Here is a 52,723-nt window from a genome sequence, read left to right on the forward strand (position 1 = left end):
TGCATCTAATCATTTTATTCTCTTTAGTTTGAATGAGTTTATATTTCTTCATTTCATTCTTTTCGCCAGTCCTGGTTGAACTTCGCTGAAGTAAGGATGCTAGGGCTATATTTAAAAAAAAAATGTTTTAATAAGTGTTTTTATATTCAGTTTTAATTCTCACAATTTGATGTAAGTTCTTTTATATATATATATAGTATCGTATTGTGCTGAAGACGACCCTTGGACATAGGGCCGAAATATCTACATAAATAATTTCCATTGTCTTGAAAAAACTTTCCCTATTGTTTCTACGTTGTATTTGTTTGACATATACATGGAGCGGAGGAGGGGTCCATAGTAACCTTGTCCCCTAGAAATCTGAAATTTTTCAATTGTTCGTATAAGTTCTTTCATTTTAATTTGATGTGCGACAGAAAACACTATTTTTAGCTCAGGAGTATTATATTTTCTTTTACACATCATAACCTGTTCATCTAACTTCATCTTCAAAGAATCTAACGTGCTTTTACTAAATCATCATCGTTTGTTTTTTTTTTCTCCATTTTAAACTGGATTAAAAAAAAAAAAAAAAAAAAAAAAAAAAAAAAAAAAAAAAAAAAAAAAAAAAAAAAAAAAGTGTCAAAGACTAATTGTATTTTCGATGAGAATAACCTTAAATGACGGGTTTTCTCATTTTTCTCTTTTGATACGTTTTTTAAAAGTGCTCAAATTTCTGGGGGAGGGGGTCATCCCCCTGGTCTCTCCATAGAAGCGCTCATACACTATACCTACTTAATTCAGATAAATAATTGATTGGCAATCAATTTTACAATAGAATCTTGCCAAGTAATGCCATCCGTATGATCAAAAACTAGGTATTTGAGAATTAAAGCGGACGATATGGTTTTTTGGCATTGTCTAGGTGCTGGTGCTTCCAACAAAACTGAAGTTTAATATTTTCCAAAACCAAATAGAAAACTCAGTTCAACGGCGGTAATAAAAAAAAGCGTTATGTGACAATTTTGGAAAACAAAGATTTGCGTTACCTAAGATAACTAGAGGTTTCTTTTTTTTGCCATTATGCGTTACAATTTATTTCTGCAGCAGAAATAGATTGGACTGAGGACTCTCTGGACTCTCCAATAGAGGGAATGACCCTCGCGTTATTAGTTTCTTACTGTTTTTACTATACCTGAAATACAAAAAATACTTCTTATGCAAATAACTAATTAAGAACATTAAAAAAGACACAAAAACACGAAATGCACATTTTTGCTTTTTTCACATTTATGTTGTGTAACACACCGCTTTTTGATGTACCACAACCAAATTCTAAGTTATGCATTGGATGAGATGCTGGAGCCCTTGGTGAACTGATCTAAAAATATTTGATACCCAACAAATCGACCTGGCTTTATTTTTGATAATTGGGCTCATGATTTACAAATCGTATTGACCTTATCCTTACAAATTGCTCTTACAACGAGCCAGACCACGAATCCCTTTTGTGCGAAAAATTAATCTAAGACTTCAAAGGAAGAAAATAAAATCTTAATTTGTGGTCTGCAGAATAGTTATGTTAATGGAAGTTCCCAAGATCTGTTTAAATTTGCATATGTCGGACCCTAAGAATTTGTGATTCGGCTAATGTTTACTGGTCTTATACAATTCTATAAGAGACAAACTTTGGTAATCTATATCAACTGGCTCATACTTCAATAGCGAAAGCATTCACACAGGAATTTCTTTTCGAAGGTGGGGGAGGGGGGGGGCTAGTAAAAAATTAATTATCTTATAAATCGAGCAAAAAATGCCTAGAAATAAAAAAATTAGGATTTCGGGAAGATAGGGCGACAGGTCCTAAGCCCCCCCCCTTATATACATCCCTGACTAAACCCTCAACTTATTGCCGGAAAGTTTTAATAAAGATACATATTATTCAGTTCTGATGCTTCACTGGGTCTGTGACATGAAAAAGTCTACAGGTTTATGTTCCTTGTATAAGTATCAGGTACGCGAGTTTTCTGCAGTCCATTGGTTTTAATTTTTTGACTTAAGACGCCAATTTTGCAGATTCAGCTTCTCCATCGTAAGAATCAAAGTTTAAAATTTGGTTTGCATATCACTTATATTGAAAAATGCAGTGAAAACACGTCAGAAACATGGAAAAAAAATTCACAGTTTTCAAGCAAATTTCGATAATACTTTAATAAAAAGAGCAAGTAATATCCGAATTCCGACTCAGTGATTTGACAGATTTGAAAATAATGAATCCAACAACATTACAGCTCTGGACTTGCCACAATCGCAAGGTTCATAGGAAAAATGAACTTTCTGTAACAAAAAATAAGACCTGTTCACAGGATCATCTGAAGTAAAAAGGCCAGGTTATAAACACTTCCCGCACAAACGTATACAACAGATATACACCTTTCCCATCTGAATAGTTCTTGTAATTATTCGGGATAAAACTATTTACGGCAATATCATGACAACTTTTGTATTTTAAATCTCTTTTAAATTTTTATAGGGTATTTTTTAATTAATGATTATTTTTAAGGACCAATTGTTGCCCTATATTTTAGATTCTGAAACAAACGGATATGAAAAGAAGAGCATCAGCAAATCTCCAACTGGAACTTCCCATACCTTTTGGTACTTATCGGTTATATAATAAACACTATAAAATTTCGACACAATAAACTGGTCAAGTAACTTCTTTATACCACACAATTAGCTTTGGCCTGGTTGGAAAATAAATTGTAGCTATATTAAATTTAAGTATTTAGTTGGTATTTTGGTTTGGTTAGGTTAACTATTTAATGTATACTATGCTTTACCCCCACCCCCTAATGTGCAAATATATAGAAGAAGTTTGTTTCTAAACTATTATATTTTCATCATATTTTGTTTGATTTCATTAGCATTAATCGAAATTCGCTTCCCGAGTGTTTATTATATGCTTAATCATGGCAACTTTTTATTTTAAATCTCTTTTAAATTTTTATACAATATTTTTTAATTAATGATAATTTTTAAGGACCAGTTGTTACCCTCCAGTCTTCCACATGACTCTTAATACATAGCCCCTTTCTCTGAATCAGTTTAAGAATTACAGTCGCAACTACCGCTATTCCAATTCTCTCTCTAAGGTCCTCTTTATTCCTTATTCTCAGCACACTGAATGGCGAGGTTCTTAATAAAGGCTGGCACGAAGAGTATGGGTAACTTACATTAGTGAGAACTGACGCTAGCGTCGACCAAAAAATCAACGCCATCTAGCTTTGGCAGTACTTAGCAAATTTGTTGGAATGCAGTCATAAAAATAATTAATTTAATTTTTGTAGGTGATAAAATTAGAGCAGTAATAAGTGTCATATCTCAGTTACAAACAGAAAAATTATTACAAAGCTTCAAAAATGGCAAGTGTCACCACACGCTAGATGGCGTTGATAGTTTCCATCCTTACTTCAAAACAATTAACTTAATCCTGGAACTTTTGAAAGAAATCGAAATGATAGTACAGAGAATCCATTTTTAATCTACACATAAAGTAAAAAAGGAAACACCTCTGAATTATCTCTTCCTTTCTTGTTTGAAGAGATAGACTGGGGCACTATCTTTTGTCCCGGGGGCTATTCTTTTGGCTGGTGGTTCCTTCTTCTTCTGCAAAGATAATAACCAATTTAATTGAGTAGTCATAAAGAAAACAACGACGCTACAAATAATTATAATTAAGACGTAATTAAACTTATATCCCTTCTCTACCTTTAGAATACACATGACACACTAAAATTGTGATTTCCTAACATTCCAAAAGAAGAGATCTTTTTTGGATTTCAACGGATATGAGCCGAAGATTAGATGAATAACTAAAATAGAGTTCCTTGCATTAAACCTGGTAATATTCCAAGATCAACAGCGACATTTTGAGAAATAAGTGAAATGATTTAAAAAGCTGGCCTAACATTTGGACCATTATAGAGTTTAGTCACGGTAATTTCTCCTAACAACATATCACACCCTCGTTCGTTTCTTGTATCAAATCGATAGAGCAGAGAATTTGTGTGTGTGTGTTTTTTTTTCGACACTACATCATTCGATTGATTTCCTGTTGACACAGATGTCGTCTTTCTACGACATTTGAAAATTAAATGTTCGTTTCTCTGTCGTTTTTTTTTCTTTGTCAACAGACAATGTTCTAAGCGAACGAAGCTTATGATACATGATATAAAATATCTTTGATCCTCCACTCTCCCCTTGACAATCCAATTAGGTTTTAGAGGGCAGGGTTATTCGAATCTTTTCAAATATGACTAATAAATTGCAATACAAGTGTATATTACAAAAACGGAGCCAACGAAACCAAGGCCCACTTTGTAATATCGTCTTATAGGAATTAAAATCAAGTAGGTGTGGGGGGGCATCAAGCCATGGCTAATTGTAGAAAAAGCCAAGACATATAGTTCGAGTGAGGGAGAGGCAAATCTGGCATAAGCCCTTATTAGGATTATATAAAAATGATGTCAGTTCATTTGTTGATAGATAAGTCTATCTATTATCCGGTCCATGCGTCATTCCTCTGGCAGAACTAAGGTAGATAGTCAAAGAACTAAGGGATGAAAGATTGGATTGTCTTACAGGAAACTTATTATTCAGGTATTAAAGTCTTACCCCAAGATATCTTTTGAGTTCCATTCGTTCCTGGGCCACTTTTAACTGTTGCTGTCGTTCCAGCCTTTTAGTCAGTTCTTTGTATTTTTTCTCTCGTTTCTCTCCTATTTCCTGTAAGAGAATTAAAGACTGTGTGTTACACTACAGATTAATAATAATTTTGAATTTCTAATTGTCCAATAAAATATAAAGAGTTAGACACTTTCGGGCATAAATTGATAATAATAAAATAATTTTCTATAGTCAATATATTTTTCTTCAATTAAATGATTTAATTTCCGTTAATAAATTTTCTTTAACCAAGTATGGATTTTAAAATAAAAATGTTATTAAGGTTCGATAAATTCGTATAGAAAATACAAATGAAACTATATTAATTATTTTTTTTTTACATTTCTCATAGTCTTGATTAAAATTTCCAATAAAAAAATTCTTCAGTTAAACAATTTAAATGTCCTTCATAAATTTTCTTTAGTTAAGCATAAACTTAAAAGTAAAAAGTATAAAACAATTTCTATAAATAAAAACTAAATTACTATACATTTTCTTATATTTTCATAGTCTTAAGTAAAATATATCGTTAAAAGAAGAAAGAAAAGAATACTTTCTAACCAAGAAACTATTCCGCTTGATAAGAAAAAAAATAGTGTTTTTCAACTATGGTTTAGACAACGCCTTGAGAATCATGTATAAAGTCTGTTTTAAAATCAAAAGTGTATTGTATTGTATCGGATTAACGACGCTTCTTGACTACTAAGGTCCCTGTGCAGGAATCGAAAGTTGTTCTAATAAAAACGTAAATCTGAACAACTTTGGTTTTCAACTCTTTTAACCAAACCTCTATGTAGAGATGACCTTATTTGAAAGACTCTGTTTCTTAGTTTCAATGGTACAAAAACAGGCGAATAAGCAGTATTACTTATATAGATATGAAAAAGAAACTGGAAGTCTGAGAAAAAAAAGAAAAAAAAAAGATTTTATTTTCACCGGCTCTGTGCTCAAAAGTCTCCCTTACTACCCACTCCCTTAGAAGCAAATTAAGACGTACGTAAATAATTTCTGAGACCACACTGACCAATCATGACAAAACCAAAAAAATCGTAAAGAAGAGAGAAACGAGGCTAATAATAGCCAATGAAATAACGAAGAGAACTATGTAAATTTTTCGGTCGAGACCTCAGTCTGACCATCTTCAGTGCAGAATAATAAAAAATACAGATAAAAATACAAAGGATAATATAAAAATCAAAATTTAAAACAAAGACTGAAACTAAAATAGGAAGACTTTTTCCAAGTAACACTGAAAGAGTAACTGAAAGGGAGTTACACTTTTATCTATACGATTTCTCTTTCATCTTTACGTTTCTCTCTTCTTTACGATTTTCGTTGACCCACTCTGTATCCACAACCCCGTATAAAAGTACAACTAGAACTGTATCTGTATCTATCTATATATACGTCTATAACTGCATCTTCAATTGACTTTTTTTTCGATCGAAGCTAAGGAACAAACTTTTAAACAAGAAATAGAATATTCTTTCTTTCGGGTTGTCACAAGAATTTGTGTTAAACTTTGTTGTTCTGAGTAAATTCATCACGAAACTTCATTTTCTTTCACTATTAATTCTTGCCTGAATTTATTTAATAAACATCAAATACTGAAAAAACTCATAATATAATAAAAGTTCAGGTCACCCATTTGCTTTAACCACTATAGTTATTGAAAACAAAAGCCTGATTATACCAATATGTTTAAGTTGCTTGAAAAAAAAAAAAAAAATCATGAAACAATGGTAACAAAATTCCGTCAGCCTTCACCCGGATGTTTTCTAGTGTCACGAACTGCACACGACGTGAGAAGCGATAGTAAACAAAGAAATTTAAAAGACTGTAAGAAAGAACTAGATTTATTTCTAAACCCGTGCTATAAGTACCAGTAGAACGTTCCCGATGACGTGCTTGTATTTACGAGGCACTTCCTAATTTAAGATAGTTCATAACGAGCTGCCATGTTCCGCTAAATGGTTTGTGTTAAAAATTATTTTTTACTGACTTATAACGTACAATGCGTATATCAAACAATTTGTGGTAACGAACTGTAGTAAGGAGCGACCCGGCTCAATAGTAACCGAAACTCTAAAAAACGGAATTTTGATACCAACATCCTAATCCTAATTTAAGATAGTTCATAACGAGCTGCCATGTTCGGCTAAATGGTTTGTGTTAAAACTTATTTTTTACTGACTTATAACGTACAATGCGTATATCAAACAATTTGTGGTAACGAACTGTAGTAAGGAGCGACCCGGCTCAATAGTAAGCGAAACTCTAAAAAACGGAATTTTGATACCAATATCCTAATTTAAGATAGTTCATAACGAGCTGCCATGTTCTGGTAAATGGTTTGTGTTAAATATTATTTTTTACTTATTTATAACGTTCAATACGCCTATCAAACAGTTCGGGGTTTGATAGTGAATATATCCCATGTGTAATTTGTTAAGTTGGACTATGGATGAATTTCAAGCATTATTTTCATGATTGACCAATCCAAGCGGAGATTCATGGCATATTTTTTTTTGAAATTAGAAAGGATGGAAACTTGGCACGGTAGTTTCCGTATCTGTATCGTTAATTTCGAAAAACAAATGAATTCGTAGTATTCACATAGAATAGTTAGAAACAAAGAGACAATAACAATACTAACAAATCAGTCTCAATGAGAACAATACCCAGAGGCTCTGTAATTGTTTACTGTACAGTTTATAAATCGCGTTGACAAAATAATAAATTAATAAATCAGTATTTAGTGTCTGGTCTCTGTGAATAAAGCTACAAATATAAAAAAGTGAAATAAAAAGAAACTATTTTAAGACAGAGACATTTTACTAAACGAATATTTTGCTCTGTATCGAAGAGCCGTCATCAGCAAAGCAAATACATAAATATAAAAATAGACTTACAACAAAATAAGCGACAATTAAAACTAAAACCAAACATAAAACGGTCCTAACATCATTACTTAAAAGGAAGTTCAGCCAGGACTAGTATTTCCATAAACATAAGATACTGATCGGACATTATTCATATTGGCCGAACATTATTACAAATATTCGTTTTAAACGCTTCTGCCAAAACAAGTACGAATTCTACGTTGGATAGAAAAGTTTTGACTAAATAAATTTCACATTAACCTCAATTGAGTCGGCATCAATCAAACTGGACATATTGGACGATTCAAGTTGTTCCGACTTAAGCCGATTGTAGGTTCGGTCCAGCAATTCTGGCTCTGTTCCAAGTCGTTTGGCAACATCAAAATTTTTAGCTGAAAAAAAGAAAAGCAGTAGAATGCAAGCAAGACAATGTAAACGTATCTTATTTTCTATATTGCCATAAATGAAGAGAGAAAAATCAAATAGGTGAAAAAACGAGGATTTTGTCAGCCAGTAGCAAAATATGAAGATGAAAATCAAGCAAATATTTCGACAAGGACCTCCGCCAAGTCGTCCTCAGTGCTAAAAAAAAATATAAGAAAGAGGAAAAAACAACAACAAAATCTAACCTTCTTAAGTGAACTCTACGAGAGGAGAAAATACGAGTAGAGGTATATTGCCATACCTCTCAAAACTAAGGAACTACGAAATGAAGCAACAAAAAGAACAGCAAAAGCATCTGGAAGTCCAATAACTCAGTTGTGTTTTCAGGTACCGGGTTTGAAGCGTGTTTCGAACGGGTTCGACAAAAAGTGTTTTCAAGTTCTCCGTGTTAAACCCAGCAAAACATCAAAGTGCTTTCATCTTACGGGTTCCAAACGTGTTGGATACGGGGTCTGAAAGACATTCGCTGTGTTTAACATGGCACTCAAAAGGATAATCTGCACAACCCGTGTTGAATGTAGGTGGCCTGAAAACAAGGCTCTCATTGAACTGGAACCATTTTGCGAAATTGGGAGAAAAACTTAACAGACGAGAGAACATCGAAAAACAACACTCTCTTTCTTCACATGGTACGTGCAGTGCTGGACTGTTTTTTCTTTCTTAAAGATGGATAATTTCAATAAATTGCAGTTTAGGTAACAATTTATATGAGCAATTTTTGGCAATAAACAATCAAGCTGTTATCGGTATTTATTCCGTTCAGTACCGGATTCAGTGCACTCGAACTTAAATCTTCATTTCACTTTAAGACTCTTTTCAATCCCTTAAATAGTCTACTATGCTCTTTATTTTTTGAATTTGAATCATAGCTCAGACTGTGGGCTTTATACATCTTTTCTATCCTCTCTCTTAATTCTTTCGAATAAAAAATTAATGTTTATGTGAAAAGTTAATAATTAACTAAACTAAAATAATCAAATAAAAATTCCTGTCCAAATCGGTTCATTATCAACCCTCTGCGTGTGTATGTGTGTAGGGGGGTATCCACCCTCTGATCACCCTGAATCTTAAAAAGGGCACTGGAACTTGAGAGAATTTTCCATGGAGTGGAGAAATTTTGATGGGATGTGTTTGGAGAAATGGTGGGCGTGGGAGGAGTGGTTCCTTGCCCTTCTATTACTTTTGACTATTAAAAAGGGCACTATCCCTATCAATTTCGAATCAAGGGAGCTTTTTTTTAAGTTTCTACGACAACAAATGGCCATCTCAAAATTTATATCAGATGTATTTCGGGAAAATACGATGCGTGTGTGCGTGTAGGGGGGGGGGGTATCCACCTTTTGATCACTCTGAATCTTAAAAAGGGCACTGGAACTTGAGAGCATTTTCCATGGAGAGGGAAGTTTCCAAGGAGTGAATTTTTCAGGGGAAATTTTACACTGTGAATTTTCAGAATTCCTATGTGGAATTTCTTTATATGTCTTGCTTTCTCTTTACCGATTCAATTTTAGGCGTGGATAAGTTAAGGGTAATTGTATGGGGTAACTTGTAAGACTTGTTCATTAGTAACATGTAAGAGTCACGCCACTGACCCCCCATCCCAAACTGAACAATTGGGTACACTGGGATTCGAACCCACGTCCTCTCAGACAAAGGATCCTGAATCCAGCGCACCAATCCACTCAGAGCAAGGACTGTAAGTTATGCAATTAACCCATTGTTTATACACATAAACAATGTAAGACCTTTGGTGTTCAAAAAGACCAAGGGCATTCAAGTGAAGCTTTCAGAGAGTACTGAGGGAAGGGTTGAGCTAAATCAAAACATGTTATGTGGATAAAGATTGTCAAAAGAGAAAACTCAGAAATGACTGAGAGCATTAAGTTGGAACTTCAAGAAAATGATGCAGAGATGATCAATTGACCCTCGGTCTGTTGAGGGGAGTGTTGAACTATCCAAAACACATAATATGGGCATGCAGGTTATCAACAGGACGTATCATAAATATCTTATAAACGTCCAACTTAAATTGTTATTGGTAACGTAACCTAATATCTATTTATGTACTGACGGCATGCTGTCATTGTAAACTATAACGTGGAAAAAAAATATCTATAGTCACATCTTTAAATGTAACCAATATTCTTCTTACCATATAAATTACATAAAACAGGTACCTAATCTAAGCGGTTTCTGACACGCTAAACTTTATATACATACCTTCTTGAATGGTATCAACAAAAAACACATGACTGTTCTTTGGTTTTCCTTCAACGTCCAATAGATGGAGACGAGCCTTTAGTCGTTCAATCCTTTTAGCTTCTAAATCTCTTTTATGAGCAATGTACTTGTAATCTTGCGTCTGCATAAGCATTAGCTGATCTGCAGGAACCTCTTCTTCTTTAGGTATCTCCACGTGGACCCCATCCTAAATTAAAAGAGAATGCACGATTAAGTCACAATCTTTATGGAACTCAATACATTTACTCTCTCTCTCTCTCTCTCTCTCTCTCTCTCTCTCTCTCTCTCTCTCTCTCTCTCTCTCTCTCTCTCTCTCTCTCTCTATATATATATATATATATATATATATATATATATATATATATATATATATATATCTATCTATCTATATAAAAATAAGTTGTCTGTCTGTGGATCAGGTGACGTCATGTTTCTGTGTTGACTAACGTCATGAAATTAGTTGTCGTCATTTTTGCTTTGACGGTGACGTCATTCAAGATATTTAAGACATATGTTCACGTAGAAATCTATTAATGTTTAAGTTTACAATGACTGATGAACTTACCATGGCAAAAGCCGATGAAGATGCTCAGAGAGTCTATGCCAAAAAACTTGCTGCTGATAGAGAAAGTCAGAAAAGAAAGCGTGCCGAGGAACTACCAGAGCAACGCGAAAGCAGACTTGCTGCTAAAAGAGAAAGTGAAAAAAGAAGGCGTGCCGAGGAATCAAAAGAACAGCAAGGAAACAGGCTTGAGGCTGATAGAGAAAGAAAGAACAGAAAGCGTGCCGAGGAATCAAAAGAACAGCAAGGAAACAGGCTTGAGGCTGATAGAGAAAGAAAGAACAGAAAGCGTGCCGAGGAACTACCAGAGCAACGCGGAAGCAGACTTGCTGCTAAAAGAGAAAGTGAAAAAAGAAGGCGTGCCGAGGAATTACAAGAACAGCAAGAAATCAGGCTTGCTGCTGATAGAGAAAGTAAGAAAAGAAAGCGTGCCGAGGAATCACAAGAACAGCAAGAAATCAGGCTTGCTGCTGATAGAGAAAGTAAGAAAAGAAAGCGTGCCGAGGAATCAGAGCAACCTGAAAGTTATCGCCTGGCATTCAGGTACAACCCAGTCGATGATTATAGCTTGAGTAGATGTGTTCAAATCGGGACAATGTCTAAAATTTGTCCCTATTGCAAGGCCTTGAAATTCAATGGTGAAACAATGGGAATGCGTTGCGCCTCAGGAAAAGTTAAACTTCCTCTATTGGCTGCACCACCAGAGCCATTGAAGACTTTCCTTACTGAAACTACGTCAGAATCTAAGCGTTTTTTGTCAAAAATCAGAAAATACAACTCATGTTTCCAAATGACGTCGTTTGGAGCCCAAATCGAAAATCCAGATCAATTTATGTCTACTTTCAAAGTAAAAGGGCAAATTTATCATAGAGCAGGGTCCCTTCTACCATTCTCAGGCGAGAATCATAAATTTTTACAATTGTACTTCATCAGTGATAGAAATTCTGAATTGAATGCACGTTGCGAAATTTCTCCCAACGTTGAAAGGACAATCGTTTCCCAATTGCAACATCTTTTCCACGAAAATAATAATTTAGTGCGTCTGTTCAAAACAGCCATCGATTTGATGCCTACTGATACGCATAAAATTGTTATTTCCGCTGACAAAACGCCTCCTGGCCAACATGTGCGTAGATACAATGCTCCAACTATCGACGAAGTGGCAATCGTTATGGTCGGTGATCAGTTTTTACCTCGAGATATTATTCTTCATAAGCGAAACGCTCAGTTGTTAAGAATTGCTGAAACTCATCGATGCTACGATGCCCTACAATATCCTATCATTTTTTGGGATGGAGATAAAAAAAAAAAAATTTTTTTTGGGATGGACTGAAAAATAAAGGAGAAAACCAAAACTAAAAAAAATAAAAATAAAAAAAACTAAAAAGGTAAAAACTACAAAAAAACTAAATAGAAAAAAACTAAAAAAACTAAAAAAAGTAAAAAAAAAGTAAAAACCAAAAAAAAACTAAAAAGAAAAAAAGGGGAAAAACACAAAAATTTATTTCATCATATACCAATTCAAAAACGAATGTATATACAGACCGGGACACCGGGACACGAATGACGGCCGGGACACAGGGAATATGACGACCGGGACACAGGGACACAACTACAACGGGGACGCCGGGGGGCACAGGGGGATATATAAATGACGACGGGGACACAGGGAATGTTCGATTAGCAATCACCATCAACAAAGCTCAAGGGCAATCATTAAACTCATAAGGTATAACTAAAAAAACTAAAAAAAGGTAAAAAACTAAAAACTAAAAAAAAGGACCAATTCAAAAACGAATGTATATACAGACCGGGACACCAGGACACAAATGACGACCGGGACACCGGTACACAAGGAATATAAATGACGACCGGGACACTCAAAGAGAAATTACAGACTGGGACACCGGGACACAAATGACGACCGGGACACAGGGAATATAAATGACGACCGGGATACAGGGACACAACTACAACGGGGACGCCGGGAGGCACAAGGGGATATATAAATGACGACGGCGACACAGGGAATGGTCGATTAGCAATCACCATCAACAAAGTTTAAGGGCAATCATTAGAATCATGAGGTATAGATCTGAATACGGATTGTTTTCCCATGGACAATTATATGTTGCATGTTCAAGAGTCGGTAAACCTGACAATCTATTTATATGCACAGACAATAGGACAGCGAAGAATGTTGTATATTCGCAAGTTTTACGTAGTTAAAAACACACACACACACATATATATATATATATATATATATATATATATATATATATATATATATATATATATATATATATATATATATATATATATAAAAATAAGTTGTCTGTCTGTGGATCAGGTGACGTCATGTTTCTGTGTCAGCTGACGTCATGAAGTTAGTTGTCGTCATTTTTGCTATGACGGTGACGTCATTAAAGATATTTAAGACATATATTAATGTTTAAGTTTAAAATGACTGATGAACTTACAATGGCAAAAGCCGATGAAGATGCTCAAAGAGTCTATGCCAAAAAACTTGCTGCTGATAGAGAAAGTCAGAAAAGAAAGCGTGCCGAGGAATCAAAAGAACAGCAAGGAAACAGGCTTGAGGCTAAAGAACGCAAAACCGCGCAGTTAGATGAAGATCCACCTGGACAGCGAGAGTCAAAACATATCAAAACTGAAAATGATAGCGATGATGATTGGGTTTGGGATTTTGACTCGGATAAGGTCATCAATGCCTACCAGATTTTAGTTAAAAAAACAAAGGTTCGGCGATATGTATTTCATAGTGAAGCTGAAAAATAAAGAAGAAAAAGAAAACTGAAAAAAGAAAAAATGTAAAAAACTAAAAAATACTAAAAAGAAAAAACACTCAAAGAGAAATTACAGACCGGGACACAAATGACGACCGGGACAGAGGGAATATAAATAACGACCGGGACACTCAAAGAGAAATTACAGACTGGGATACCGGGACACAAATGACGGCCGGGACACAGGGAATATAAATGACGACCAGGACACAGGTATTTAAGAATATCGTTCAAAGACAAATTTTTAATTGTAAGAAGACCGTTGAAAGAGAAATTTCTAATTTTAAAATGACTGAAGAACCTACAATGGCAACGGTACCACCATCGAAGTAGATAACCAGTGGGTTGTTCCATATTCCCCATTAGTGCGAAACGTCAACCCCAAGTCAAATTCGTGCATTGTTTGGCATCATTTTAACAACTTGCTCTCCATCAGCTCCTACAGAGTTATGGGAAAAATATAAGTCAAAAATGTCCGAAGATATACTCCATCGAAAACAGTTAGAGACGTCAGATATGACTTTTGATTTTACATCAGAAATTTATAACTACACTTTAGTTATTATAGAAGATTTGTGCGTACGTATGGCAAACAAACCTCTTCAGGATTTGGGAATGCCTTCACCTAACCGTATCGCTGCTGTTTCGACATGTGTAGAATTGGATCGTGAAAAAAGTTACAGTACGAATGATCTATTGTCGTATGTACAAAATAACATTTCCAAGTTAACGTCGGAACAAAAAGACATTTATGATACGATAGACTCAATTTCAGGACGTATACAACTACCTGCTGATTTCTGTAATTTAGTGACGTCCAAAAATGAATTGATTGAAAAAGTATTTCCGAATATTCTAAAAAATTATAAAAAAAATAAATGGCTAAGTGAAAGAGCGATTCTCGCACCCAAAAATATAGACGTCCACGAAATCAACAATATTGTTTTGACCAAGATTCGAGACCAGGCAGTCCTTTACAAGTCAGTCGACACAGTTTTGGAACCAAATGAAGCGGTTAATTATCCATCTGAATTTTTAAATTCCATAGATCTTTCAGGTTTCCACCACACGTGCTACAACTAAAAATAGGCGTACCAATAATACTATTAAGAAATATCAACCCACCAAAGCTTTGCAATGGCACGCGACTTGCCGTAAAAAAACAATGGAAAACCTAATAGAGGCCACAATCTTGACAGGGCCTTTTGAGGGTGAGGCTGTTCTTATTCCTCGCATTCCCATGATTCCAACGGATCTGCCTTTTCAATTTAAAAGATTGCAATTCCCAATTCGATTAGCATTTGCAATCACCATTAACAAAGCTCAAGGTCAATCATTAGAAAAATGTGGTATAGATCTTAATACTGATTGTTTTTCCCATGGACAATTGTGCGTTGCATGTTCGAGGGTCGGTAAACCTGACAATCTATTTATATGCAGCGACAATTGGACAGCGAAAAATGTTGTATATTCGCAAGTTTTACGCAGTTAATTTGTATTGTATCTACCTATCTATCTATCTATATAAAAACGAGTTGTGTGTATGCATGTTTGTTTGTTTGTAAAAAGAGCGTTTGCATATGACGTCATTATTAGTGCATACGGCTTTGTATATGCACAGACAATGGGAAAGCCAAGAATGTTGTATATTCGCAATTTTTACGTAGTTTAACTCCTGCAGACGAAATGAATGCTTGCCTGAAAAATTCTAATTTATGGGCACACGTAAAAATATTAAAATTAACTACAAATATGCGTGTCCGATTGCAAAACGATGACTCTGGTCAAACATTTTCAGATCAATTGCTGGCAATTGGAAACGGAAAGCTCCCAGTAGTGGGAAAGCCAAAAATGTTGTATATTCGCAATTTTTACGTAGTTTAAAACACATATATAAATCTATCTATATTCACAGGTGGGACACAGGGACACAACTACAATGGCGCGTAACTAATATGGCGCGTAACGACTTACGCGGGTTGGGGTGGCGCGAAGCGCCACCCCAACAGCTAGTATATATATATATATATATATATATATATATATATATATATATATATATATATATATATATATATATATATATATATATATATATATATCTATATTCACAGGTGGGACACAGGAACACAACTACAATGGCGCGTAACGACTTACTTACGCGCCCCCACCAACTAGGTGTTGGGGTGGCGCGAAGCATCACCCCAACAGCTAGTCTTCTATATAAATAAAAATGTAGTGTCCGTCTGTTACACTATCTTTATCGTTACACTGTCTGACTTGTCACTAAGTATGACGTCAATACATAAAAAAAAACGAACTAAAAAAACTCCTAAGAATTAAAAACTATCATCTATAAAAAATACTGAAAAAACTGAAAAAAAAGAAAAAAAGGAAAAAAACTAAAAAACTAAAAAGAAAAAAAAGAAAAGAAAAACTAAAAAACTAAAATAGAAAAAACAACTGAAAAATAAAAAAACTTAAAAGAATTAAAAACTATCTTCTATAAAGAAAACTGAAAGAAAGAAAAAATAAAAATAAAAAAGGAACAAAAAGTAGAAAAATAAAAATAAAAATAAATAAAAGAAAAACTAAAAAACTAAAATAGAGAAAACAAATACAAAATAAAATAAATAAAAGAAAAGACAGACAAAAACTAAAGAAAAAGAAAAAAACGAAAAAAAATAAAAAAAGAAAAAGACTAAAAGAGAAAAAAAGGTCAGATTAGGAATGTCCAATTTATGTCATCAATTCGATCCAAAAATCACATAGCGTTGCCGGGACCCAGAACACAAGGGACAATGAGAATCCATATACAGAAGCCTGTCACGTACCATGCTGGGGCTCGCGGGGCCCAGTGGCAAAACCGCCGGGACCCAGCACTGTCTGTGGTTAGAACACAAGGGACAATGAGAATCCAGATATGGAAGCCTCCCGCGTGCCATGCTTGGGCCGGGCGGCGAAGCCGCCGAGACCCAGCACTGTCTGCGGTTAGAACACAAGGGACAATGAGAGTCCATATATAGACGCCTGCCATTCTGGGGCCCAGCGGCGAAGCCACCGGGACCCAGCTTGTATATATATATATATATATATATATATATATATATATATATATATATATATATATATTTATATATATATATATATATTATTATATATAATGTAGAGTCCGTCTGTTACACTATCTTCTATAAAAAAAGGAAAAAAAAAAAACAAACTAAAAATTAAGAAGAAAATTAAAATTAATAACAAAAAAAAACTAAAAAAAAGAAAAAAATAAAAATGAAAAAAAAGAAAAAACTAAAAAAAATCTTAAAAAAGAAGAAAAAGAAAACTAAAACAGAAGAGAAAAACTAAAAAAAAAGAGTAAAAAACTATCACAAAATTATCACGTATGTTAGGGGTGTTGCTCTTCCGCAACACCTAACTATTTTCGCTAAAATTTTTTAAAACTTTTAAAAAAAGCTTCTTATTGCTCTAATAAATCGAACGTAGTGTTTCAGGAGTCGTTATTAAATAATTGGGACATAATTCAAACTTTAGCGTAAAGAGCAAGGTGTTGAGGAAGAGCAACTCCCCTTATATACGTAATAATTTCCGTTCGTTTTGTTTTAATGTTGGTCCTTATTTTCAGTGGAATAAACTTGCTTTTTTATTTGATTTCTGATCGTTTTTTAAATATTACCAGAAAACCTGGCTACACCTTCAGGAAAAAATTCCTTCTCCCCACAGATTTATCCCCTAGACACAATAACCTTTAACATCTCTACGTGTAAAATTGAGTCGGCAAAGAGAAAACAAGACATTAGACGAATTCCGTCTAGGAATTCTGGCAAATTCCCCCACTGTAAAATTCCCTCTTAAAAAATAACTCCCTGGAAACTTCCCTTCCTATGGGAAATTAACTCCGTTGAAAATCCGAAAAGCAGAAAATTTGCCCCTCTCGCTCACCCAAAAAATGTATGCATACTTCTCAATAACAAATACTATACATATATAATGGGTACATTTTATAACTTAGACCTTTCCCCAGATACTATGGGGGGGTATGATATCTCTAAAGGTATAGTTATTCGGCCTTTCAATTATGGTGAACAAATTGACTATCTCAAAAATTTGACTGGACGATTTTGAGAAAAAAGAGGAGTGGGATGGGGCCTAGTTGCCCTCCAATTTTTTGTCACTAAATAAGGCCGTAGAACTTTTAATTTCCATTCGAATGAGCCCTTTCCCGATATTTTAGAACCACTGGGTCTATTCGAAATACCACATTTTTGCAGACAGGACCTTGAAACCTCTATAGTAGGGTTTTCTGATTCTCTGAATCTGATGACGTGAATTTAATCAAGATTCCTTGACTTTTAAGGTACCCCTTTTTCGAAAATGAGACAGATTTTCCTAGGCTTGTAATCTTTAATGGGTAAGACTAAACTTTACGAAAGTTATTACGAAAGTTATATATTTAAAATCAGCATAAAAATCCGACTCTCTTGATGTATTTATTGGTATCAAAATTTAGAACATCCATTTTTTAAAGTTTTGGTCACTATTGAGTCATATACTCCGTATATGAAATGGGTTGTCCCCTCCTCAACGCCTCCATTTTTACTCTAAAGTTTTTAATTGTTTTAAAAAGTAGAATTATGGCAAAGAGTCAAACTTTAGCGTAAAGAGCGAGGGATTACGGAGGGGACAACCCATTTCATATACGGAGTAATTTCTGTTCGTTTTAAGTTTTAATATCGCTCCTTACTTTCAGTTAAAAAAACTGTTTTTTTTTTTTTTTTATATATTTAATTTCTGAACGTTTTTGAATTAATACATGTTTGATTTTGGCTCTCCGCACATAAATAACTTAACTTAGGAATTAATTTATCTAACAAACTTTTATATTCTTATATTTTTACTAGATGTTGGGGTGGCGCTTCGCGCCACCCCAACACCTAGTTGGTGGGGCGCTTTGCGAACAACAGCCCCCCCCCGCACGCGTAAGTCGTTACGCGCCGTTGTAGTTGCGTCCCTGTGTCCCACCTGTGAGTATATATGTATATATATATATATATATATATATATATATATATATATATATATATATATATATATATATATATATGTTTTTAACTACGTAAAACATGCGAATATACAACATTCTTCGCTGTCCCATTGTCTGTGCATAGAAATAGATTGTCAGGTTTACTGACTCTTGAACATGCAACCTATAATTGTCCATGGGAAAAACAATCCGTATTCAGATCTATATCTCATTATTCTAATGATGTGTCCCTGTGTCCCGGTCGTCATTTATATTCCCTGTGTCCCGGACGTCATTTGTGTCCGGGTGTCCCAGTCTGTAATTTCTCTTTGAGGTTCCCGGTCGTCATTTATATTCCCTGTGTCCCGGTATGTAATTTCATCAGTTGACAAACATGACGTCAGTCGACAAACATGACGTCAGTCGACACACAAACATGACGTCACTCGACACACACAGACAACTTATTTTTATATATATAGATGTCAGAGAGGAGCATCTGAAGTTGTGTAGCCAAGCTTTCGTTTCATCAAACCATGTTTCTGCTTTCGAGTGAAAAGCTCCGTTCTAGCAGGCAAGCAGGCAGGCACCGCTTTCAAATTGAAGATGAACTAAAATCTATAAGTGCTAAATATATGCGGCAGTTACCCTGCCTTACAGCCAATATATCTTCTTTGAGTGATAGATAGAAAAATTTACAGAAGCAAAAATGTGGCATTTTCCCACGGGTCCGAAAGTGCAGCCATCTATTGTTTCTACCCATTTCTGTTTGTGATTTCAGCTGAGTTTATCATTTGGTTTTTCGGACTTGGGATTGCGGTAAAAAAATGGTATCAGATGTGCCTAAAAAACTTTAAAAGTTCTCTCATTGCTAAAGAAACTGGAGTTTATCCTTTGCTCCTTTCTAAGTGGTGACGTTAGAAAGTTGGCCTACGGCAAAAAAAAAATCAAATTTTGAACTAAGACAGATAGAATTTTTTTCGACGGCAATCGATAGCTCTTGATGAGCTGATCAAAGTATATGACATCCATTTTTTGGTACAAAAATTCCTTCATGAGGTATACCAGTTTGAAAGTTTCAAGGGCTTGACAACTTCAGTAGTAAGCTACATACTGAAACGAAATCTAGGCCGATACAAATTGTGAGACATATAGAGGACTTGTAAGCAACAGTCGGCTGTTAGGTAATAATCACCTTCGGCCATGAGGGGTTAGCAACTTTTGCTAGTTGATGTGTCTATTATTTGTTTCCAGTGCATTTGATGGTAAAACCAATTTGGTTCCAGTGGTAAGACATGTAGGAGACTTGTAAGTAATAATCTGCTGTTAGGCTAAAGTCAACTTCAGCGATGAGGGGTTTGCAACTACGCTAGTTGGTGTACCCATTTATTTGTTTCCGGTGAACTTGATGCCTATCACGTGAGAGGGACTTTTCTGCTAGTTGGTGTACCTATTATTTGTCTCTGGTGTATTTGATGGTTAAACCAATTTGGTTCCAGTGGTAAGACATGTAGGGGACTTGTAAGTAATAATCAGCTGTTGGGCTACAATCATCTTCAGCGGTGAGGGGTTTGCAACTTTTGCTAGTTGGTGTACCCATTTATATGTTTCGGTGACTTGATGTCTATGACGGGAGAGGGACTTGTAAGTAAAAAACTGCTCACTTTGGGCTAGAAATTTGTGCAAATTGGTGCATATTGTATTCGATCTATTTAAATCTGACAGAATTAAGTGTTTACGCAACGGGTACAAGCGATAACGTAAAACAATGAGGTAGTTTCGTAATAATTAGTGTCACCTATGGTATTTTAATCCTGAAAAGTTACGGATAGCTTTGTAATACCAAATAGATTATATAAGATATTGTTCCAAGTTTTCATCCGTCACGATGTCTACGGTTGAATAGGATAAAGTTCAACTGGCTGCAAAGACAATTTAGTCCCTTGTTTCGATTCTATTTTGTTGTTGTTTTTTCAACGCTTAGGAATAGCCTTTGATCATGTGATTACTGATCGATAGCGAAGAAACAAAGCGAAAGTGTTGCTCTCGCAACACTTTAGTCGGCGAAGCCGGACAAAGGTTGCCGCAACACTTCACGTTGCCCCGGCAACGTAGGTCTAGTTTATCTTATAAATAACATATTACTAAGTCTCAAGCCTCATCTCTCACAATTTTTCAGAGCTCTGCTCAATAATAATCTATTTATTTTTCTTAATAATCATAATATCATCTTGGAAAACACAACAATTAGGAAACAGAATAATTCAAATAACTTTGCACTGAAAAATTTTCGCATGGAAAATTTTTTAATCTTTTTGCTACTCACAATTTACTTTTAAAGTAGCAACCTCCAAATGAGTCAGCTTTGTATGCTATTCTTTCCTCGGACAAACGGAGGGTTCTTCAGGGAACTCATAGAACGTTTAAGGCCAATGACTTGTAATAAACAGTTTCGTTTTTTATGACATCTTTGACAGTTTGTAATGGATATTACGCCGCATTTTATTGGCGTCGAAGATTGTGATGGCGTTGTTCTTCTAGTATTAATATTCCTTTCTTTTTCATTTTTGACACGCTTTAATTCTCGTTTTCACATGTATTCTAACCGAACTTGTCTTTGGTCTTCATTTTCAATTTCGGCACGTTTTCATTCTTTCTGTCGCTTATTTTCGAACCCTTTTTATTTCTTCTTTAGTTTGGATTTTGATTACCTAAGACAAATTGTCAATGCCCTTTGCTTTAGCAGCCCGTATTGGTCTCGTCTCATTTGATGGTCAAGGTTGTTGATTTTCTTTCATTGGGAATTTAATTTGTTTTGGCCGTTCTCTTGGACGCACTTAATAGTTCAGGTGGTTCTATAGATTCATGATTTGTAACAATTACGAATTTTCGTTTTTTGGCTCTTCCTACAGGTACTAAAGAGCAGGTTGCGTTTAAAACTGTAAGCTTACTGGTGCTTATTCTGTCGTATCTCTCTTTTTACGCTAAAAGTGGACTTAACCTAATAGAAAATAAAACTTAAAATGGAAATTAAAATTTTCAAGTATTTTCTATTTTCAGTTAAAAAATTATAATTTTTGATGAAATGACACCATAAATATTTTTCCTGTTTACATAATCAACTTAGAGATTTAGGAACTGAGAACCAAGTTAAATGTATATTATTATTGAAAAAAAGACACTTTTAAGTTCAATTCAAAATTATGTTGACATATGACGTCATATCTTTTAGCCGTATATTTCTTTGTTCTTCAATTTTGTTTTGACTTGTTGCAATTGTTGCTGACGGAAGTCTTATGACTGTATGTTCTTCATTTTCGTTAATCATTACTTAGGAATTTTTAAAAATAACCTTTACCTTAGCTGCTCAGATTGCTCTTGTCACGTTTGATATTCTAGCTTGTTAAATTGTCCTCTATGCATTATAAAAACTACTTAAAACGTAGATTTTGTCTGCCAGTAGCAAAAAATGAAGACGAAAATCAAGCAAATATTTCAACAAGGAACTCCGCCAAGCCGTCCTCAGTGCTCAAAAAAAGAGAAAAAAAAACAACAACAAAATCTAAACTTTCGAAGTGAACTACGCAAGAGGAGAAAAGTTAGTCAAATCTCTTTTAGCTATGTTCCTTTTGTAATGTCGCATGCGTCATAGATATTCAAACGATACTTTCACTCCTGGGGGGGGAATGATGTAATTTATTCTCTCGGTAGGAACTCATAAATATGAGTCAATCATGATTTTTCTTGTCAATCATCTTTCTTTTGTAATTTTGTCTGCATCATAGACACTGATAAAGATACAACCACTATTGAGGCAAATATGAGATATCATGAAAAGAGAAATCACCAATGCTACAGCACAAACACAAAAAAAAAAAAAAAAAAAAAAAAAAAAAAAAAAAAAAAAAAAAAAAAAAAAAAGAGACAGAAGGAGAAAAGGAAGACTGTTTTCCTAAATTAGTGATTAATATGGACCAGCACTTGAATGAGGCCTTAACCCTACTCATCCATACAATCACATAGGTCAAACAGCATAGCCACACACAATCAACCATAAAGAATAATCCATGGACAGGCAGTCATGTCGTCAATAAGTATAAGTCGTCATTTACCGAACAATAGAAAAAATAATATAGACAAATAATTCAGAGGCAACACCCAACATAAGGGCTCATCAGGAGAATACACTGGCCTATATAGGGTTTCGCCACTCTTTCCAAAATTAAGGATCTTAACGAATTTTATCAAACTTCTGACCTATATAGGTCTTTTATTTAGGGCAGAAAATACCAGGATACTAATTATCGCGAAAAAAATATGGAGCCATTTTAGAGCAAAAATAAATACATAAAATGAATACAAAATTATACTTTACTTAATTTAGTAAAAGTATTTCCTTCATAAGCAATGACAAGCAGTAATATAGCACTCATAGATTCTAAGATACTTAAATTCTCCACTCTCTTATACAAGATATCTTATATATACATATACTAGCTGTTGTTGTGGCCCTTCGCACCACACCAACACCTAGTTGGTTGAGGCACTTCGTGCCCCCCAAGCCCCCCACGCGCGTAAGTCGTTACGCACCATATTAGTTACGCACCATTGTAGTTGTGTCCCACCTGTGAATATATATATGTTTTTAACTACGTAAAACTTGCAAATATACAACATTCTTCGCTGTCTCATTGTCTGTGCATATAAATAGATTGTCGGGTTTACCGACTCTTGAACATGCAACATATAATTGTCCATTGGAAAACAATCCGTATTCAGATCTATACCGCATTTTTCTAATGATTGCCCTTGAGCTTTGTTGATGGTGATTGCTAGTCGAATATTCCCTGTGTCCCCGTCGTCATTTATATATCCCCCCTGTGCCCTTCCGGCGTCTCCGTTGTAATTGTGTCCCTGTGTCCCGGTTCATCTATATTCCCTGTTTCCCGGTCGTCATTTGTGTCCCGGTGTCTTGGTCTGTAATTTCTCTTTGAGTGTCCCGGTCGTCATTTATATTCCCTGTGTCCCGGTCGTCATTTGTGTCCCGGTCTGTAATTTTCTTTGAGTGTCCCGGTCGTCATTTATATTCCTTGTGTCCCGGTGTCCCGGTCTGTAACGTCATAAAGTCTTCAATGGCTCTGGTGGTGCAGCCAGTTGAGGAAGTTTAACTTTTCCTGAGGCGCAACATATTCCCATTGTTTCACCATTAAATTTCAAGGCCTTGCAATAGGGACAAAGTTTAGACATAGTCCCGATTTGAACACATCTACTCAAGCTATAATCATCGACTGGGCTGTACCTGAATGCCAGGCGATAATTTTGACGTTGCTCTTGTGATTCCTCGGCACGCTTTCTTTTGGCATTATATCATTGAGCCGCAAGCCTGTTTTCACGTTGTTCTTGTGATTCCTCGGCAAGCCTTCTTTTGGCATTATCTCTTTGAGCCGCAAGCCTGTTTTCACGTTGTTCTTGTGATTCCTCGGGATGATTTTTTCGGTAACTTCTCTTTGAGTCTCAAGACTGTTTTCACGTTGTTCTTGTGATTCCTCGTCACGCTTTCTTTTGGTGTTATCTCTTTGAGCCGTGAGCCTGTTTTCACGTTGTTATTGTGATTCCTCGGCACGATTTTGTTGGTAATTTTTCTTTGAGACGCAAGCCTGTTTTCACGTTGCTCTTGTGATTCCTCGGCATGCTTTCTTTTCTTACTTTCTCGTTTAGCCGCAAGCCTTTGGGCATTAACTCTTTGAGCCGCTTTCTTCAGCCATTGTAGGATTTATACCAAAATTTCTCTTTGAATTAACTCTTTGAGCAGTTTCCTCGGCAGTTTCTTCTGCCATCATAGGATTTATACTGAACTTTCTCTTTGAATCGCCCCCTTATATACTTAAAATGACGTCATATGCGTACACCCGGTTGATGGGGGCGCTTCGCGCCCCCCGAGCCCCCCCCCCGCGCGCGTAAGTCGTTACGCGCCATTGTAATTGTGTCTCTGTGTCCCACCTGTGAATATAGATAGATATTTATATGTTTTTAATTACATAAAACTTGCAAATGGTGATTGCTAATCGAACATTCCCCGTGTCCCCGCCGTCATTTATATATCCCCCCTGTGCCCCTCGGCGTCCCCGTTGTAGTTGTGTCCCTGTGTCCCGGTCGTAATTTATATTTCCTGTGTCCCAGTCGTCATTTGTGTCCCGGTGTCCCAGTCTGTAATTTCTCTTTGAGTGTCCCGGTCGTCATTTATATTCCCTGTGTCCCAGTGTCCCGCTCGTTATTTGTGTCCCGGTCTGTAATTTCTCTTTGAGTGTCCCAGTCGTCATGTATATTCCCTGTGTCCATTTATATCCCCTGTGTCCCGGTCGAAGCCTTATATACTTGTATCTTACGAATATACAACATTCTTCGCTGTCCCATTGTCTGTGCATATAAATAGATTGTCAGGTTTACCGCCCCTTGAACATGCAACATATAATTGCCCATGGAAAAAAAAATCCGTATTCAGATCTATACCTTATTATTCTAATGATTGACCTTTAACATTCCCTGTGTCCCGGTCGTCATTTATATATCCCCCCTGTGCCCCCCGGGCGTCCCCGCTTTAGTTGTGTCCCTGTGTCCCGGTCGTTATTTATATTCCCTGTGTCCCGGTCGTTATTTATATTCCCTGTGTCTCGTTGTCCCGATCTGTAATTTCGTCAGTCGACAAACATGACGTCAGTCGACAAACAACTTTATGACGGAATAATGCTCAATCCTCATAATGACGTCAGTCGACAAACATGACGTCAGTCGAAACACAAACATGACGTCAGTCGACAGACACACAAACAAACAACTTATTTATATATATATACTAGCTGTTGAGGTGGCGCTTCGCGCCACCCCAACACCTAATGGTGGGGGCGCTTCGCGCCCCCCAAGCCTCCCCCCAGCGCGTAAGTCGTTACGCGCCATTGTAGTTGTGTCCCTGTGTCCCACCTGTGAATATATATATATATATATATATATATATATATATATATATATATATATATATGTTTTTAACTACGTAAAACTTTCGAATATACAACATTCTTCGATGTCCCATTGTCTGTGCATATAAATAGATTGTCAGGTTAACCGACTCTTGAACATGCAACATAAAACTGTCCATGGGAAAAACAATCCGTATTCAGATCTATACCTGATTATTCTAATGATTGCCCTTGAGCTTTGTTGATGGTGATTGCTAATCCAACATTCCCTGTGTCCCCGTCGCCATTTATATATCCCCCTGTGCCCCGGCATCCCCCTTGTAGTTGTGTCCCTGTGTCCCGGTCGTCATTTATATTCCCAGTATCCCGGTCGTCATTTGTGTCCAGTCTGTAATTTCTCTTTGAGCGTCCCAGTCGTCATTTATATTCCCTGTATCCCGGTCGTCATTTGTGTCCCGGTCTGTTATTTATCTTTGAGTGTCCCGGTCGTCATTTATGTCTCCCGGTCGTTATTTGTGTCCCAGTCTGTAATTTCTCTTTAAGTGTATATATATATATATATATATATATATATATATATATATATATATATATATATACAGAGAGAGAGAGAGAGAGCATTTTATTTTTTAAAATTTACATGAGCAGAAATTATGTCGAATTGTAGTTTACACCTTTAGATGTCCAATGTACAAAATTTTTCCTTCATCGGATTTTGTTTCTGTTCCTGAGCGCAAGTTATTTTCTGAACAGTCCTTATGTTAAAAAAAAAGAAAACTGTTCCTTACCTGCACACGAGAATTTACCATATGAAATCGAAATTCATCTGGATTTCTGTCTAAGGCTTTCCTTGTTAAGACTTTCAATGCACGCCTCTTCTGCTGGAAATCTCTGAAATAACACAGCAAATAAAAAATTTAAATGGGTTAATTCTCAGTCACAGTGAAATTTAACTTACGTCAAGAATTAACCTGCACCGAGAACTAGCTAACACCAAAACCTTTCATAAAATTTATATGACTGGCTAGTTGACACTAGTTACGATAGACAATTTTCCCTCACACATTCCTATACATTTTTTTTCAATACAGACAAGGATTGGTGATGAAGCTCACTGATTGGCTGGCCTTTATTTAGCTAAATTATCTTAACAATAGCTTAACTTCGCTTAACAATAGGAGGGAGTCCAAATGTCCCTTTTTGTTATCATTAGAAGAAATCGAAAAAGTATCTACCTTAAACTTTGAAAATATGCCCCCCTCTCATTCGTGTGAATTTTCGGCACCACTGTAAAAGAGCGGGTTTGAAAATTAATGTTGAAGATGTGATTTTGGTTACCAAAAGATTGATCGAGTGGATTATCTTCACTTGTATGGGTACATTAGAAGAAACGAAGGAGATGTAATGAAGATGAAAAAACTAGAATATTCAAGAGGTAGGATATTTTTTGCAGTAAAAAAAAGGTTAGGAAGAACAGGAAGACAAGCTGTAAAACAAAGATTGGGCAATGGAAGCCACAGCAATTATAACTGTCTAGTACAGTTCTTAAATGTAGACAATACAAACAGATAATGAATATATGCAATATGCTTACCAGATAAATTGTTTAAGGATAATCTAGTTTAGTCAATTGAACAACTTAGAAGCCACAAGGACCACATCAGCCAACTTCAAAGCCACAAGGACCCCAATGGAGTTCTAATACTTTCTGCTAAAGATGAATTGCATCTCAAAAATAAGCTATATATAAAAGGTCGTTGGACTACATTGTTTACAACAATTATAAGAGAAAGGCTAAGGTCATGTTCTGGGGAGGAAGGGTCATTTGTTGCCGAATATTGCTTATGGCACTCCAACTGGGGTGAAATTAAAAACATAAGATATTCAAAGGAGTCGGGAAAAGGCCATAAAAAAAGATATAAAGGTAGAGCAAACCTCACAGGAAAGTAGTAAAGAGTACTCTTTATAGAGCAGGATGAACCAAAAATGTGGGTAGCAGTGTTTATCTCAGAAAACTTTTGGTGCGATGAGTTGCTAGGGGTAATAGTATTTGCAATATACCCATCAGAATATATGATTAGATATTATCATAATGTCTGTACAATCACAGGTGGTAAACAAATCAAATTACTATTACTAACAACTTACTACAGCGGAAAGCCGCATAAGGCCGCCACAGCTATACACTCTCCTCCATCCCATTCTATTTAAAGCCTTCCCCTTTACACCATTCCAAAAAGCCCATATTTCCCTTAAATCTTTCCTTACGGCAATCTCCCACCCCATTTGGGGACAGCCTGCTTTTCGTTTGGCCCTAGACGGTTTGTCAAGAAGGACAATCGATGGCAGTATATCATCGTTTCTCTGCAAGACATGTCCAAGCCATATCAAAGCTAACTAAGACATACTAACTAAGAATCTTTCTACTTCAGGAGTGTTCCTAGAGGAAAGGCAACCTACTAAAAATATCTAACAGGAAAAAAACATTTTCGATTTGGAAATATTTTATTACTTAGTTACAACAATATATCACCCATTTTGCACTTACTGATATAACTTATTGACATCAATATATTTCACTATTGCAACTGCTCCTCCAATTTGGATTTGCTCAATGAGATCACATATCCTGCATACATATCATCGCATTCCAGACTTAGTAGAGATCCTCTTGTAATTTCTACAGCTACGTTTGGTACTCTTGCCCTTGGTATCATTGATACTGTTGCCAGCTCTACCATCAACTTCTAATAGTGAAAACAAACCAATTTTTGCTAGTATGTATTGTCAAACCAAAACTTGATGAAAAAGAGTATAATTAAACGGTTCTCTCTCTCTCTGAATTCTACTTTCTTGCTAATACGAAATACCTTGAAAATCCACCCTTATATTGGATCTGGTTGCTATGGCTGGTTGCTAGGGCCACAGCTATATGCAAACGAGATTTTCATGGAAGTATGCAAAAGAGATGTACCCTCGGTAGTTTCATCGGACATTTAAGTAGGACAAGCCTCAGGTAGTGAAGTTAGGACTATAGATAAGCTTTAGTGCCCATATAAGGGTGTGAGACTAGGAATACTGTATAGTACACCACTGATGGGTGGAGTTCAGCAAGGATTGAATTACACGAAGTGTGAGTTGATTGAGCAGCACGAATATTGAGTTGATTGAGGGTTGAGTTACATGAGGGTTAAGTTTTATGGGGGATGAGGACTTTAAAAATGTCTTGGCGGGGCATGACCCGAAATTGGTTGGGAACCTCTGGCCTACTATTCAAGTGACGGGCAGTCACTCGGGTACCCAAAACAATGCATCGACAATATCTCTGAAAAACATCTAGAAAATTCTCCTCTGCTTTTAGGAGCGCCCACGCTTCAGAACCATCCTTGACCACTGTCATCACTGTAGCTTCCAATTTTCTAATTTTACTCCACAAATTTATCTTCCTATTCTTCCAATCTTTTAGCATCTTCACAGCACTCACCGTCTTTACTAGTAATACTCCCTAGATAAGTGAAGCGATCCATCTTCTCCTTACGCGACATCACCCCTTCACCATCACTTATTCCTAGTCTTAACGACTTTGTCTTCTTAACATTAATTTTCGAACATACAAAGAATGACAAAATGAATTTTTCTGTCTGATTAAATTTAAAAATCCAAATGTTTATTTGACTACCATTTACATAAGATTTTAAAATTTTTTCACGCTTTATCAAGATGCTCTTTGAATTCCTCTAAAGTTTCTTTTTTATTTCTTTTTTTTAAGAGTTCCAATGCATCACAATCTGTGTACTGAACCAAGTTTAGCTTGACTGTTTGGATTGCAAAATATTTGATAAGCTTCTTGAAGTGTTCTATAGCTCTCTAGATGGTATCAACCGATGACGTTTTTCCTCTTTCTTGTCTTTTGTTTGTTTTTCTTTCTCCCTGCATTCCTAGCCGTGGAGTACTAAGAGAAGGGAGGGATTTGATGTTTGATTTTTATTTGGATCTCATAATAAACCTTATCAAAATTTTCACAAGTTAATCTTATCTCACTTTTTACTTTTTTATTTTTTGTTTGACAATGCATACTAGTAAAAATGGATTTGTTTACACTATTAGAAGTTGATAGTGGAGCTGGCAACAGTATCAATGATACCAAGGCAAGAGTACCAAACATTGCTGTAGAAATTACGAGAGGATCTCGACTGAGTCTTGAATGCGATGATGTGTATGCAAGATATGTGATATCATTGAGCAAATTCAAATTGGAGAAACAGTTATATTTTGCAGCAAAACTCAATACAATCCATATACATAGACTTCAAACTGATTTAAATGCAATAGTGAAATATATTGATGTCAATAAGTTAAATCAGTAAGTGCAAAATGGGTGATATATTGTTGTAACTATGCAATAAAAATATTTCCAAATCGAAAATGTTTTTTTCCTGTTAGATATTTTTAGTGGGTTTCCTTTCCTCTAGGAATACTCCTGAAGTAGAAAGAATCTTAGATAGTGTGTACTCAGCTTTGAGAGTGCTAGGATTTAAAAATGGATGGATTTGAGAAACATAAAATCATGGGGAATCTTTTGATTTTGGAAAAACCTTTGATTCTAGATCAAAATTTTCTAAAGTTATCTCTTCAAAGGAAAATATTTTCTCAGAGAATGCTTAACGATATGATGAGAATTGGTTCTCCATCTTTGTACTATTATATGAAAGACAATTTAGAAGATCCTGTTCAAACAGATTCAGTTGAATTGTGATATCACTCGATTACTCCTCTCTCTCTAGAACTAGAAAAGAACACTGTTGACTCTTTACGATAAGTCATGGTGGCGAGAGTCAACACTGGAAAAATGTTCTATACATGTCCACTATGCATGTATACACAGGGCAGCTGCTAATCATGTGAGAATTGTACAATTATAGAATGTGCCATCCGTGTAAATTGCTAAACGATGTGCAGTACAAATTAAAGCATGTAGTACCTGTCATGAAGAGATTTGCAGTGTAGATTATGCAATCCGTGTAAATTTCACAGAGGATGCGCAGTACAAATTAAAGACTCTTAATTCCTGTCTTGAAGAGATTTGTGACTCTCACACTAGAAGATGCCTATGTTCCAATCGTCACTATTATAACAATATAATCAATGGTAAAAATACTGCAAGCACTAGTGGCGCAGATCGTGTCATTTTCACCGACTATCCACCTGGTTTCTTTTCGGACAGTTGTATATTTCTCTACGCTTCAGTCGTTGAAACATCGAGTAGGTAATAGCAATCCCCCCCTTTTCTACGTGTTCTTGAACGAAAAACCGGTCAAGATCACATTCATTATTACAACATAAAGCATCTCCATTTTTTCCCTGTAAACACTTCCTATTTGGATTTCGAATTAGAACTGAATTAGGCGATCCTTTAGCAATAACAAAAGGTTTGGTCGTGATTACATGTCATTTTTGATCTGTTCAATAGCAAGATGTCTAATAGAAAAATGGCATTCTTTTGCCCTGATACTGATTACTATGCTGCTACTCTTGGTCAAAGAGAAATCGGTCAAGGGATGGACAATTACAAAGGTCGTTCATCAATGTCAGGCTTTGGTCTTGGCAGTTGATCTGCTAAGCTGTTTTGCTCTGAACTACCCTTGGCTAAAAAAAAAAATATTGTACCGGCTGCCAAGGATTTTGCATTCTCTACGCTACACGATTGAGACTCTGGCAAGGATTTTAAAGTGTTGCGGAAAATCTCAGGTCCAGTGAACGATCTCTTGGCGAGCAATTGGAATCTCGACAAAATGGAAAGGTTCAAAAAGATTGAGAAACACTGGATCACTCATCAGTCTCTACTCAGGTCAGAAACTTGAAACCTCTCACACTAAAAGATTCCTGTGCTCCAATTGTCACTATGATAAGTGTGCTAAGTGGGAGAATACAGATTCCCGTATGGTTGAAGAGCCCTAAATGAGATTTTAGTTTATTTCTAAGAGATTGGTATCGTCGAGATTTTAAATTGTTTTGAAAGGAAGAATCAGGTCTACGCGTCAACTGTGGGAGTAACAAGAGAATTGGTTTCTGCGTCATCGTTTTGAAGACAATGGCTACTATGATTATAAACCTACTGATCTTTATTTGACTGTTACAGAAAGTGATTCTCTATTTGAAAACACTGTATGCGATATTGCTTCAAATAAGCAAATTGAAACACGAGAATTTTAAAATATTAATAAAAATAGTATTATTGACTTCACAAAGAGAAGAGTGAATATAATATTATATATAATAATATATACAGTAAGAGTGAAGTTACATTATACTTTAGAAAATTTAACCCTGACTTTGCACATCAATATCAATATACAGTGAATTCAGATGATCCACCGCCATTAGTTGTTCTTGAAAAGCTACCTATACGTGGAAGAAGAAATCTAAAGATGCGATCAATTTATATATATATATATATATATATATATATATATATATATATATATATATATATATATATATATATATATATATATTAATAAACAAATTCCACAGCACCACTATTGCACTCAATAAGGAAAATAAGGACAGATTGGTAAATAAGGACTTAAAAGAGACAGATAGTTCAGATCTTTAGGAGAAAGGACATAGGATTTTTCTATGGATAGAGTTTTGATTCAAAACACCTATTTTAGGTCGTTATTTCTCTTTTTTATCGAGAGGAGGGTATTTTGGATCAATCTTGGGGCGAGGAGACTTATTATGCCACCATAAATATGAAGGATATGATTCAAGGGTTCATTGCAATTCTAGTAAAATTGTTTTGACTATATAATAAACTATAAGGATGAAAACAATCCTCACAAACAACCCATTGGGTTTCCCTGATGATTCTTGAACGAGTTTTTTTTTTTTTTTTTTTAATTCTAGTCAGAAGCCAGAATGTCGTAAAATAGCCAATCAGGCAGTAAAAAAAAGAAACAAAAAAACACAAAGATACTAGACATAATTATGGGAAACAATCACTAGGAAAAAAAGAAACCCGCTCCAACTATAGTTAACTTACAAAGGCACAACTATGTTCACACTGGGTCATAATATATGAGAACATCTGCTGAGATCAATATTCCCTTCATACTATTTACACCATAATTTTAAGCAAATAAAGCGTTTTTTATACAAACACCTATTTAATGCAAAAGGGAATTTCCCCCTAACAAACGAAAACAGAAATAGAAGCAAGACAAATTCAGAATACCAAATATTAGTTCACTAAACAAATTTTTATAAGCAGACCCCCCCCCCCCAAAAAAAAGGTGTACTTATTTCCAGGGCTGCGGCGTCAACTACAACTTAAAACCAACCCCGACTCCAGATATTTTCAATATACTATCTCCTACTCCATTCAGTAGAAATTTACTGAAACTCCGACTTCACGATTCCGACTCCACAGCCCTGCTTATTTCGGTAAAACTACTTACTTAGCGCGTAGCTTGTAGTCCTTTTTCTTCTCAAGAATCCCGAGATTTGCTCGTGCTTCAGGCTGAAATAGGAAACACGTTGAATTAAACCCACATGAATCTTCAGGTCAGTTTAATTGCATCAGACAATCAGTGAAATTAAGCTAAATAAATCATAGAGATGATATAACAGATGTAGATTATTAGATTTACACTAGCAACAGAGAGTGGTTCTAAGCCTGAGATGAAAATATTATACCTAAGCATGGACTCAGAGGATTGTTTGTCAAAGCTCAGTTTTAGAAGGATTGATATTTCAAATGGTAGTTTTACTGAGCTGGGAGCATCAAACATAACTTTTACTGATTTTTGAAGTAACTGGAACAGGCCATGACTGGATTATAACCGGTTGATGTCCTGTGGTGGATAAAATTAGGCTGCTGACTCAGACAAAGATGTCCCTAGTTCAATTACAGATTGTAAAAAAAAAATACAGATAAAATAAAAAAAGGGGTTGAAAGCTGGAGATTTTCCCAAATAAATTTGTATTAATAATTATTTGACAATGAGCCAACTAAATAACTTCATTGAACTGATCCAGGCTAGCTTTGAAAATTTGCATTTTCTACTATGGCAAATACCTTATGCTGCAACATGTTAATTTGCTTAAAGCTTAAAATTAGGCCAGCACTTATTTTAATTCCATGATCTCAATCAGATTATGATACATACACTGATATATTTGTCTGCTCATACTACAAAACTATTATGAAGACTAATCTGTAGTCTAGTGATTGTGCAAAAATATCTTTTATATTGTATTTTGAAGTTTCTGCAATATAAATTTCATTAAGCTTAATGTCACCCATCCAAAGATATGAGCTTGAGAAAATTTGTCTGATATTCAAAAAAGGGTTATAAACAACCCTCAAAAGGTCAAGCAATCTTAACGAAAATCACAACATCAAATTCAGTATATCAGAGAACACTACTCTATAGGTTTTAAGCTAATATATACAAACATGTGAAATTCTTTCTTTTGTCACGAGAAAGATCATGAATGTATGTTTATTTATTGTTTTTTCCAAGGAGGTGATGGTATCACACAAGTGATCCTAGAAGATCGGGAGAGGGCTCATTTGATTGAAAATCCAAAGTTCTAGTACCATTTTCAAGGAACCAAAAAGAGTGGAGGGAAACTAGGCCCCACATGCCCCTTTTCCCCAGAGTCATCCAATCAAAATTTTCAGATAGCCATTTGATTCAGCATAGTTGAAAAGTCCCAAAACTGTGCCTTTGGGGATGATTTGACACCCATAATCTCTTGGAAAAGAGCTGTAAATTATGCAATTTGCCCATTGTTCATATATAGTATTTGTTATTGGCATGCAGAAATATTTTTGACGATGGCTTTTCCGTGGGAGGATTTTCCAGAAAGAATTGTACATGGGGAGGGAGGGATTTCACATCATGATTTGAAACAGTCAGAAACTAATTATAAAAACATTTTTTTTTACTGAAAGTAACTAGCAGCAGTAAAACTCAAAATGAACAGAAATTATTCTTCATGTGACATTGTTCTTATTCTTCATGTGATATTATTCTTATTATTCTTCATGCTGCTCCTTCCTCAACTCCTATTCTTTACTCTGAAGTTTAGCTTAATTTTTATCACAATTTTTATAGAAAACCTGTCAAAAGACAAATGCCACTGAATTTGAATGAGATGCATTCCATCAGATCACACCAATCACACCATCAGATTCAGCGTCTCAGGGAGCTCGACTGTAGAAAGTTCAAACTCCTAACTACAAAAATGTAGAATTTTGTATTTTTGCCTGAAGACAGAACACGGATGCGTGTTTATTTGTTTGTTTGTTTTTTTCTCCTCAGGGGCGATCGTATCGACACAGTGGTCATAAAATGTCGCGAGAGGGCTCATTCTAACGGAAATCTAAGGTTCTAGTGCTGTCTTTAAGAGACCAAAAAACGGAGGGAACCTAGGCCCCCTCCCACGCTCATTTTTTCCAAAAGTCCTCGGAATAAAAATTTTTAGATATTCATTTTGTTCAGCACAGTCGAAAAACCTAATAACTTTGTCTTTGGGGACAACTTAATCCCCCACAGTCCTCGGGGGAGGGTATATAAGTTACAAACTTTGAATATTGTCAAAACAGTTCGTGATAGCGAACTGTAATCAGGCTTGACCCGGCTCAATAGTACCGAAACTTAAAAAAATAGAATTTCGATACGAATAGTTACATCAAAAAAATTGAATTTTTATGCTGATTTTAAATATATGAGTTTCATCACGTTTAGTCTTACCCAAAATAAGTTACGGACCTGAGATATTTTCCTTTATTTTAGAAAATAGGGGGGACACCCTCTAAAAGTTATAGAATCTTAACGAAAATCACACCATCCGATTCAGCGTATCAGAAAACACAACTGTAGAAAATTGAAACTCCTATTTACAACAAGAGCTAAGAGCCCATACGGCACTTGTGACGAGGCAAGAAGAGCTAAGAGCCCATACGGCACTTGTGACGAGGCAAGAAGAGCTAAGAGCCAAGAGATCATACGGTATGAGCTCTAACAAAATTCTATGAATCAATAGATTGATTTAAAAGGAAAATAAGAGGCTTAATGCCGGTCTATTCTATCAACCAAGCTTCATCCCGATTCCGCCACTCCAAGTGTTTTCCAAGATTTCCCCCTCCAACTCCCCCAAATGTCAAAAATCTGGTTGGGATTTGAAATAAGAGCTATGAGACATGAATTCCTTCTAAATATCAAATTTCATTAAGATCCAATCACCTATTCAGAAGATAAAAATACCAAAATTTTCCCGTTTTCCAAGAATTCCGGTTTTCCCCAACAGCTCCCCCCAATGTCACAGGATCTGGTCGGAATTTAAAATTAAAGCTTTAAAGCATAAGATCCTTCTAAATATCAAATTTCATTAAGGTCTGGTCACCCTTTCGTAAGTTACAAATACCTCAATTTTCAAAATTACCCCGCCCCCAAATCCACCAAAGAGAGCAGATCCAGTCCGGTTATGTCAGTCACGTATCTTAGACAGGTTTTTATTATTCCCATCCAGTTTCATTCTGATCTCACCACTTCAAGTATTTTCTAAGATTTCCGGTCCCCCCAGCTGCCCCCCCCCCCAATTACGCGGGATCCGGTTAAGATTTAAAATAAGAGATCTGAGTTACGAGGTCCTTCTAAATAGGAAGTTTCATGAAGATCCGATCACTCCTTTGTAAGTTAAAAATACGTCATTTTTTCTAATTTTTCAGAATTAACCCCCCCCCCACCCAAAAGAGCGGATCCGTTCCAATTATGTAAATCACGTATATAAGACTTCTGCTTATTTTTCCCACCAAGTTTCCTCCCGATCCCTCAAATCTAAGCGTTTTCTATGATTTTAGGTTCCCCCCAAACTCCCCCTAATGTCACCAGATCCGGTCGGGATTTAAGAGCTTTGAGACAATCCTTCTAAATATCAAATTTCATTGAGATCCGATCACCCGTTCGTAAGTTAAAATACCGCATTTTTTCTAATTTTTCAGAATTAACCCCCCACCTAACTACCCCAAAGAGAACGGATCCGTTCCGGTTATGTCAATCATGTATCTAGGACTTTTGCTTATTTTTCCCACTAAGTTTCATCCCGATCCCTCCACTCTAAGTGTTTTCCAAGATTTTAGGTTTCCCCCTCCCAACTCCCCCCAAATATCACCAGATCCGGTCGGGATTTAAAATAACAGCTCTGAGACACGATATCCTTCCAAACATCAAATTTCATTAAGATCTGATCAACCGTTCGTAAGTTAAAAATACTTCAATTTTTATATTTATTCCGAATTAACGGGCCCCCCGCTCCCCCCCCCAGATGGTCAAATTGGGAAAACTGTTTCTAATTTAATCTGGTCCGGTCCCTGATACTCCTGCCAAATTTCATCGTGCTAGATTACCTGGAAGTGTCTAAAGCAGCAAAACCTGGACGGACAGAATTTGCGATTGCTATATGTCATTGCTATGGTTAATACCAAGTGCCATAAAAATGTGGAATTTTGTATTTTTTTTTTCCCAGAAGACAGATCACAGATGCGTGTTTATTTGGTTTTATTTTCCAGGGATGATCGTATCGATCCAGTGGTCCTAGAAAGCCGCAAGAGGGCTCATTCTAACGGAGATAAAAGTTCTAGTGCCCTTTTAAGTGACCAAAAAATTGGAGGGCACCAAGGACCCCTCCCAAGCTCATTTTTTCCAAAATCACCGGATGAAAATTTTGACAGCCATTTTGTTCAGCATAGTCGAAAAACCTAATAATTATGTCTTTCGGGATGACTTAATCCCCCTCCAGTCCCCCGGGGAGGCGCTGCAAGTTACAGACTTTGACCACTGTTTACATATAGTAATGGTTACTGGGAAGCGTATAGGCGTTAATATCAAATTTCATTAAGATCCGGTCACCCGTTCCTAAGTTAAAAATACCTCAATTTTTCTAAATTTCCTAAATTAACAACCCCCAGCTCCCCCAAAGAGAACGGATCCGTACCAATTATGTCAATCTCGTATCTATAACTTATGCTTATTCTTCCCATCAAGTTTCATCCCGATATCTCCACTCTAAGCGTTTACCAAGATTTCCGGTTTCCAAGATTTCTGTTTCCCCCGTCCAGCCCTCTATGTCCCCGGATCCGATTCGAGTTGAAAATGGAGCATCTTAGACATAAGATTCTTCTATATATCAAGTTTCATTAAGATCAGATCACCCATTCGTCAGATACCTCGATTTCACGTTTTCCAATAATTCCGTCTTTCCCCTCCACCTCCCTTCAATGTCACAAGATCTGGTCGGGATTTAAAATAAGAGTTTTAAAGCATACCAGTTTAGATACCAAATTTCATTAAGATCTGATCACCCGTTCTTAAGTTATAAATACCTCATTTTTTCTAATTTTTCCGAATTACCCCCCCCCCCCCCCAACTCCACCAAAGAGAGCGGTTTCGGTCCGGTTTTGTTAGTCACCTATCTTGGACTTGTGCTTATTCTTTCCACCAAGTTTCATCCTGATCTCTCCGCTTTAAGCATTTTCCAAGATTTTCGGTCCCCCCCCCCCTAATGACACTGGACCCAGTCGGGATGAAAAAAAGAGATCTAAGATTCGAGGTCCTTCTAAATATGAAATTTCATTAAGATATGATCACTCTTTCGCAAGTTAAAAATACCTCACTTTTTCTATATTTTAGAATTAACCTCCCCCCCCCCTCAACTCCCCCAAAGAGAGCAGACCCGTTCCAGTTATGTCAATCCCGTATCTAGGACTTGTGCTTACTTTTTCCACCAAGTTTCATCCCGATCCCTCCACTTTAAGCATTTTCCAAGAGTTTAGGTTCCACCGCTCCTAAGATCCCCTTCACCAGATAAGGTTGAAATTTATTATAAGAGCTCTGAGGCATGATATCCTTTCAAACATCAAATTTCGTTAAGATCCGATCCCTCCATCGTAAGTTAAAAATACCTCATTTTTTCTATTTTTTCCGAATGAACCGGCCCCCTCACTCCCCCCAGATGGTTAAATCGGGAAAACGACTATTTCTAATTTAATCTGGTCCGGTCCCTGATATGCCTGTCAAGTTTCATCGTCCTAGCTTGCCTGGAAGTGCCTGAAGTAACAAAACCTGGACAGACAGACAGACAGAAAGACAGACAGAATTTGCAATCGCTATATGTCACTTGGTTAATACCAAGTGCCATAACAATGAGAAAATAATGAAAAAAAAAGTCCTTTTCAGCTGGAAGTAACGAGCAGCTTTAAAATCTAAAATGAACAGAAATTATTACGTATATAAGGATATTCGTTTCCCCCACAATACCTCGCTCTTTACCCTTAAGTATTTTTAGTAATTTAAACTATTTATTCTATGGCCTTTTTGATTCAGGGGCCATTCTTAAAGAATTGGGATAAAATTCAAACTTTAGTGCAAAGAGCGAGGTACTGACGAGGAGGCGAACCCCCTCATATACGTAATAAAAATATACAAATATAGAAGTTCTTTAAGTAAGTTAATTCGTAAGTTACGTATATTTATTGCTAATAAAAATGTTCGTAAAAAAAAATAAAAATTCTAGTTGCCTTTTTAATTAACCAAAAATTGAAGGGGACTAGGCCTCCTCCCCCACGCCTTTTTTTAAGTCGTCCGATGAAAACTATGAGAAAGCCATTAAGCCAAAAAAAAGAAAAAAAAAATTCAAACTTCGTTTTAATTATTCATGTCGGGTGACCCAAATTCAAAACATGCAATAATTCAAAGACGTTCAGAAAGTAAATAAAAAAAAACAAGTTTTTTTTTACTGCAAGTAAGGAGCGACATTATAACTTAAAACGAACAGAAATTATTCCGTATATGAAAGGGGTTGTCTCCTCCTCAACGCCTCGCTCTTTACGCTAAAGTTTTTTATTGTTTTAAAAAGTAGAGTTGTGACAAAGAGTCAAACTTTAGCGTAGAGAGCGGTTTTTTTTATTGTTTTAAAAAGTAGAGTCGTGAGAAAGAGTCAAACTTTAGCGTAAAGATTGGGACGTTGAAGGGGGTAAAACCCATTTCACATACGGAATTTCTGTTCGTTTTAAGTTTTAATGTCGCTCCTTACTTGCAGTAAAAAAAAACCTGTTTTTTTTTCATTTAATATAACATAGGTTATCATCAGCTAAAATAAAACTCTATTTTAGTTTTTGTGTAAGTATTGAGCAGTTCACATAAATGAACCAATAAAGTGAACATACCACTCAATGCCTTTTTTGTGCTCTTTCTGAATATAATAATCACCTTTGTTGCAAAATTAATTTTAATTTAACCCAAATTAACCATACCCAAATACATAACCCCTATTATAGGCTATATATTTCCCATACATTTACTGATTCTTCATTTTTATCCCTCTATGTAAACAGGCTTTAACAAAAGTAATGCTAACAGAGGCATATAAGCCATTTCTAAAATAAGAGGAAAAGGTATCATCTTTGAGGGTCCACAAAGGATTTCAAAATTGAATTTGCAACAAAATGATTATTATATATGGAAAGAGCATAAAAAAGGGTATCATTCAGTATATTCACTTTATGTGTAGGCCACTTATGTGAACAAGGATACTAAACCAGTTGCCAACACCCACTCAATAAAGTGACAACCCCCCCCCCCAAAAAAAAAAAACCTCACTGATTTTCCTTTGGAATGGAAGTTTTTCATCCTTTTCTTCACCATGCTTAACATATGACAGTGTTTCTAGCTCAATTCGATGCAGCAATGCACAAAGCACAGCCTAACTTTTGCCAATTTAGGAATTATGCAACGATTTTGAATTTTTTAAAGACATCTAATTATATTAATAATTACATGAACTTTTGTCTAGTTTTGAGGGATAGAGTAGTTTTTAAATAGCTGTTTTATATGATAAAAAACAATCCCCTCACTAATCTGACAGTGTACAGTGTCACTTTTCTAGTCCCAGCAAACCTTTTTCCTGACACCGTTGCTTTTTTTTAACCTAACAGAAAACTGGTTGGAATATGGAAAACTGGATAGACGAACATGTTATAAAACTGGTTCGGAGCCTTTTCTCTTGAATTGTGGCCACAGCCTACAGTTTGTACAACAAATAAAAGAAAATATTATATTATTTAGTTTTAATCAGGATATTGATAATACTAAGACTCAAACTCAGATTTTATCATTTTCTCTTTACCAACAGTTTTTTTAAATTTCAGTAATCTTTTAGATTAAAAAAAATCACATTTGCAAATTTTATTTGCCATTTTTCTAGACAAATTTTTGCCATTTGCCAACTTTAAGAAAATGTTTCCTTCAAAATTTTCAAATATTTGTGGTAATGAACTGTAAGTAAGGAGCAACACAATCAATAGCAACCAAAACGATAAAAAAGGAATTTTAATACCAATAAATGTATCAAAAGAGTTTGTTTATTATGCTGATTCCAAATACATAAGTTTCATTAAGTTTAGTGTACCCATCAAAGCCAACAACCTTGAAAAAATTTGCCTGATTTCCGAAAAAGGGGAGAAAACCTGCTAAAAGTCAAAGAATCTTGACTGAAAATCACACTATCAGAGTAAGCATGTCATAGAATTCTACTGTACATGTTTCAAGCTCCTATCTACAAAACTGGAATTTTATAACTTTTTTTGCGAGAAGAAAAATCATTGATGCATGTATTTTTCCCATGAGTAATTGTGTTGACCCAGAGGTCCAAGAACAAAGAGAATTTAACAATTCCAGGGGTAAAATTTTCCGGAGAAACTTTTGGAGTGAAATTGACAGAACTCATTTACATTTTTATGGGACTTGGTATTAACCAAGGTACATATAGCAATCACAAATTCTGTCGGTCTGTCTGTCTGTCTGTCGGTCCCGGTTTTCCTACTTTAGGCACTTCCAGGTAAGCTAGGACGATGAAATTTGGCAAGCGTATCAGGGACCAGACCAGATTAAAATAGAAATAGTCATTTTCTCGATTTGACCATCTGGGGGGAAGTGGGGGGCCTGTTAATTCAGAAAAAATAGAAAAAATGAAGTATTTTTAACTTACGAACGGTTGATCAGATCTTAATAAATTTGATGTTTGGAAGGATATCGTGTCTCAGAGCTATTATTTCAAATCCCGACCGGATCTGGTGACATTGGGGGGGAGTTGGGAGGGGGAAACCTAAAATCTTGGAAAACACTTAGAGTGGAGGGATCGGGATGAAACCTGGTGGGAAAAATAAGCACAAGTCCTAGATACATGATTGACATAACCGGAATGGATCTGCTCTCTTTGGAGTAGTTGGGGAGGGGGGGGGGGGTAATTCTGAAAAAGTAGAGAAAATGAGGTATTTTTAACTTACGAACGGGTGATCGGATCTCAATGAAATTTGATATTTAGAAGGATTGTCTCAAAGCTCTTAAATCCCGACCGGATCTGGTGACATTAGAGGGAGTTTGGGGGGAACCTAAAATCATGGAAAACACTTAGATTGGAGGGATCAGGATGAAACTTGGTTGGTAAAATAAGCAGAAGTCTTATATACGTGATTTACATAATTGGAACGGATCCGCTCTTTTGGGTGGGGGGGGGTTAATTCTGAAAAATTTAGAAAAAATGACGTATTTTTAACTTACGAAGGAGTGATCGGATCTTCATGAAACTTCATATTTAGAAGGACCTCGTAACTCAGATCTCTTATTTTAAATCTCAAAAGGATCCAGCGTCATTAGGGGGGGGGGGGGGGCGAAAATCTTAGAAAACACTTAAAGCGGAGAAATCAGGATGAAACTGGATGGTAAGAATAAAAACCTGTCTAAGATACGTGACTGACATAACCGGACCAGATCTGCTCTCTTTGGTGGAGTTGGGGGGGGGAGGGTAATTTGGAAAGATGAGGTATTTGTAACTTACGAAAGGGTATTCAGATCTTAATGAAATTTGATAATTCGAAGGATCTTGTGCTTTAAAGCTCTAATTTTAAATTCCGGCCAGATCCTGTGATATTGGAGCGAGTTGGAGGGGGAAACCCGAATTCTTGGAAAACTTGAAAATTGGGGTATTTTGATCTTACGAATAGGTGGTCGGATCTTAGTGAAATTTGATATTTAGAAAGAATTCATGTCTCAGAGCTCTTATTTCAAATCCCGACCAGACCTTTTGACATTGGGGGGAGTTGGAGGGGGAAATCTTGGATAACACTTGGAGTGGAGAAATCGGGATGAAGCTTGGTGGATAGAATAAGCAAATGTCCTTGATACGTGATTGACGTAACCGTACTGGAATCACTCTCTTTAGGGGAGTTGGGGGGAGGGGTTCAGTGATTTGGCGAGTTTGGTGCTTCTGGACGTGCTAGGACGATGAAAATTGGTAGGCGTGTCAGGGAGCTGCAAAAATTGCTTGATAAAGTCGTTTTCCCAGATTCGACCATGGAGAGGAAAAATTAGAAAAAGGAGGTATTTATAACTTACGAGTTGGTGATCGAATCTTAATGAATTTTGATATTTAGACGGACATCGTGACTCAGAGCTCTTATTTTAAATCCTGACCGGTATTAAGCCTCTGATTTTCCTTTTAAATCAATCTATTGATTCTTAGAATTTTGTTAGAGCTCATACCATATGATCTCTTGGCTCTTAGCTCTTCTTACCTCGTCACAAGTGCCGTATGAGCTCTTAGCTCTTGTTTTTTATGGCACTTGGTATTTATCAAGTGACATATAGTGATCGCAAATTCTGTTGGTCTATTGGCCCGGTTTTGCTAGTTTAGGCACTTCCAGATACGCTAGGACGATGAAATTTTGCAGGTGTATCAGGGAGTAGAACAGATTAAATTAGAAATAGTCATTTCCCCAATTTGACCATCTGGGGGGAAGGAATAGGGGGACGGTTAATTCGAAAAAACGAGGTATTTTTAATTTACGAACGGGTGATTGGATCTTAATGAAATTTGATATTTAGAAGGAACTTATGTTTCAGAGCATTTATTTCAGCTTTTTTCAACATCCCCTTCAACACTCGATGAAATTTCTAACTTAGTACCATCAATCAGTCCTGAAGCATTGCTGATATGTCCTCTTGACAACCTGTATGGACATAGTGTGTTTTGATTTATTTCAATACAGCTACAATATTGCCCAATACCTTTATCTTAATACCTTTAGGTTTATTAGTAGTAGTAGTAGCACCAGTAGCTATAGTAGTAGCAGTAGGAGCACAATTAATAGTTGTAGTTTTAGTATCAGTAGCAGTAATAATAATAATAACAGTAACAGTAGTTGTAGGAATAGAAGAAGTAGTATTATAATACAAATTTTGTCTTTTTGTCAATTCAACACCCCATCAACCAGCATACTAAGTTTTAATCTCACACATGAAACTGTTTTTAAGATATTGCTGATATGCCCTTTTAATAACCTGCATACAGATGGCATGTTGTCATCCGTACAACAGAAATATTCTCAGAAAATTTCACCTTCATGGGTTGTGGACTTGAATAAGCAATACAGGCCATATAAAGACATAGGCAGCAATGCTCTATCATAGCTAGTAATATCATTGATATTTTAAAAGAGCTAATTTGATTGAAAATTAAAAGTTTTAGTGCCTTCTTAAGAGTCAAAAGCGATTGGAGGGCAATCAGCCCTCCTCTTTAGCTCATAATTTTCCCAACACTTTCAATCAAAATTTTAAGAGAGCCATTTTGTTCAGCATAGCTGGAAGGTCAAGCAATTATATCTCTAGGGTTATTGGGTTGGTCAACCCCCAACAATTATGTAACTTGCCCGTTATGGTTAAAAACTAAATGTTGCTTTAAAATCAAATCAAAAGGCACTGTTTGCATGCTGGTTGCCAATAAGACATCTGAGCAATATACCAAGAATGACTAAGGGTGTTAAGCTCAAACCATTGAGGCTACCTCTATTACTACTTCTGCTCTTAAAATTTTACTAAATCAAAGAAATGTAAGTGTATCCAGGCTGTGACAGAGCATAGATATATTTTTTGGGAATGGTGTTTAGTTTTATTTATCAGGTCCACTAGAGGATGCATATGACTAAATCAAACACTACTATTTGCATCATGATTTTCAAAAGGGTTTATGCTGTTTTAAATTGCTTAATAAGTTTTTCCAGCATACAAATAGCAGGCCTAACTATAAATAAAAAAACAGAAAACATTGAATATATCATTTTCTTTTCCCCTAAAAAAGACTACGATAATATAAGACAAACAGAAATTATTTTTTTTTAAACTTTTTCCACAAAATAATTTTTTTTAAGTAAAGAACTCCATTAAACCAAAAATGAAAATTTGCACTTTACTGAAAAAAATTCAATAAATGTGCATTGTCAGTTTAATACACATACACTGATATTTGTTCCTTAAAATCTTAATTGATTTTTATTTCTTAAAAGTTATAAAAGTTAAAACATTAAAAAGAACTTTTTCAGTAAAGTGTAAATTTCATTCTGGCTTTTAGAAAGCATGGGGGTTTTGAACCCTACTCATGTTAATTTTCTGCTCGTTTTGAGTTTGATTTGTCATTTATCGTAACTTCTGTTTTTTTAGGGGGGTTTTATTTATTTATTGAGGCTGATTTGTGGTATTTGTAGGCTTGGTAGATTATTTGAGTCTATTTTTTTTTTCATTTTAGGTTTAATGGAGTTTTTCACTTAAAAAAAAAAAAATATTTTGTGGAAAAAGTTTTCTCATTTAATTCTAATTAAACAGCATTTGTGATTCAGGGGTCATTCTTAAATAATCGGAACAAAATTTGAACTTGATTGTAAATGGCAAGGTACTGACAAGGGGGCAAATCCCCTCATATATGTAATATTTTCTGTTTGTTTGAAGTTTTAATCCTGCTCTATACTTTCAGTTGAAAAAAACTTGATTTTTTATTTAATTATATTGCAAAGTTGACACATTTTTAGTATTGAAGGTTTGGGAAGAAAAAATTGTTGTTGAATATGCCCAGATGGTGTAAGTAGCAATAACTGGCAAAAATAATGGTTTTGAATCATTTTTTCAAGTTGCTCATTATGATCATATAACTTTTACTCACTGCATTATTCTTCAAGAGGCCCTTGAAGCAAAAAAAATTAGCACCAGAATTAAATAATGTGCTTCAGGGTGCTGTTAAGATTACAAACTTTAGTAAGAGCCATGCCCTTAACATTTATTTATTTTCAAATCTCTGTCAGGATAAGGATTCCAACTCACAATTTTATTATTACAAGCAATAGTAAAATGGTAGTGAAGATTTAAAGGTTAAGAATATTATTGTTACTAAAAGACAGAATTGAAATATTATTAATCTTATATATTTACTCCATATGATGAAATTGAAAGTTTAATAAAAGAAATATCAACATTTGGTAAAGCAAGATAGAAAAAAACTGTTCAAGATGTTTCCCAGTGTCAACAATTTTGTAACTGAAAGAAATCATTCTAAAACCATTGATTGCAAAAATTATTGTAAATCAATTAAAAGTGCTAGAAACACAGTTGTGCATATATTTTATATTACATATTGATTTTAAAAAGGAAGCTTTGATACAAAAGCTGTTTTGGATTGGCTTTTGTGAGACTGATCGCCTGCCACAAGAAGCTCAAGGGGAATCTACTGAGCTTTCAAGTGATTCAAACTTAAAACTAGAGTTTCCACAACAGCCCTTAACTGAATTCTGGTTCAGAACTTGAACTGCCTATAATGGCTGATATGGCAATGAATGTTCTTCTGCCATTAGACAATACACATTTATGTTAAGTTACTTTCTCATCTTTAATATATATTAAATCTCAGTATTGTTCATCACTAAAAATGTTCAAGATGTCTTATGTCCAGCAGCATCAAACATTCCACAAAGAATAAATTTATTATGAAATAAAAGGAAATAGGCACATCCATCTTATTAATTTTTTTAATTTTATTTTAATGCTTAACACTCAATACCTGTTTTCAAATATATACAAGTGAACTAAGACATTCACAGAGTTCCCTTTTATTTATGTTACTTCTAAAAAAAATTGAAAAAAAAAAAAAAAATGCAATTTTGATGAAAAATAGGGCATACAATTTTTGTAACTATAATAAATACAATTTTGTAACTTCTTATAATTTTTAATTTTAGATTTGTGTTGCCTATGTTCCTAAACAAATTTTAATAACATATATTTTCATATGGACATGTATATTATTACCTCAAAAATAAATAATCACAAATATATATTCTTCTTTTTGTTTTACCTTTATATGGGGTCACTAAGAAACTAGGAATCATAAATGGGGTCATGCATGAAAAAAATTTAAGAAGCCCTGGTCTAAAGGATATTTCTTGGGGAGGGGGATTTTTCCATGAAGATGGAGCCAGACTTCCTGGCATTATTTGAAAAATAATCAGAAATTAATTTTTTAACCAAAAGTAAGGAGTAACATTAAAACATAAGAAAAAGAAAAATTATTATGTACATTAGGGGAGTTGCCCCCTTTTCAAGACCTCACTCTTCACACTAAAGTATTTTTTTAATCTTTACAATGTGGTTGGGCTCCCCTTAAGCATTCCACAAGACAAATTTTGCATGGAGGAGTTTTCCATAGGATAAGTTTTTCAGGGGGGAATTTTCTGCACAAGCAACTTTCTAATAGAGGGTGGGGGTGAACTTAAAATAAAAAAGAACAAAGTTTTACTGCCAAGTATGTTTAGAAGAGTAGAAGTTCCATTTTATTAGTTAATACTGTTTTTCTTTAATACTTTTAGTTTTTTTTTCTTTCTGAAAAAAATCTGAAGTTTTTTTTTACTTTCTGACATTTTCACTTTTATTTGTTTACAATAAAAGTATCTGAAGGTTTAAATGTAAAGGAGCTGGTCTGGTTCATGTTGGGAAACCAGTTGTCTCCTGTGTCAGTCTTTTGGTTGACATGTCAGAGTATATGAAGAAAAGTATGTGCTGGAAAACTGTTTTGACATGTTGGATGTATATTCATTGTTGTGAGTGCTGGAGAAGTTCTTTAATATATTATGAATGCTGCTTTTAGCATACATTTCAAAATGTGTAAAAACTAGCAGCAACAGAGCTTTCAGTTGACATATAAATCAGACCTGGATCAGTTCTTTTGTGGTTTTTGTGCTGGTTAAGAACAGAACATTGTTCCAACAGTGAGCCTAGGGTAAAAAAAAACAGTATCCAATTAAGCAAAATGGTAAATGTTTACTTTTGTTTCAACTACTCTAAACTGGAAACTATGCAGCAAATCAGCATAGTTTCTAGTTTACAGCACTTAGAAATGCTAATTCTAAAAGCATATCCATTTCTGGTCGACCCTCCTCCTCCATGGGGCAAACTAAAAATGAGTAAAATGGGCTTGCTTACAGGTAACATAACCTGTTGAGTGAAGCATATAAGTCCATGAGCCCTGTGGGTAGCAGGGCAAGGTCTGTATTCTATTTATCTATTTATTTATCTATCTATCTATTTATTTAATAAACCTTTTTTTTTTAGTTTTACCACTCTTTGTTGAGTAGATACAGAATTGCACAGAACTTGCCCTGCTATCTGCAGGGCTCATGGACTAGTACTCTTTGCATTATAGGTCATGTTACCTGTAAGCAAGCCCACTTTGTGCATTTTTAGTCTGCCCCATGGAGGAGGGGAGTCAAGGCAACCAGAAATGGATGTGTTTCTCTAATAATGACAAGGAAACAATATGTGATTGTCAGAATCTTACTATATACAGTAATATGCACTTTAGAGCACTTGGAACAAAATTAAATATTTACCAACAAAATTATGTAAACTAAAACCTCACACCTTGTTACCAAAAAGGGATTGAGAAGAATTGTATACATAAAAAAGTAGCTAAAAATCAAAGCTATGCATCAATATGCTGATTATTAAAATCAAAGATAAAATTCTAGTTGATTGACTTTTGGCTATCTTGGAAAGGGGTTAGGTTAGGGAAATGAAACTTTCAGGGATGGGTCTAAAGGCTAAAGTATGTCCTGGGAAGGTATTTTGAAGTACCCACCTCTACTCCTCCCTCTAGAGGGCCCTGACATCTGATGACCTTTAAAAATATGTGTGTTATAAAAGTGAAACCTTGCAAAATAGACCTTCTGCTTGAATGAAGTACAACAAAATTGTTTTCAGCTTCACAACTTTGCTCAATCCCAATTTAAGCCTTTGAAGAGATGCAAATACATTTCCTAAACTTTGAAGAAAAAAAAAACATTGATATGGCTCAGAATTCTACTCAAATAACAGGAATTATATTTTGCAAAAGGCAGAGAAAAGGCAACTGGTAACTGAAAATTAAGGTAAAATGTTGTTTTGTCAAAATTTCAATAGGTATTCAATACCTGTCATGTAGGCAAGTTTCAGGGCCCTCTAAAGAGAGAAGGAGTGGAGGTAGGTACTTCAAAATATCTTCCCAGGACATACTTTAGCCTTTAGACCCATCCCTGAAAGTTTCATTTTCCTAACCTAACCCCTTTCCAAGATAGCCAAAAAGTCAATCAACTAGAATTTTACCAAATCAAACAGCTGAAATTATTAGTTTATATCCTTTTTAAGTTTTAGTTTTTTCACATATTAACAGAAAGCTGATGTTCTTCTGGTTCTAAAAATGTAACTTTTAGTGCTAGATATTTATTCTATAAATTGCAAATATTAGATATAATATATTCTTTTGAATTGCTTGTCAAAAGAGAGACCTCATTATTTACCTTAACCTTAATTTGCATTGTCCAGTGAAATAAGGATTACATTGTGTAGAATCACTGGTTAGTGATGATGATGGTTGGACATCTCAACAGCATCCCATTCAGTTTGACATGGCTTTGATGACCATTCTCCATCAACGGTTCTTTTAAAGGCAGCAGTCCTGGGGGTAGTGACTGCTTTTTTGGTGAGAGAATTCCACAAACTCACTATTCTGTAAGTGAAGAAGTTATTGCATAGTCTAGTGGCAGTTCTCTTCTGATATAGTTTCCAACTATGCCCCCTAGTTCCAGCAGACTGGTCAAGTTGAAATAGCTTATTTAATGGAGAGTTATAATTCAGGAGCTTGATGCATCATAATAATATCACCCCTTTTATGCCTGTAGACAAGAGTGGGGAGTTTCAGCCTCTTCAGACAGGATGAGTAGTTTAAGTATTTGCATCCCTGAATTGCTTTTGTAGCCTATCTCTGAACTGTTTCTAACTTCTGCTGGTCACCAAATGGTCATTATGCTGTCAAATTATTGATGAAAATTATATCTAGAAGGCAGGGCTCTTTTAATTACCCTCACATTGCATCAATTTGTAGTAAATTAGGGGTGGTCCAAAAAAACCCCTCTATTTTTAAGGAATGCCAAAGAAATGTGGTCTTTGGTAAAGAGAGGCCTTTTACTCTACTGGATGAGTCCATTAATGAGAGTCTGGATATGAACTGTCAACAATGTGAACAAAACCAAAAAATTAGAAATCTAAAAATAACCTAGCCTATGTCTTTTTTGGAGTTTGTCTCCTTCTGGAGAGCAGTACTCAAGATATTTACCCAAAATTACCTTCCAGGGGCTAATGAGGCTCTGCATCTACTCCCGAGAGTTTAATTCAAGAAAAAAAAATATTGCACCCAGATTAGCCTAGGCATGTCTAGCCTATACAAATCCTAAATTAGCCCTGATATATTTTGAATAAATTACTCGCCTTGACTAACCTGATGCCTTTCTCTATGCTCCTTTCTGGACTTCAGTGCATTCTTCAGTGAAGACATTTTATTTGTAGCCTAGGACCAAAGTTAAAAATTAAAGAATTTTGCTCTCTTGACGATACCAGCGTTGCGGGTAGATACTCTAGATTTGCGGCAAAAGATCTTTTCCTTATGAGCCAAATTGTGAACGATTTTGGGGCGACAAGAAACGACTTAAAGCCACAGACAAAAAACATATAACATGCTAGTTTTTAAAGCTAATACAAAATTGAGATTATTAAATCTAGGTTTTTTGCCGTGAAATAGTAAAATATTACTGATCAATTTAATAATGTTTCTTTTTAGAGCTGCATTGCTGTTTAAGAATCCCCAAAAATATACAAGAATAAGTGCCACATGTCCAACACAAATAGTGTTTGAGCAGGCAAAAGTTCAAATAGTATTTCAACACACAACAGGCTTTTCTTTTTCGAATTAAATAAGTAAAAAAGATTTTATCTGAAAGTAAGGAACGACACTAAAACTTAAAACAAAGAGAAATTATTCGGTGCATGAAAGAGGCTATTCCATCCTCAACGCTTTGCTCTTTACACTGAAGATTGAATCTCGGTCGCAACTCCACTTTTTAAAACAACAAAAACTTTAGCATAAAGAGTGAGGCACAGAAGAGGGACAACTATTTATTATGTACGGACTAATTTCTGTTCGTTTTAAGTTTTAATGATGCTCCTTACTTTCAGTTAAAGAAACTTCTTTTTTTATATTGAATTTCTGAACGTTTTTCAACTAATGCAGGTTTGATTGAATTTGGCTCACTGTATGTGAAAATTTAAACCCAAATTTGCAAATTAATTTTGGTAGATTTATTACTTTTATAAAGGGTTGCCCCTTTTTCATTACCTTATTTTTTATGATAAAGCTGTTAGTATTTTTTAAAAAAGCTCCTTTGGCAAAATTTCATCCAACGTATAGTGAACCTTCCCCATCAAATTCCCTCTAAACAGTTCCATCATCATTGAGAATCCCCCTCCCTGTAAAATTGCTTGCGGAGGGGGGGGGGGATCATTTTTTTGTGGTTTTCCTTTAATAAATATATTGTATCTAGTTTTATTATCACTCTTTTCACTGTTCTTGTTGTTCTATTCTTTTGGTTTCGCATTGCTTTCGTTTTTATTCTTTTGTTGTACTAATTTAAATGAATAAAACATCTTAAAACGAGTGAAGCTAAAATCGAATATGCAAATCAAGCTTAAAACGAACAAAAATATATTACTATTGTAGCATAAATGAAACCCAAAACGAACAGAAATTAAATAAACAATCAAATCAAACGAACATTCAAGATTTCCTAATGTGAATGAAAAAATAAATCTAAAACAAATAAAGCTTTAATTAAGTATGCGAATCAAGATTGAAACGAAAACAAATCACTGCAAACAAGGTTATGGGCGCTGCCACCTTTCTTAACTGCAAAAGTCTAAAACCTACTGCGTCATTGGCACTTTACAAAAAATGAACTACTAATGTTTCCTTACGGACTTATTACAACATTGAAAATAAAAATGAAATTACAGTAAAATTAAATTTTAAAATGATGGGCTTTTGAGCAGTTGATAGCATTACATTTTAAATATTTAGTTTAATCTAACTTCTTCCCAAAACTGTTCACGACAAATTTAGTTGCACTGCACACAAAAATTTAGCTATTGCCTTCTTCTCTAACTGTAAAATATAAAGGCTATTGTGTCATTGCCTCTTCACTGAAAGCAAATTATATTGCAAATATTATCTTTTCCAGTTATTACAGCATTGAAATGAAAATAAAAATTACACTATTAAAATTTTACCTATTCAAATTTGTTTATTATAAAAAAAATTTTACTTTTTGAAATTTAAATATTTGAACAGAATAAAACTTTTACCCCCTTATAGTATATTTAACACTAAAAGCATATTAAATGCGTTCAATACCTTGTGGTAACTAAATGTTTCTCCTTGGACTATAAAATATTACATTCAGATATTACATATTGGTTATAATTTTTACATGTTGGTACATAAATCTTAGCCCACTACGCCACTGGAGGTGTGGAAGGTTCTGATAGATAATAAGCTGAACATGAATGATGAAATCAGGTTCCACCCGGGTTTTTACCCTGTTGGTAAAATGGGTTCTGACTATAACTGAATTATTTCAGTTGGACGTCTGTATTAAATACATTTATCTGTGATCTAGACTATTCAACTTTAGAAATATCTGGATATAGTTACAGTGGAATTGTATATCTGGAGCCTTGCACTAAACGGCCAAATGTTTAATTTTTATTTTAAAAAACTCCAATGATGGTATTGTGGGACTTTTAAGAATTAGTGGGCAA

General features: G+C 35.3%; 1 protein-coding gene across 1 annotated transcript; it reads right to left on the reverse strand.

The window, feature by feature from the left end:
* Window positions 1–3,503: 3,503 nt before the first annotated feature.
* LOC136043379 (probable U3 small nucleolar RNA-associated protein 11) lies at window positions 3,504–50,497 on the reverse strand. The gene is made up of 7 exons (XM_065728297.1): window positions 50,352–50,497; window positions 33,116–33,177; window positions 26,444–26,546; window positions 10,254–10,461; window positions 7,851–7,981; window positions 4,657–4,767; window positions 3,504–3,648 (listed from the first exon to the last, which is right to left on the reverse strand). Exons 1-7 carry the CDS (start codon window positions 50,406–50,408, stop codon window positions 3,559–3,561), a joined length of 762 nt encoding a protein of 253 aa, XP_065584369.1. The 5' UTR covers window positions 50,409–50,497; the 3' UTR covers window positions 3,504–3,558.
* Window positions 50,498–52,723: the final 2,226 nt, after the last annotated feature.

The sequence above is a fragment of the Artemia franciscana genome, chromosome 2 (assembly GCF_032884065.1).
Source record: "Artemia franciscana chromosome 2, ASM3288406v1, whole genome shotgun sequence".
Lineage (NCBI taxonomy): Eukaryota > Metazoa > Arthropoda > Branchiopoda > Anostraca > Artemiidae > Artemia > Artemia franciscana.

Bases quoted from the DNA above. Each gene is read 5' to 3' on its own strand.
- LOC136043379 (XM_065728297.1), bottom strand. From the start codon at position 50,408: ATGTCTTCACTGAAGAATGCACTGAAGTCCAGAAAGGAGCATAGAGAA. The intron at 33,178-50,351 runs GTTAGTCAAGGC...TTCCTATTTCAG, and splicing joins AGCATAGAGAAAGGCATCAG to CCTGAAGCACGAGCAAATCT. The intron at 4,768-7,850 runs GTTAATGTGAAA...ATTCTCTTACAG, and splicing joins TTGATGCCGACTCAATTGAG to GAAATAGGAGAGAAACGAGA.